This window comes from Hevea brasiliensis, chromosome 12, assembly GCF_030052815.1.
Source record: "Hevea brasiliensis isolate MT/VB/25A 57/8 chromosome 12, ASM3005281v1, whole genome shotgun sequence".
Taxonomy (NCBI): Eukaryota; Viridiplantae; Streptophyta; class Magnoliopsida; order Malpighiales; family Euphorbiaceae; genus Hevea; species Hevea brasiliensis.
In genome coordinates, this window is record NC_079504.1 from 31243439 (window position 1) to 31315527 (window position 72089).

The following is a 72089-nucleotide window of genomic DNA, read 5'->3' on the forward strand; positions in this document are numbered from 1 at the left end:
CCTGTGTGTAAAAGGAAAGGAGAAGAAAATATAACTCCTAAAATTCTCTTCTCTATAAAAAAAAATTAATTAAAAAAACTTTATTTTAAATTTAATTTTGATATTCAAAAATTAATATTTAGTGTAAACAATAATTCAGTGAGTGCAGATGCAATTCATCTGAATAAAATAAGATTTTTGGCTAAGCTCACATAAACTGCGGCTGTTATTCGATTTTGACTAGCCGATGAGCTTGACCCAATGAGTGTTGTTGCTTGGGTTGGATCAGCATGTGTGTCGTTAGGTCATTATCCACCTTCCTTAAATGAACACTATCTCTAAGGTGGAATTGTCGTATCCCGATATATTGTATGATAAATTAGTTATTTTATATAAAATAAATTTGATAATGAATGAATATATAAATATGAATGAATTTTAACAAGTAAATGTATTTGTGTTGAGTGAATTTTCATAATTTTATAATTATTTTATATTTTTTAAATTAATTTTATTTATATATTTATCTAAATATTATTCATTTATTTATATTTCAAGACTATGATATGTTATCGGTGGAGACTACTTTGAGCCCCGCCGGTAGCCATGAGTGCCATACATTGGAATTGTAGAGGGCTTGGAAACCCACCTACAACTTGTTTTCTTAAAAAGATAATAAAGCGTGAAGATCCCAAAATGCTATTCTTAACGGAGATAAAATTGGAACCAACAAAAATGATGAAGGTTCGTGAAAAATTAGATTTCAAGAACAATATTGAAGTTGGTTGTGATAGAGTAGAGGTAGGAAAGGTGGCTTGCGTTTGCTGTGGAAGTTAGAGGTGTAAGTCCAATTGTTGTCTTTTTCTCTCCATCATATTGATGTTATTGTAAACTCATCCTAGCGTTTCATTGGTATATATGGAGGGGCAAAGGAAGCTTTAAAAGTCTAAACTTGGGAGCTCATGATTTGTTAAAAAATCATTGTTCATTGCCTTAGTTATGCGGAGGGGATTTCAATGAAATTTTATTTTTAGATGAGAAGAGTGGAGGAGTGTTGCATGATCAATAGGGGATGGATGATTGTCACAAAGCTTTGGATTTGTATAAGTTTGATGATTTGGGTTTCAAGGATTGAAATATACATGGAGTAATGGTGATGGGGACTGAAAATATTCAAGAGAGAATTAATCGTTTTATTGCTAATGTAGATTGGGTGAGCTTATTTCCAGATTTTGAGGTTGTTCATTTGTTAAGACAAGGTTTGGATCATTGTGTAATTCAAATCAAATGGTACCATAAAAGAAGTGATAATAGGCTAAAGCCTAAGCCATTCTGATTTGGACATATGTGGATTCGGGATGGGTTATGTTATAAGGTCATTAAAGAAGTATGGAAAACTTAGGGTATTGGTTCGAGTGGGTGTGATGTGGAGGGTAGAATTAGAATGTGTAGTATTGCATTGAAGGAATGGGAGAAAGCCTAGTTTTGAAGTGTATCTGGGCAAATGGTTGATTGCAAATAAGGGTTAAAATGGTTACAAGAGGGGTTCGAATCTGTTGAAAAGATAAAGGAGCAGAAGGAAATATATATATATATATATATATATATATAAAAGGGCTAAGGGAATTAATGCGTGGGGAAGAAGAGATGTGGGCACAACGTTCTAGAATTCAGTGATTGAAAAAGGTGACAAAAATACTTAATTCATTATAATTTTCTTATTTCTCCCAATTTAATTTGCTACATCTCTTACTCTATTTTTGGCACAAATTATCGATAGCCCAAATAATCATAACTTTCATAGTTTGGTACTTAAACAACAAATATCTATGGGACGATATTTTTTCTTTACTACTTGAACGACCCGTATACTTGCGGAGTATGCAATCATGTTTTTGGTGCCATTGTCGGGGATTTATTTTGTTTGATATTAGATGATTGATTGTTTGGTTAATTTGGGCATTTTATTTTTTATTTTAATTTCTTTTTTTTATCATTATACTTTGAGATTTTCTTGTTTTGATTTTTTAGGTACATATCTTTTATATGAGAAGAACAAAAAGTGCAGAAATTGATTTAATTTTTGATCCTGAGATTGAAAAGACAGCTAAAGCTTTAAGAGCAGAGTCTAAAAGAAGAAAAGCTGAACTAAGAATTCAAAGACAGCAAGAGCAACAAGTGATAGAAGCTATGGCAAACAACAACAACAGATTAATTAAGGATCATGCTTTTCCTAGTTTTGGAGATTTTAGATCGAGTATTACAAGGCCTAGAATGGAAGCAAACAACTTTGAGTTGAAGCCCTCACTTTGTCAAATGGTTTAACAATCACAGTTTGGGGGAGGTCCTACTGAGAGTCCACATGTGCACCTTGCACATTTTCTTGAGATTAGTGACATGCTGAAGATAAATGGAATGTCAGATGATGCCATTCGATTAAGATTATTTCCTTTTTCTTTGAAGGAGCGTGCTAGGGAGTGGTTGCATTCATTACCTTTGGGTTCAATAACTACTTGGGATGAGTTATCACAAGCTTTCTTGGCTCAATACTTTCCTCCTGGCAAGATTGTCAAATTGAGAAATAAATTAACTTCTTTCAGACCAAGGGATGATGAGAGTCTCTATGAAGCTTGGGAGAGATATAAGGATCTTCAAAGGAGATGTCCACATCATGGAATCCCTAAATGGATGCTAGTTCGACATTTCTACAATGGTGTTTCTCTAGCAATTAGAAGTATAATTAATGCATCTTCAGGAGGTGATCTTATGGAGAAGTCAGAATATGAAGCTTATTTAGCATTGGATAAAATCGCTTACAACAACTATCAATGGAGCTGTGAAAGAAATGAAATGAAGAAGCCACCAGCTATTGTATATGAATTAGATGACATGAGTATGTTCAATGCCAAATTTGATGCTTTGATGAGAAAAATGGATAAGTTAAGCATGAAGGTTGACTCATCAATTGGAGGATCTAGTCATACAGAAGATGTTGGTGTGGGAAATATGCATTGTATCAATGATTTTCCTTCCTAAGGGCAAGAGTTTGGAAATAAGCAAGTTGATTTTGTTGGGAATTACAATCAGAAACTAGTTGGTAATCCTTTTTCTGCTATATATAATCCAGCATGGAGGAACCACCCTAACTTTTCTTGGGGAGGTCGACAAGGGCAGCAACAGAATTATCAATAACCTCCTAATTTCCAGCAGCAGCAGCAGCAGAATTTTCAGCAAAACAGAGTACCACCTGGATTTCCACCACAAAGGAATCAAAATGCACCTATTCCACAACCACTAGTTCAGTCTTCAAACAAAGATTCAATTTTGAGGTCTATGATGGAAAATTTCTTAACTGCTCAATAAAAACAAGGAGAAATGATTCAAAAATTAACTTCAAGGATAGACCAGTTTGCCACTCATAAGAGGATGTTGAAAAACCAAATAGCTCAACAAGCAAGCTCTTCTAGCAAAGCACAAGGGAAACTTCCAAGTCAACCAGAGAATCCTAGAGAACATTGCAAGGCAATGATCCTACGGAGTGGGAAAATTGTGGGAGAAGAAGAGAAATATGAGGTAGAAGAGGAAAAGAAGAAAGAAGATGAAAACAAAAATGAATCTATTCCGAATCATGATGAAGTTAATGAGGAAGCAAACAAAAAAAAAAGGAAATTGAAAAAGAAGAAGAGGAAAAGTATGTGCCTCCACCACCATACAAGCCACCATTGTCATATCCTCAGAGGTTTCAGAAAGCAAAGCTAGATAAGCAGTTTGGGAAATTTTTTGAAGTTTTGAAGAAATTATATATCAACATTCCATTTACAGGTGCAATTTCTCAAATGCCCTCATATGCTAAATTCCTGAAAGAAATTTTGTCAAACAAGAGGAGATTAGTGTTAGTAGTATGCCCTAGAGCATATCATTTAGTATGTATCTTGTACATCTTTTATTAATAAAAAGACATTTTCACTTTTCCGTTTACATAATATATTTATGTGTAATAGAAAAGGTCCATTGATATTTTGTTAGAAATTCTATTCTTAAGTTGTTAAGATTATGAGTGACAGTATTTCTAGCACAAAGTATCATAAATAGGTTCACAATCGAGGATACTTCACAATAAGGACATGACTTATCCAGAAAGATTGTATTCATGTTTGTTCCCAAGTTATTTATATGAGATATAAATAAGATGGAATGGTGAGTCTCATGCCATATAACAAACATGATAGGCACTTATACATGATAAGTAGGTCGAATCAGTGACGTTTATGACAAGCACATGGAGTTTACTCTTGTCAATGCGTTGTCATAAATCATATCAGTGCATATAATCTTTAGACCTGAGATAGCACAGTTATCTTGTATATAGGTGGTTTGAGTTTGATATTGCTTTCATACTTGTACTGTGTATGGGTATATGGGCATGTGTTGGCTCCTACTAGTTATATATGGAGGTAGGTGTTGATCAAGATGGAATCTGTTCCTCTAAGTAAATAGGGATAAAATCTTATGTTCATTTAATTGTTTTTTATGTTTCAAGTTTCTGGCCAGGACAGATAGATTTATTCAGAAAAGATTTTCTGATGAGAAAAATCTTTTAATCAAGAACTAGAATTAAAAGAGAACATAATATTCATAGCAAATAGAGTTTGACATAAACCATGACTCCAGCTTGAGTTGGGATTTTATAACAGAGAGATTCTAGTGCATGGTAACATATGATTATAGGTTCATTTAAGGTAAACCTTATTACTGAATGGGTGGCTATGGCATGCTATGCTAGGTGTTAACCATGGTCTATGAGGTTCATAAAATGGTTTAGAGAAATCATTTATGGTAAGAAAGAGTTCTAATGATATTAAGAGTTGATATCATATCTCATTGCCAATTAGTGATGAGCTTAGTAAGTCACACACATACACAAGTTATCACCTAATTAAATATGATTTAATTAATTAATTAATTAAAGAGTTTAATTGATTAATTAAATATGTTTGGTTTGCAATTAGATTGCAAAGTCCCTAGCATGACTTGAAACCAAATATAGATTATTGGATGTATAATATAAGTTAAATTTATATTTAAAGTGTTTAAATATGAATTTAATTAATGAGAAATTAATTAATAGAGATTAATTAATTAATTTATATTTGATATAAATTGATTAGAAGAAAAGAAATAATTATTTTGGGTTGAGAACTCAAAATTAAGACACAGGGGCATTTTGGTCATTTCACAGGGTGACATGTGGCACCATGAGATGATGACACATGGCACTACACATAAGCTTGCCAAATGTCTTTTAATCATGTAAGATGATTAAAATTAAGATTAAATATAGGTTTGACACTTGGCACAATGTGATTGGTTCAATTAAGCCTAGAACCAATCAGTGGGTGAAATGTGGCAAGGGTTTAATGTGTTATCCTAGCTATATAAGTGTTGTTATAAAAAGAAAATAACACAACCAGTAGCTATTCTCCTTTGTACCGCCACCTTGAAGCTCCCTTTCTCTCTTCATCTTCTTCTCTCATCTATTTCAAGAGATTAGCAAACAATCTCTTGAATTAAAAATAGTAGAAATTATTTCTAGTGTTCTGGTTACATCTTTAATCTCTTAAAAGGCAGAACTTTATTTTCTAATTCATAGAAAAAGCTTTAGAAGCTGTTCAAGGGTTGCCATAGGTGTTCTTGGTGTGGACAAGCTAGAGGGACAACATCTGGTGTCCTGAAGATGCATCTGAAAGGCACAAATACACTGCAGTGCATCAAGAGGTTTGTGTATTTGTTCTTGATTTAATCTAGGGTTCTAAAATTAATCTGATTAATTCTAAAATCTTAAATGGCAAATATAGATCCAAAAAACATATTAAAAGAGTTTTAATATGTTATTTATCATTGAAATCAAATAGATAAAAATAAATCTTGCATGATGCATGTGACTCTAGGTGAAAATTTTTAAATTCAATGGTATAAACTTGTGTTTCTCATGCTTTTGCTCCTTCAATTAGAAGATTATGAAACTGTAGCATTAACAGAGGAGTGTAGTGCTCTCTTACAGAATAAACTTCCACCAAAATTGAAGGATCCAGGAAGTTTCTCTATTCCTTGTCACATTGGGGATATTAGTATTGAAAAGGCATTGTGTGATCTTGGAGCTAGTGTAAGTTTGATGCCACTCTCCATTTGTGAAAAGCTAAAGGTAGGAGATTTGAAGCCCACCACCATTTCTTTGCAACTAGCTGATAGATCCATCAAATATCCAGTGGGAATTTTGAAGAATGTGCCCTTAAAAGTTGGAAAATTTTTCATTCCTTTGGATTTTGTGGTTCTTGAAATGGAAGAGGATATCACATACCTATCATCTTGGGAAGGCCATTTTTAGCCACAGCAGGGGCTATAATTGATGTAAAGAAAGGTAGATTGACATTAAAAGTTGGAGAAGAGGATGTGGAATTTAATTTGAATCAGACTTTGAAGAAACGTCATGGAGTTGATCCTTGTTTAAGGGTGGATGTTATTGATGAGATTCTGGAAGCAGAATTTAAGAAAAGATATCCTGAGGTCCCTTTGGAGAATTGTTTGATACATAGGAGAACAACAAAGGATGAATATCCTGAAGTTGCAGCTTTTGCTCAAACTTTGGAAGCTACTCAAGAAGTTGTAAGAGATCAAGTTTTGCAAGTTGAAGAATTGAAATATGAAGTTGCACACCCATCTTTGCTAGATGAGAAGGACGCGCCACAGGTAGACCTCAAACCACTTCCACCTATATTAAGGTATGCTTTTCTTGGACCTAATTCAACTTATCCTATCATCATTAATGCAAATTTTAGTGATGTACAAGTTGAAAAATTGCTGAGAGAGTTAAGAGCACATAGAAAAGTCATTGGGTACACCATTGATGACATAAAGTGTACAAACCCTACCGTATGCATGCATAGGATTCTTTTAGAGGATAATTTAAAGCTACCATAGAACATCAAAGAAGGTTAAATCCTAATATGAAAGAGGTGGTGAAGAAAGAAGTCTTAAAACTTCTTGAAGCTGGGATCATTTATCCTATTTCTGATAGTAGTTGGGTTAGCCCAGTTCATGTAGTTCCTAAGAAAGGAGCTGTGACCGTTGTGAAAAATGAAAATAATGAGTTAATACCTATTAGAATTGTCACAGGGTGGAGGATGTGTATAGATTACAGGAAATACTACAACCCTAGTTCTGCTAAGGCCTCAGCTATTCAAGACCCTGCTTTGAGATACTTGCAAAGATTCATGTCTTACACTATATTAGGTAGAGGGCACAGTAATGGGGTTATAGGAAAGAATGATTTATTCTTTTTATGGTGCATGAAAGAGAAGAAAAAAATAAATGGTGCTTATTTTCTTTGCTCACATATGGAACATATAGTCTTTAAGCATTCAGCTGGCAGTATAGTTATTGGAGGGATGGTGACTGTAATTGCCAAATCATTTGGTTTTAACCCTAACCAGTATGCTATGGTGTCTATAGTTGGCCAGTCTTTTCTAGATAGAATTATTATGACTCAAATGAAAATTTGTGTAAAGAGGGGTGATGCTTATGTGTTGGTAAATGGGGGACATGAGAGTACAGAGCAGCAGCAATCACAGGGTATAGGACAGCATACTGATGCTGGTCCTTCTAGCTCATATCCATCTAGGTAACAAAAGTAAGAATGCTTGGCTAATCTCTCTAACATTTGATCCATAAAAGGAAGGGGAAAATGGTCTTTTCTTGTAGCATTGTTCAACTTCCTATAGTCTATGCACATTCTCCAGCCTGTAACAGTTCTAGTGGGTATCAATTCATTATTCTCATTTTTAACAACTGTCACCCCACCTTTTTTTAGTACAACATGCACAGAACTAACCCACTCACTGTAAAAAATGGGGTAAATAATTCTAGCAGCTAGTAATTTCAGGATTTCCTTTTTCAGAACATCCTTTATTGTAGGATTCAATCTTCTTTGGTGTTCAATAGAAGGTCTACTATTTGGCTCTAGGAAAATCCTATGCATACAGACTGTTGGACTAATTCCCTTTATATCATCAATTGTATAACCCAAAACTCTCCTATATTCTCTCAAAACTCTCAACAATTTGTTAATCTCAATATCAGTCAAAGATGCATTAATTATAACAGGATATGTTCCATTGGGTCCAAGAAAAGCATACCTGAGATTGGAAGGATGAGGTTTAAGATCTACCTTTGGGGCATCCTCTACCTTTAATGATGGTGGTTTAATCTCCAAAATTTGCACTTCTTCAAGCTGAAAAATTGTGGCTTCAGGATGTGGTGGATAGCTCTCCAAGTATAGTGCAAAAGCAGCTATGTTGTGATTGTCATCATCAATGCTCCCACCATGGACTAAGCAATTTTCAAGAGGGTCTTGTGGATAGCTTTTTCTGAAAAGCTCTTGAACAATCTCATTAATAATGTCTACCCCAAACAAGACTCAACTTCTTCATGTTTCCTTTTCATGGCTGGATTGATGTTGAATATCATTTGATCATCTCTCACTCAAAGTGTCAATTTCTCACCCTTTACATCAATTAATGCACCAGCTGTTGCCAAAAAGGGTCTTCCCAATAAGATAGGAATTTTTGTGTCTTCTTCCATATCTAAAATGACAAAGTCCACCGGAATATAGAATTTTCCAACCTTGATAGGCACATTTTCTAGAATGCCTTCTGGATACTTAATTGAACGGTCAGCCAATGAAATATACATGTTTGTGGGCTTCAACTCTCCCATATTCAACTTCTCATATATTGAAAGTGGCATTAGGCTGGCACTAGCTCCAAGGTCACATAAGGCATTTGCCACACAATTATCACCTATATGATAAGGAATGGAAAACACACCCGGATCTTTGAGTTTGGGAGATAACTTCTTCTGAATTATAGCACTGCATTGCTCTCCTAAGTTGATGGTATCATAATCTTCTAGCCTTTTCTTGTTGGTAAGAATCTCCTTCAAAAACTTGGCATAACTTGGCATTTGGGATAGTGCCTCAGTGAATGGCACATTGATATACAACTTCTTTAGCACTTTAAGGAATTTGCCAAATTGTTTGTCTAGTTTATGCTTGATGAATCTTTGAGGGTAGGGAAGGGTGGGCTTGTAAGGCTCAGGTGGGATGTATGGTTTCTCTCCCTCATCTTGCTCACATTTGCTTTCTTCTTCTTTTTCATTTTTCTTGCTCTCAACAGAATTTTTGTCTTTTTTGCTCTATTTTTCTTCTCTCTTGTTTTCACTCTCTTAACCAACTTTCTTATCACTTCTCAAGGTCACAACCTTACATTGTTCATGAGGATTTTGTGGTTGGCTAGGTAGTTTGCCATAGGATTTACTTCCTAATGAGCTTACTTATTGAGCCAATTGAGTCTTCAACATACGATTGTGGGCTTGTAATTGATCCGTGGTTTGTCTCATGTGTTGCATTTCTTCCTCCAATTTGCTATTCATCTTGCTTTGTTCAGAAAAAAATTTCTCCATCATGCTTTCCAAGGTTGGCTTCGGTTCATGAGGTGGAAGGGATTGTTGTGCTCTTGCTTGATATCCAGGTTGTGGCTGCCTTGTGGGCTGAAATTGAGGCTGAAATTGAGGCCTATTCTGCTGCATGTACTGCTGGTTATGAGCATAATTTGAGCTTTGACTTTGTTGAGCGAAAGTTGCTTGTGGTCTCCATGTTGAGTTGTTCACATTGGAGTAAGAATTTCCCATAGGTTTCTGTTGATAACCTCCTGCATAGGCAGCTTGTTCTTACAAATAATCATCACCATAAGAAAAGTAATCAACTCCATAGCTTTGGGTTCCATCTGTGTAGGCAACTTGTTGCATAGTTGTAGGAGTTGAGGTTGTTGGCTTTGTGCAAAAATCACTAAGAAGCTGAGTCAACTGATCAAATCTTGCATTCATGTAGCTAACTGAGTCAAGTTCATAAATCCTAGCCTTCTTTGGCTTAAGTGCTCTAGGATTTCCCCATAAATGGGTATTATGAGCAATCTTCTTTAATAGATCATAGCATTCTTCACTTGTCATTCTCATGAAATCTCCTCCTGCTTGTGAATCAGTTGTGTTTCTTATGGCTGGAGTAACTCTGGTGTAAAAATTCTGAACAATCATTCATTTGGGTATTTCATGATGAGGACATTACCTTTCAAGCTCCTTAAATCTCATCCAAGATTCATACAAAGTTTCATCATCCCTTGGTTTAAAAGCTACCATCAAATTCCTCAAATGAGTGGTCTTCCTAGGTGGGAAAAACTGAGATAGAAAAGCTTGAGATAGCTGCTCCCAAGTAGCTATAGTAGCTTGTAGAAGTGAGTCATACCACTCTAATGTTGAATCCCGAAGAGAGAATGGAAATAAGGTGAGCCGAATCACTTCATCTGAAACTCCAGGCTGTCTTTATGTGCCACATATCATCAAAAATTTCTTCAAATGAGATTGAGGATTTTCAAGTGGACTACCTCCAAATTGTGAATTCTGAACCATTTGAATAAGACCGGTCTTTAACTCAAATTGATTAGCTCCAATAATAGGTCTGCTATCTCTCACATATGCACATCTAGGAAAAGCATAATCTAACATGGATCTTCTCTGAGGATCATTTTGATTAACAACTTCATTCTGCTTGTTTTGCTCATTTCCTCCATTATTTCCACTAATAGCTCTATTTTGATTCTCCATATTTTCAATTTTCTCCTCTTGCTCAAACCTTTGTTGTTCTTCTTTTTCTTCTTCCTTTCTCCTCTTAGATTCCTTTTTGTTGGCTCGACATAATTTTTCAATTTCAGGGTTGAACAACAATTCAGTATCACTTGTGCTTTTCGATCGTCTCGTAAACAAGAAAAGTACCTGAAAAATACAAGGAACAACAGTGAAAATAAAAGAAAATAAAAATTCTAATAAGCTTAAAACAATTAAAATCCAACTTAAAAACAAATAATTCTCCGGCAACGGCGCTAAAAACTTGGTGTGTTAGCTGTGAAATAACTTCTGCAAGTGCACGGGTCACAATAGTATAATTTTAAAAATAATATCATTCCCACAAGGAATTGTGCTTAAATTGGAAATAAAATGATAAGCTAATTAGAATGATAAAATTTAAAGATATTAAAAAAAAATGAAATTGAAAATTTAAAATTGGTATTTGAGGAATTTAAGCTAAATCAAACAATTAACTAAATTAATTAAACTAAATTACCGAAATTTAAATTGAAATTGCTAATTATGAAATTGGGAGGAATTAAATCTAAATTCAATAAAAATTAAAGTGATTCTAGAGATAGGGTTTTCAATATTGTTTGCATATGGTTTATCCCTAATTTAGCCAAACACATGAGAATTGCAATTTTGAGGGAAATCAATTCTTAGTTCTTTGAAACCTTTTTCAAGCATTTCAAAGTTGGTATTCATCAAATCAAACCCTGTTTCACGGTATTTCAAACCTGACAAAAACCCAATTAAAGCTCTAATTGATTTTTGAAAGTCCCCTTAATCCTCTTCGCTTATCTCTAACACTAAGAAAACTAAGTTTATTGCAAGATTATCTATCCCAAACATTCACCTTTCAGTCCATCTGTCAAGGATTAAAACTTAACTTAATGAGGGCCCATTCATCAAGCAAGGCAACAAGCTCACAAGTAATAAATCAAAATGGAGCAATCTCATTTAAATGACTAAATCAGTTCAAAAACCACAATACAAAGCAATATTTACAAACCCATCTCTAGAATCTCAAAGATCTACTCACAAATCATGGTTTCAAGACAAACCCAAGTATAAAAATGAACAAATAATGAAAATCTAAGCTAAGGAACAGAAAAACCTAGTAAAATGATAAAGAATCTGCTGCTGGAATGTTGCAGAAGGCATCCTCTGCTGCTGCTGCAAAACGATTTCACGAGCTTCTCTTCCTCTCTCTCTCTCTCTTGCAAAATCTCCCTCTTTTTCTCCTTTTTCAAAGAAAGAGAAAAGGAAGTTTTTATATGGTTCAGAGGTTTGGCCTAAAATGGGTAAAAAGGCAGAAGATTCTGGAGAAAGTGATGTATTAAATCAGAGGGACGAAAGTGCCACGTTTGCCATTTTCATTAAAACGACACAAGTTGAATCGGTTATGTCGTACCTTGTGTCGTAGGTTGTGAAACCTTCTGCCTGAGAAAAACTTCATATCTGACAACGACACAACCTGCAACACAACCTGTGACCCAAGTTGTGTCGTAGGTTGTGCAACTTTTGGTTTCTTTAACTCAACTTCAAAATTTTATAATTCAACTCTAATTTCTTCTAAATAGCTACTATGATCAAAATACACCAAAATTCTCAAAATTTAACATACAAAACAAATAAATTCCAAAAATTAAACTAAAAAGTGTAAAAAGGCAAAAATTGACTGAATATATGCTAATATCTATAGTAATAGCTATGAACAAGGGTAAATTATGTGTAAAAATTATACCTAAATGATGATATAAAATGCATGAATCAAAGGGACAGTGAGCATCACATACATCAGTGCTCTTGTAATTGATTATGCTTATCAAAGGCACAGGGGTGTTGGCTCTGGAGATTTTAAATATTTTAATTTAGCAATGTTGGCTAAGCATTGCTGGAGGATTATGGAGAATTCAACTTCATTGCTATCCAAAATATTTAGGTCACGATATCATCCAAGGAGTTCTTTCCTTGAAGCCAAACTAGATTATTAACCTAGTTGTGCTTGGAGGAGTATTTTACAAGCCTGTTGAGTGGTTGAAAAAGTTTCGAGATGTTTGGCGGATGATGGAACACAGATCAAGATTTGGAAATATAATTGGCTTGTTAAATAGAATGGTTTCTGTATTTGGTCTCCTCTGTATTTACTTAGTGAAGATGCTAAAGTCAGTGACCTTATTTTGCATGAAGAGAATCACTGGAATTTGGGGTTTGTCAACCAAATCTTTATGCCTTTTGAGGTTGAGCAAATTCTTGTTATTCCCCTTTGTTGCTCCCTATTAAAACGCAAACTGGGTTAGCATCATAACAGGCCTGGTATCTTCTCTATCCACAGTGCTTATGTGGTGTTGATGCATAAATCTTCTAGCAATGTTTCTTCCTCTTCAGTTTTGATTGGAAGTCTTTTTGGAAAAATTTGTGGCTATTGTCAGTTCCTCCAAAGATGAGGCATTTTATACATTGGGCTTACTCAAATTTATTGCCTGTGCTCTTGGCACCGATCACAAGAGGCATGAATGTTGTAGTTGATAGTATCTTAATAAGGTGGAGTTAATAGAACATGTATTGAGAGATTGTATTATAGCTCAACTTGTGTGGCGTTTCTCCCTACTATGAATTGACTCTGTTTCTAATGATAAGAGTCTTATTGATTGGTTTGCTAAACTGAGGTCTTCTCTTTCCAATGAGTGATTTGAGTTAGGTTTTATGATAGCATGGGCATTATGGCATGCAAGAAATGTACTAATTTTCCAAAAAACAACTCTCTCAGTTCCAGTTATAGTTGATTAGGCTATTTCCTTCTTGAGTGAGCATTAGGGTTTTTATTCTCCTCTAAAGATAACCAAACCAGCTCACGCAAATGTCAGATGGCAACCCACGCCTTAAGGTATTGTTAAAATTTATTCAGATGTTGCATTAGAGTGTGGGCAAAGTGGTTTAGGTATGATTATAAGAGACCATGCAATAAGGGTGCAAATGGGGTTGGGTGTTAGGAAAAGAGACCCAGATATGGATGTATTAGAAGTTGATATTGAAGCAAAAATGTTTGCAATCCAAAGAGCAGTGGAGATGGGTTTTGAGAAAGTGATATTGGAATTTGGTTCAGCTAAAATGGTCAATCTGCATAATGGTAGCACTTTTCCTTTGAATTATGTTGGTACCAGATAGGGAAGGTAAGTTAGTTGTCCATTCTCTTGCTAAAGCCTCATTTAAATGTTGTGGAGAGTAACTTGTTTGGATAGAAGAGGTCCCTTCTCATGTCATGAACCTTGTTCTTAGTGATCATTCGCTTCACGAGAGCCACACAGCACATTCCCAACACCACCATTTCGCAGTCCCCCCAATTGGGCAATAATATTCTAAAAAAAAAATTTCTAAAAATTAATCTTCAAACCAACGACTAGAAAATAATGTAATGAATATTAATTATGATTTATGAACCTTTTTTCGTTGTTTTTTTTAATTATTTAAAATTAATAAAATATATGATTTATCAACAAAAGAATTTATGAACCTTCCTTGCTAATGTATATTGATTATTGTTTTATAAAGGTGTAATTTAAAATTTTTTACTTATAATAATTATATGAATATTTAAGTTTTGACCTGCCTCTATGTTTAATTCTATGTTTGCTCTTGCCAGAAACTAGTTGTGTATAATGAACACAATGAATTTGAGCTGTTAATTCCACTAGAGGAATGAATCGCACTACTAGGCTTCAATAAAAGAAAATTAATATTTACAAAACAACTCATTGAACTGGGCACCTAAAAAAAAAAAAAACAACAACACAAATCGCTCCATATAAATGGGAGACAAACCAAATCCCCAACTTTGAGGAACAAAAGCAAGAAACCTAAGAACAAAACACAAGAAAGTAAAGAGAAATAAAGAAAATAAGAACAGAAACAAATTTTGGAAATTATTTTTAAAAATACACAAAAAAAAAGAAAAAGCAAAGAAAAATAAAAAAAAATAAAAAAGGAGAAAAAACAAATTTGAAAGGAAAAAGAAAGGGAAGGGGTGGTGTTAGCCAAAAATGGCCAGCAGTACCCCAATAGCAAATCCAAGAAAAAGTTAGCTAATTGTTAGATATTATATTTAATTAGTCTATATTTAATTAATTTTTGATGACCTATTAAATGAATCATTAATCCACTAGTTAAACTAGTGACTCATCAATCTCATTCCTCAATGATTAAATGTTTGGATTGGATTTAATAAAAATGCATTAAAAAATTGGGATGATGTAACGCCCTCACCATAGGTAGTCCGTATATTTTACTGTTCCGATGACTAATGTCTGCTTGATACCAAAATGTCTGGAACTACACCTAAACTATAGTAAGGAGGCATAATTGAAGAAATAAATGTAAAAAAAATATAGGAAAAAAATTTAGAGAATTTATTAATTGGTATAAAATAATAAAAATAACCCGATATGCACTATGGAGGGCATTTTGGTCATTTCACCCTCAGATGTGAATTTTGACCTACATGTCAAATTAAAATTTGAGAGAATTAAAATAAATTAAAATTATAAATTTATTAGTGGGAAATGAGAAAAGAAGAGAAAGAAGAAGAAAAGAAGAAAAGAAAAGAAAGGAAAATAAAAAGACTTATGGCATTAAAAAAAAATTAAAGTACAATAATTATAGAATATATATAAGACACAAGAGACAAAAATTCACCAACCACAAGTCTTCTTCATCTTCCTCTTCTCTCTCTTTGAGCCGGCACCATGGAAGCTCTCTCGCCCTCCATTTTCTTCTTTCTCAAAGCTTGATTTCCCAAGCTTTCTCCCCATAAAACCTTAACCTCTTTTCACAAAAAAATACTCCCCACACCCTAAGGAAGCTATAGATACCAAAAAGAAGCAAGAAAATTGAAGCTTAGCAAGACACCTAAAAAGGTTAGTGCTTTAAACTTTTAATCTCCTCCTTAAGCATGAATATCATGCTAAATTAAGTGAAAATTTGCATGAAATTGAAAAGAAAATTTGAAAGAAAGAACTCTTGATTTTTGGCAGCCATGGAACTTGAAGTTTGTTACTTTTAAGTAATGAAAAAAAATGGTTCCATGAGAATGTGTGATGAGTTGAAATGTTGGGAGTTGATTGTGTAGGGTTTGTGTAAATTTGAAACTTTGGAAACTAGAGTTTGTGTAGATGATTGAGAACCTTGTGTAAAAGTATGAATTTGACCTAATTGAGTTGAGATTGATGCTTATAGAAGTGCTATATATGCTTATTTGGAGTTTGGAAGAAGGAGGAGATTGAAATTGGGAGTGTGAATTTTCTGCAGTTTGTGTTGTTGTTGAATCCAGTAGCTTTTTATTGCTATATCTCCCTTTGGGTTACCCCAATTGGTATGAGGCCAATTGGAGGTATTTTGGGACATCCAAACCTTTATTTTTCAAGAAGAAATCCTACCCAAATGCTATCAAAATCATGACCAATTCTCTGACCAAACTCGGATAACCAAACACTGAAACCCAAAAAATGACCAAATGAACAGTACGTGTTTATTTGGTTATAACTCTCTCTATACTGGTCCAAATGACCTAAAATTTACATCAATGAAAAGCTTAGACATAGGGCTACACTTTTCATGAAGACCACTTGACCCAGTTTTTCCTTTAACCAAGTCAAATTGTTAGCACAATTTGGGTCACTAAAACTGCCAACCCAGAAATTGTCCAAAATACTGTTCCTGTGGTATACTTGACCAGTTTTGGCAAAAATGCCATAACTTGGTCTCTAAAGTTGCAAATTGAGTGAAACGAGTGCCAAAAGTTTTATAAGATATAGCTCAACAATTTTTATGCTTTGACTAAGCCCCAAAAACCATTGCATCCTAGGAAAAATATTAGCCAAAGTTAGGAATTGAAATCTGGAAATGTTAAATTGAACCCAGAATGCCATTTGATACCTGTGTGTTCATTTGGCCATAACTCCCACTAGGAAATTCCATTTGAGATGTGCCAATATGATATGGAAACATGATACTTAGGGCTAAAACATTGAGTTAGACACCTTTGCCAAATTCTAAGTGTAAAGACCCTAAAAAGAGGGTCAAACATACTGCCCTGAGGTTTGACTATTGCCTTTATAGGATTAAGAGTCCAGGTCAATACATTGACCATAACTCACTATACCAAGCTTGAAAAATTATGAAATTGTACTTGGGAGTCCCTAAGACATAGAGGAGCATATCTTGTGAAGGAACCTAAGTCTAAAAATGAACATAAAATGATCAAATGACTGGTCAAAGTTTATTGACCAGGAATTGTCAATTCTGGACAGCTTAGAGGCAAATGGACCAGTTATGGTATTTTGACCATAACTTGAGTTCTATAACCCAAATTGAGTGATTCAGAAACTAATATTTAAGTTTAAACATAGAGGAGCAATTGTTATGAAGGAAGTGTGATCAAATAGACATTCTAACCTAGTCAAATTCCTAGATAAAGATAACACATCAAAATGAACCTAAAGAAAGGTTCATGGGAAAAATGCTATACATGGTAATTAAAATGCTCATAAGTCTAATTAAATATTAAAAATGATATAAATATGTAAATTGGGACTAATGTCCTATTAATATGAAATTAATGGTACCAATGAACAGTACCAGAAAATAGTAATAGTGAATAGTACTAAAATAATTAAAATCATGATTAATTGCCCATAGTATACCTAGACTTATCTATTTAGTTTGGATAAATTGGTATACTAATTAGAGACTACAGATAGCAGTACTGCCTATCAAAAAAATCATGAACTGACAATATATGTCTGGTATGATTGTTCTACAGGCTATATGCCTACTTATTGGCCATTGTGCCTATTTTATTTCTGGCTTTACAAGCCTGACAGCGGGTCTCGTGTCGATACCGGCCTCGTGCTGATGACGTATACTGGATAGACATATGGTCATCTAACCAGTATACTTCCGTACATCCAGCTTTTATAATTTGTTATAGGTTTCTTGGGCATTGATAATGATTAATTAATATTGAATATACAATAAGTAAACAGAAAAGATCTCAATAATTTTAATTGTTTTCAAATTGTAATAAAAAATATAAAAGACTCAGAAATTACGAATTGCAATTATTATTTCAATTGTTAAATTATTGTTATTATAAATTATGCACCACTAAGCGTTATGCTTAGCGCGTTGGTTTTCCATCGCGTATAGGTATTGGAGATCAGTCCCAGCAGCCACAAAGAAGAAGACTAGTAGTGCATCGACAGAGCTCGACCGGATCGCCCGTCGAGTCACCTCCAAATGTTTTCTGCAGTAAGTGGTCAATCTAGGTCGAACCCTAGAGACTGAATTATTAAATTTCATGCGCTTGTGTAATGGAAAAAGAAACAAAGGTTGGGGGGAGGGGGGGTAATTCGCAATCCAAAGAAGAATTCAAAAATAAAAAATTAAGATCTAAAATTAAATAAGAAATTCTTAAATTAAACAAATTTCAGTCCAAGATAATTCGCATTCCAATGCATTGATTTGATCATAGACAAAAGAAATACAGTTATCTCTTATTGAATACTTAACGTAGATTTACCAAACAGCGAGGTAAAATCTCTAACTTCCCTATACTCATCAATTCGAGCCCAGCACCCTTGTTGACTCTAATTATTAACTGAATTAGTATTAAGCAATTCTCATCAAATTAATAACTGCTTTAAAAATAGAAAGTAGTTAAGTTGAACAATAATTTATGAAGCATAAATCATTTAATTCATTCTATTGTTTCCTTAAGTTATTATCGAACACTGGGATCATAATCAATAAAACCTAATTGCTACTCATTTTCAATCTTACACAACAATTATGGATTATGAAGATGAACTAGCACTTGACCACATCAAACAATTAACTAATAGGCCTTTTTAGCAAATCATTCAATAGATCAAAGATAATGAAATCAGAAAACAATAGATATTCAAAAAGACATAAATTAAATTAAAAACCTGGTCTCACAAATCAAGCAAAAGAACTTGAATCCCTTGAACTGAATTAAAAATTTAGCCACTCATGTTCATGGCTTACAGAAAAATTAAAGAAAAAAATTGAAGAAATCTAGAATGTGAATAGAGAATGAAAGTCTAATTCTCTCTTTTCGAGAGGCTGCTCAATGGTCCCTTGTGTCGGCTGCTGCCTCTTCTATTTATAATAAATGGTCTAGGGTTAGGTTTTTAGAGTCTCTATCAAAAACTGCAACTGGAGCAAAATCAGAAAACTGATTATCGACGGATACACGGCCCGTGTATCACTACATGGCCTAGGGCCGTGTAACTTACTGGAGCTGAATGGGTATGTCTTGCATTGGCACAGAAGGTTACATGGGTCTCCAGGATTTACACGGGTCAAGTTACACGGCCCATGTACTTTGTTTCTTCCTCGGTTATCTGGATTTCTTCTGGCAGAATGCTACACAGGTCTGTGGTTGTGCTTACACAACCCGTGTACTTTGTATCAACAACGCTTCTCAATCCTTCAACCTTTCCAAGTTTCCTTTCACACTTCTATGTTCTGGGACTTCATGAAAATCCTGAAAAATATAGCAAGAGTCAAATTAATGCAAAAGCTGAAAATTTTTCCATTTAACACAATTATTTCAATAACTCTCTAAATATATGCCTAATAGATAATTATACTTTAATCAACTGAATTAGGCATAAAGATACCCTAGAAACATTAAATGTGATGGAAGTAAAATTAATAAATTATGCACTTATCAAATTTTCCTTCATTTATGATTCCATGCTTCATCCTCATGATTGTTTAGCTTCCGAGAATTTTCTTGCTTGGTTTCTTCTTGAAGTCTTGCTGGAGGATTGCTGGAATTTATTCAATTTAAGATTTTATTCTCTATAGAAAGTTACTACCACGGCATCTGCTGTGAGGAAACCCATCACAGATCGAGGAAGAAGTACTACCTAAACAGGAAACAGAGGCCTTAAAACAAAGATCAAGGAAGAAGTAATACCTAAAGGAACCAAGGCAAAAGTCTTTATCACTTGTTGTCGTCGTCGTCTCTCTGCATCTACGATTCAACTGAGATGATGGAGTCTTTTGATGGACTCTCTCTATTTGGTTCTCACTATTACCTTATCAAAACAGAAATTTTTGTCATGGTTTCCATCGTTTCATTGTAAGTCAAAACTTTTATTCTATGCTTAGAAAGGTAATTTGATTTTTCTAAACAACTCATGCATGTGATGATAAAAAAATCATAAAGAAAATAAAATTAGTTTGTTATGTAATTTTCCTTTGATCTAAAGCTCAACCATTGGGTAAATCTAAGGCTAAAACATTTACGTTAACAATAACTCACTAGGTAGACGCAGCTTCGAGTCCCCTCCACCAGTTTGCATACTCAAAGAAATAGAACGTGGAATTCCAAATGAACTTTTGCATACCAAACATGCTGTGTGAATTGGTCATAAATTTTTTGTGAAACTCATTCACTTACACGAAACAAGTTCATTGTATCAATATTGTAACATTCGTTGATGATGATTCCTTTTTTTCTTCACCAGGAAAAGAGGGAGCCTTTATTGATTTCTATTCTGAAGTGATTTTGCTACGAACACCATTGTAACTGTTCATTATGGCAACTTCTTCCACTGCACATAAATGGAAGTATGATGTCTTTCTCAGCTTCAGAGGAGAGGACATCCTTGAAAATTTTACTAGCCATCTATATGAAGCTTTATGTGGTAAAAAAATCAAAACCTTCATAGACAATAACCTTGAAAGAGGGGAAGAAATAACACCGGCACTTTTGAGAACAACTGAAGAATCAATGATTTCTATAATCATTTTCTGAAAAAACTATGCATCTTCTCCATGGTGTATGGATGAAATGGTGAAAATACTTGAATGCAAGGAAACTTATGGATAGATTGTTTTACCAATTTTCTACCATGTAGATCCATCCAATGTAGAAGAACAAAGTAAAATTCTTTGCAATTGATAATTAATTACAATAGCAGATAATATATTATTTATACTCATTTAGTAAAATTTAGAATTAGAACTAACAATTGATTGCAGAACTTAAACATGGAAATTTTTAATTAAATTGTCTCTTTTTTTTTTTTTTTTTTATTTGGATCGTTTTGTTATAAAAATGCACGGCTTGAAGGAAAATGTTGGTTTAAAATACTCTTTTGTTTTTATTCATCATTAGGTCTGATGCTAAACTTGAGAAAGAAATTGTGGAACATATTTTGAAGAAATTGAATCATGCAAGAGATTATAGATTTACTACAGAATGGATCATCAAAAGTTCGAATTGTGGGAATTTAGGAATGGGTGGCATAGGTAAAAAACTATTGCTGGAGCTATTTTTTTTACACTCATATTACCACTCCCAACATAGGATCCATTTCCATTAAGGATAGGCTCCAGCAAAAAGTTTTGAATGATGTAGATCAATTAGAATTCGTAATTGGAAGATGCAATTTTGGTTTGACATCTAGAGACACGCATGTTCTTATGAAAGGAGTTGATGAAGTATATAAAGTTGAGGGAATGATGATGATGCTCAGCATTTGTTCAGTTTGAATGCTTTTAAGGAGAAGTATCCAAGGAAAGATAGAATGGAGCTATAAAGTGCACTGGATAAACTTGGAAAAATTCCTCAGCCTAGAATTTTTCATGTGTTGAGAATAAGTTTTGAAGTGCTAGATGATGAAGAGAAAAGTATATTTCTTGATATTGCAAGAGAATACTAGATGGTTGTGGTGTCTCAGCAGGAATTGGAATTACTGTTCTTGTTGATAAATGCCTTGTCACTGTCCTACATAACAAGTTGAAAATGCATGACTTGTTGCAACAAATGGCTCATGAAATTGTTCACCAAGAATCTAAGATTGTGGAGATCTTGTGATGTCTGTCAAGTGTTAACCAAAAATCTGGTGAGAGCCATATGCATTCTATATGTTTTTATACTTACATGTGTTTCTATTTATGTGTTTATCTTATTTATACTTATCTGTGATCTTCAGGGAACTGAAAGGGTTGAAGGGATATGGTTAGACACATCTCAAATAGGAGAAGTGGACTTGATTTCAACAGCCTTTTGAGGATGTATAACCTTAGATTGCTCAAAATCTACAATTTTACAATTAGAAATTCTGAGCTCTTTGCCATCCAATTTCCAGGCAGAGAACCTTGTTGAACTTAACCTGGCTTACAGCAATGTTAGACAGTTATGGACAGGAGTACAGGTATGCTGCATTATTTTCTTGATTCCCTTTCTTCCGTCATTTCCTTTTGAAAATTCATTTTAGTTTGGGCATGTGCCTATTGTTGTATCCTATTATATTGTTTTTGCTGAATCTTGCGAGTTTGAAAGAGATTAACCTTAGCAATTCTGAGCACTTATCTACAGTGCCTGACCTCTCTCTGGCTAAGATTCTCGAGAGAGTGAATTTTGAATACTGTACTAACTTGGTAGAAGTTCCCTCATCTATTCAGTCTTTAGAGAAGCTCGGTGATTTGAATATGAGATACTGCACAAGCCTTGAGACCTTTCCTAGTGTTATTAATCTGAGATCGCTTAAGACTCTTAACTTTTCTGACTGTTCAAATCTTATGAAGTGTCCAGAGACTGCAAAGAACATAGTGTATTTAAACTTAAAAGGGACTGCAATAGAAGAACTTCCCAAATCAACTGGGCATCTCAGTGATCTCATAACATTGGATTTGAAGGATTGCAAAAGAATCAGCAATCTTCTAGAAAGCATTTGTTTATTGAAATCCCTTGTGACTATTAATCTCTCTGGCTGCCCTGATATCACCAGGATTCCAAATATTTCAGGGAAAGTGAGATTCTTGTACTTGAGTGAAACTGCAATAGAAGAAATTCCCTCTTCAATTGGTAGTCTCTCTAGACTCTCTTGTTTGGATCTTACAAACTGCAAAAGGCTCAAGAATCTTCCTTGTGATGTTTCTAGGTTGGCATCTTTTGAAAAGCTTATTCTTTCTGGCTGCACAAGAATCACTAGGTTTCCAGAGGTTTCGAGTAACATAAAGAAGTTGCTTTTAGATGGGACAAAGATCGAAGAAATTCCCTCATCAATAGAGTATTGCCTTGAACTTGAGGAACTAGGCCTGCAAAACTGCACAATATTTCATATTCTTCCGAGTAGTTTTGTAAGTTGAAATATTTGCCAAGGCTTAATCTCTCAGGCTGCTCCAGATTTGAGAGTTTCCAGATATTTCGTGTGACAGGGATTCATTGAGATTTCTTCACTTAGATGGAACAGCGATAATAAAGGTGCCCTCACCAATGAAAAATTTGAGTGGTCTTTCTATCTTGCAACTGAGAAACTGCAAAAAACTTAAATTGAGTGGTGTCTCTATCTGGGAAAAACTTGGTGTCTCTACTTGGGAAAGACTTTTTCCATTGTCAATGGCCATCGCAGAATTCCAGTGGAGAGATCTGAGGTTCTTGCGTAAGCTATATCTAAATGATTGCAGCATATTGAATGTGCCTAATGCTATTGGCTTCTTATTCTCACTAGAAGCATTAGATCTAAGTGGAAACTTATTTTCAGAGATACCTCAAAACATCTTCAGCTCGAAAAGCTGGAGTACCTCGGCTTAAGAGATTGCCTGCAGCTAAGATTAATACCTGCACTTCCACCCCGGCTGACAAAATTAGATGCAGAAAATTGCATTTCTCTGCGTTCTGTAACTAGTAAATCAACAGGAGTGGAAGGAAACATTTTTGAATTCCTTTTCACTAATTGTTACCAGTTGAATAATTTGGCAAAGAAGCGTATCATGGCATATGCACTAACAAAAATTCATTGTTATTCCAAAAGGCTGTGCAATCAGGTCTATTTCTGTCTCCCTCATCCATTTTTTCTTTTTCTTTACTGATCGTATTCCTTGTTAATTAGAAGTCATGGTGCAGATACCTTCTGTGGAGGCAAGGGAATCTTGTTTATGCTTCTCTGGATCTGAAATTTCAAAGTGGTTTAGCCATCAAAATATAGGATTTTCCACAACAATCCAGCTGCCTTCACATTGGGCTAATAGCGAGTTCCTGGGTTTCATTCTCTGTTCTGTTATAGCATTCAACAAACTCCATATAGACGACTCTGGTTTCCAAGTGAAATGTAGATACCATTTCAAAAATGAATCTGGAGACAGCAATGATCTATATTGTTATTTCAGCTGTTGGTATGGTTCAAGAAATTTGAGGAAGCATCATATGTTCAGTGGGTATGATCGGTGTTTGGATGTTAAAAGGTGATGGGTTTGGTAAATACAATTAAGGTTTTAATTGAATTCTACCTTGAAGATATGAATGGACTTCCTTTTCTCTGCTCTGATGTTTGGAATTGTTGGGTCTGTCTGCTATATGCTCAAGAAGAAAGCTTCTGTAGAAGTCTAGCCATAACAGTCACCTTTCTAAGGGCCTGTTTTGGTCTAACTATTGAATATAGCTGATAACTGTTAGCTGTAGTTATTACTGTTAGTTGATAGCCGGTAGCTGATGATAGCTCATTTATGTTAAGTGTTTGGTAAAATTATATTTAGGTTTTACTATTGATATGTAAAATAACTAATAAGGGTATATATTATATAATTTATTTTATTATTGAAATAAATATAAAATTATAAATTTATTATATTATATTATATTATTTATTTTATTATTAAAGTAAATATATAATTATTAAATTAATATATTATATCATTTATTATATTATTAAAATGAATATAAAATTATTAATCTATTATATTATATCATTTATTTATTATTGAAATAAGAAAATAATTAAATTCTTAAAAAAATAATTAATAACTTTAAAAATATAGATAAAATAATAAAGTAATTATTATTGATGATAAAGAAAAAATTTATACTTAATTTTAAGTTTTTTGATATAAATAAATATTTTATATTATTAATAAAAAGTATTTTAACAAAGTTGAAATGCGTTAATTAAAATATTAAAATTATAAATGAAAAATATAAAAAATATTAATAATATTAATTTTTAAGTTAAATAAAAGAGGATAATATAGTCAAAATAAAAAATAAAATCAAATCAGCTATCAGCTGATGAGAAACAACTCTAAAAATAGAGCTGATACAAACTGCAGCTGATGGGTAGCATATCAGCTACCCATCTATCAGATTTATTTTTTTAAACTTATTAAAAACTCTAATTCACCTGTTTAAGTGTCTATCAAAACTATACCTAACAGATGAACTAAATATCTTCTCGTTTTCAGCCGCGGCCATCACCCTAGTTAGTAATCATGTCTTGGATTATATCTGTCTCTAATTTATTTTTTCTTTTGGTTTTAGAGGGCCGTCCAGTCGAACATGTTTTTTTATTATTATTTTTATCCCTTTTATGCATCATTAAATTAATAATAATTATATATATATATATTAATAAGTTTTTTAAAATTTAAAAAGTGAAAAATTATTATTATTATTATTATTATTATTATTATAACGTTATTCAACAAGTATTTACCAGATAATTATCCTGTGGGGCTAGAATCGTGACGTGGATCTAGAACCGACAAACTGGTCCTTATCTCTTGAAAATCTAAATTTGTTCTAATTTCTATGGCCCGCCGGCAGATTGCTTTTGAAAACTAGCGGGCAGCTACAAGTAAAGGATGAACATGGCACAATCAAAGTGATGGTGGCGGTAGCAAATTAATAATTATTTTTTATAGGCATCTTTTATAATAATTTTATCTATCATAAATTTATGACTTATTTTATGATATTTTTGTAATATGATTTTTTAATATGGGTTAATTATGAAAAACTTATTAATTTATCTAAATTCTCACATAAAAAATAAATATAATATTTTTAACAACATGAAAAATATTAATTATAAGTAACACTAAATAACATATAATAACTTAACAAAATAAAATAAATTAGTTCAAGCAAAAATAAAACACATATGAAAAACATTATTCAAACCTAATTAATTAATTAAATACTATGGATGTGAAGAGAGGGAACGTGGTCAATTTATTTTGAAACAAACTTTGATAATGGGGCACTAAAACTTTTTCCATTCCCACTATTCTCTCACTTCCCCTTACTCACACGAGTTTCCTAATTTGAATAAAAAAAATTAAGTTTAATTCGTCTTTTTCCTTTGCTTTTAATAATAACAATAATAATAAATATGAATCCCAATGATTGATCAACTATCAATTTCTCTTTCTGAAAAATTCAGAATTAAATGTTTAATGACTAAGTTTTCTCATGGAAAAGTATTAAATATGACATTTACAAGCGATGGTTAAAAGTCCTCTACGCGTTTCCAAGCCGTGGAAACTTTGCTTGTTTTTTACTCACAGCTCAGAAAATTCCTCATTAGAAATTGTTATATTCCCACAATCAATAGGCAAAACCTGTGACCTTCCCATGCATTTTCATGAATTTGACTGCAACCCCTTAAGTGCCTATATATATACGAATCGATAACCAAGGGGGCATATGCTTCTGAGGCAAATTTATAAGAGAAACAAAAGAGTGTAAGGAGATCACAACTTTAACATTTAGCGATGGGTTGGTTTGGCAAGCGAAGATCTGAAAAGAAACAAAACACTTATCAAACACCTGCCGGAGCAGCAAATCCTACCCATAAAACTTATGGTAGCGAAGATAAAAAAGGCATTGGCAGCAAAGGTAACCACGGCATTGCAGCAGTTATAGCATCTGCAGCCGCTGCCAGTGCTGCTGCTTCTAGCAGTGCTAGCGCTTGCAGCGGAGGTGCCTGCCACGGAGGATGTTGTTGAGTGATGTCATGCAACAATTCAATTTCTTCGTTATATATATATATATATATATATGTATGTTAATTCCATTTCAGCTCTTTGAGAGATTGAGGATACCATATGTCATCTGTTTACTCGAATTTCAGAAAATAAGTGATTAAAAATAAAGAGGATTGTTTGTAAGAAATATTTAATGTTGTATGTTCTATTTTTATGAGATTTGCTGAGTTTCAGATTGATGAATGATTGACCTCTTCAATCTCATTAAAGTATCTAATTATAACGAATTTTTGCAATTACAAATTTAAAAATTAAGATATTTTTCCTTTACTCGTAAATAATAATAATAATAATTTGTACTTTTAGTCTTAAAGATAATCATTAGTTCTAATTGCTTGGTATTAAAGATTAGGGAAAATTACAAAAAAAAAAAAAACCTTGTATTTTTACTCATTTTTATTTCAGAATTTGTGATTCATTTTGTGACAAAATGATATCTTGAGATTCGCACCGTGAGTAAAAGATGACTTTTTGTATTCTCTCCGTTAAGAGATATTGACGTGGAATAGAAAGGTGCTGACGTATAGCAGAAATATGCTAACGTGTTTGTTCGGAAGTTCACCACATAGCTCCTCAGGTCCGTTGTTCCATTATATTTATCTAGCATAGGCAATTTGAATTTTGGTAGAAATTATTCAGCCAAGATTGACCCCAAAAAAGGAGACTCATCTCCCAACCCAAAGTTTTTCTCCTCCATCTATTTCTGATATCTTTATACTGCTTTTACCAATCCCCAATTCACCTTTGGTCCTAGTGATTCATCATATTATTCTTCTTGTTTGCTCACCGTGATCTGCTTGTTTTTTCTTCCTAAATTGTTTGTCCACTGAGTGATCTTCTGTTTGGTATCTTTAGTTCTAGCTGGATCTACCCCCATGGAAGGTGTTCTTATGACTTTTCCTGCTTTTGGGATAGGTGTCCCTAATGGAGCACTGGTCCCCGAGATCAGTTCTTTGAGGAAAGCGATTTGAATCTCCATCTTCTGGATGTGTTGGTACATATGCTTTGGTGTCGTGCCTTGAAACAGGTTTTGCTGATCTAGGATGATAGTGTTATGTGGTGAAATCGGGGCACCAGATGGAATCGTGGGTGTAGTCAGATTTTGAGTCATTATTGTCACAGGTGGGTCTCTTCCTAATGTGGGAGCGATGGAGATGATGCTTTTGCTAGGAGTCCTTAAATCTGTAGCCATTAAGATGACAAAAACCACAAACAATGAAAAATAATTAGGAGTAATCAAAATGCACTAGTGGCATAGAAAACGTTAAAAGGAAGAGAAATGATTTCAGATGTAGGTTCTCAGTTAGTGATCTGAGTTTCCCATAGACAGCGCTACTGTTGCCACCGTGAGTTCCTGAATACTAGTCTTAATGCCACATAGACCTGCAATAAAAAAGAAAAAAGTGAGATGGGTGGTCTTCTATCAAGCCACTTCGACGCTCAAGTCAGAGAACTGGATGTAAAATGTGAACAAGAATTGTAATGAGATTTTGAAAATGAGAATATGCGTACCTTCTTTCTCGTTAATTAGTTGGTATTTATAAGCTTATTAGGAAAATAATTGTTGCTTCGTTCATGGATATTATCTTGAATGATATGTCGAGATTGTCTCCGTAAAATCCGTTCTTGCTTCATTACTAGCGTGATTATTGCTCGGTGTATCTTCCACTCGCCTTGTAGGGTGAGCAAAAGTACTTCTGTTTGATCTTGTTTCAGTTCGATTGTGCTTTATTCCACTCGCTTGGTCTTTTGACTAGCATTTGATCTTTTCTAGCTGCCACGTTAGATATTTGTATAGAATTTTGACTATTTGACTCGAATTTTTTGGCGCGTCGTATCATTTAGTAAAACATAAAACAGAATAAAACTTTAAAATTGAAATTAAAATATTAAAAACTACAAAATAAATATTAATGAAAATATAAAAAAAATAGAGAGATATACAATGAATATAATTAATATAGTTATATTTTTGGTGTCATAATTAATAATTATATAAAATTATTAATTTTTAAATTTAAAAAATACATTAATTGTCCAATCAATATATATGACAATAGAGAAAAAAACTCAAAATTTTCTAAAAAAATTAATAATAATAATAATAATAATAATAATAATAATAATAATAATAATAAATTTTAAATGAAAATTAAAATATGAAACAACATAAAATAAAATATTTATAAAATGTAGAAAAATGGAGAGATATACGATGAATATAATTAATATAGTTATATTTTCAATGTCATAATTAATAATTATATAAAATATTAATTTTTATATTTAAAAATATATTTATTAATTCAATCAAAATATATAAAATAAAGAAAAATTCAAAATTTTCTAAGAAAAAATAAATAGAAATACTAAACAAATAAAGAATCACTTTCTCTTTACTTTATTTTAATATGTAGATATAAAAAGATATAGATATAGATAAATTACAATATTTTTAATTTAAATATAATATATAATCGAATTTATTATAATAATGATACTAGTATAAAATATATTTATTAGTAAAAATTACTTAATAAATAAAAAATAAATTTTACCATAAAAATTTTTAAATAAAATCAAGTATTATAAATTATTACAATCAATTGTATCTTTTGTGTTATATGGAACAAAATCAAATTAAGATTTATTATAATTAAAGAAAAAAGTAATGTTTATATGTATTTTTTAATTTACTATGTTAATGAAAAGGTAACTTTATAATAAATATTTTCCTTAAAGTGTGATAAGTGCATAAATTATTAATTTTACTCTCATCACATTTAGTGTTTTTAGTGTGTTTTTATTATTAATTCAGTTGGTTAAAATATATTTATCATTTAGGCATATTTTTAGATAGTTGTGGAATAATTATGTTAAATGGAGAAATTTTCAGCATTTGACCTTTGCTGTATGTTTCAGGTGTTTCGAAAGCTGTGGGTCTCCAAATTGATTGCTATTTAAACCATTGAAAAGCTAAGATAGAGCACTTCAAATGATAAAGAGTGACCAAAGCCCAAATCAGTCTCCAAGATTGACAAAATGAGTTATGGATCTATTGCAAAAGCCCAAACTCGATGGGTCACGACCAGTTTCAGTATTTATTTTGTATCTGGAGTTTCAGACGTCCAAATGAAGCAAGGCCAAGACCAATTGAACCTTGAGAGCCATCTCTACAACTTCTATGAAGGGCTGGACAAGAGATGAGGCCATTTTAGTTGTCAAAAATGGCAATGAAGTTGTCACAATGGGCTGGACCATCTGACTGAATCAGTCCCAATTTTTGGGCTATAACTTGGGCTGTAGACGTCGGATTTGGTCTATGAGTACCCGTTGGAAAGCTAAGAAATAGGGCTACAACTTTCCTGAAGAGGGCAGAGGCAGATTCGGAAAGAAAGTTGCTATAAATTTGCCTTGATTCCAGAAACATGAATGCAGGCTGAAAATCTGCATCTTGAATTTCAAAACCTTTCCTAGTTTGGTTTGGCTCCAATCTTTAGGGTTAGGTTTTTTTACTATAAATACGTCTTTAGGCAGTAGCTAAAGGTATCCCAATTCAGACGTATCCAACACCTTCATTCTCCATTCTTATCCATAGTTTTAAATTTATGTTTTTCCTTTATTTTTCTGTAAGCCATGAACATGAGTGGCTAAGTTTTTAATTCAGTTCAAGGGATTCAAGTTCTTTTGCTTGATTTGTGAGACTAGGTTCTTAATTTAATTTATGTCTTTTTGAATATCTATTGTTTTCTGATTTAATTGTTTTTAATCTGTTGAATGATTTTCTAAAAAGGCCTATTAGTTAATTATTTGATTTGATCAATTGCTAGTTCATCTTCATAATCCGTAATTGTTGTGTAAGATTGAACATGAGTAGCAATTAGGTTTTATTGATTATGATCCAAGTTTTCGATAATAACCTAAGGAAACAATAAGGTGGATTAAATGATTTATGCTTCATAAATTGTTGTTCAGCTTAACTACTTCCCTTTCTTAAAGCAGTTATTAATTTGAGGAGGATTGCTTAATACCAACTCTGTTAATGATTAGAGTCAATAAGAGTGCTGGGCTCGAATTGATGAGTATAGGGAAGTCAGGGGTTTACCTCGCTGTTTGGTAAATTTACGTTAAGTATTCAATAAGATATAATTATATTTCTTTTGTCAATGATCAAATCAATGCATTGGAATGCGAATTACCTTGGACTGAAGTTTATTTAAATTGAGATTTTCATATTTAGTTCTTAAATTTCTGATTTCTTCTGATTTTGTGTTACAAACCCCCCCCCCCAATCTTTGTTTCTTTCGTTTTCCATTACACACAAGTGCACGAAATTTAATAATTCAGTCTCTAGGGTTCGACCTGGATTTACCACTTATTGCAGAAAATATTTCACAACTGGTGATTTCAGTTAATTAAATTTCTGGTGGATTCGACAACCACCAAGAATTTTGGCGCCGTTGCCGGGGACTGAAATTTATTGGAATTCTTGTTTTTGGTGTTAGGATATTTTGTTATTAACTCTTTTTGTGAAGTGTTGCTATTTTCAGGTTTTCGAAAAAGAAAGAAAAAAAAAATTTATGGCGTTATTGTTCATTAAGAATTTTGGTTGAATTTGGAGGGCGGCCCATACCTATTTTGAAGGAAACGACGCTCTGATCAAGACCAATCAATCCATAGGATTCCTTGGCCCCATCCTCTTGAGGCCAAATTCGATTGTTTTCTAGGGTTTTGAGGCATTTTTGTGTTTTTAACTTGATTTCTTTTTGTTTATGACAAGAATTTCTCAATCTGGTGAGTTGATCTTTGATCCAGAAGTAGAAAAAACAGCTAAACAGTTGAGAAAATTGGCTAAGCAAGCCAGGTAGATTCCGAGTACATCTAAAGGAGTTCAATCTCCAAAGGAGTTAAGTTCAAATTCGGTGTCAGAGTCAAATTCCGAAAATGAAACCATGGCTGCTAGAACCTTGAAAGAGTTGGCTGCTCCTGATCTAAACCAACAGCCTTCGTGTATCCAATACCCTGCTTTAAATGTTGCTTTTGAGTTAAAATCTGGACTAATCCATTTGTTGCCTAAATTTCATGGTCTTGCAGGTGAGGATCCACATAAGCATCTAAAGGAATTTCATGTTGTGTGTTCCAGCATGAAACCTCAAGGAGTTTCAGAGGATCAAATCAAGCTTCAAGCTTTTCCTTTCTCACTGGAAGGCACAGCTAAGGATTGGTTGTATTACCTTCCTTTTGGATCTGTCAACTCATGGAATAGGATGAACCAGTTATTTATGGAGAAGTATTTTCCTGCTTCTCGTGCTGCCAACATAAGAAAAGAAATTTGTAGCATTCGGCAGTACAATAGAGAGAGCTTGTATGAGTACTGGGAGTGATTTAAGAAGCTGTGTTCAAGCTGTCCCCATAATCAAATAAGTGAGCAGCTGTTGATTTAGTATTTCTATGAGGGACTTTTACCAATGGACTACAATATGATAGATACTGCTAGTAGAGGAGCTTTGGTTGACAAAACACCAGATGAAGCAAGGAGGCTGATTGCTAACATGGCAGCAAACTCTCAGCAGTTTGGAATGCGAATGGATCACACACCCATAAAGGTTAATGAGGTAAGTACATCTAACCTTGAGAAACAAATTTCTGATTTAACTTCTTTGATGAGGCAGTTGGCTGTAGGGAAAATGCAAACTATTAAGATATGTGGGATTTGTTCGGGTTCGGTCATGCTACTAACATGTGTCCTGCATTATAAGAGGATAAATCAATGCAACATGTTAATGCAGTAGGAAATTATGGACAGCCACAACACAGGTATGATCCCTTTTCTAATACTTATAATCCAGGATGGCGAGATCATCCCAATCTGAGTTATGGGAATCAACCGGTGCAAAACTGATACCAGCAGCAAAGACCACAAGTGAATCAACCACCTCCACCTCCGCCTCCCTCAAATCAAGGTATGTCGCTTGATGAAATTGTTAAGGCTTTGGCTAACAATACCCAACAGTTTCAACAGGAGATCAGAAATAGCATTCAAAACATAGAGAGGTAAATTGGTCAGTTAGCCTCATCTGTGAGTAAGATGGAAGCTCAAGGTTCTAGAAAGCTTCCATCACAAATAGTCATGAACCCTAGAGAAAATGCGAGTGCTATGCTGTTGCGGAGTGGGAAAGAAGTTGATAACCAAACTCCACATAAGTCAACAAAAATGAAGAAGCAAGGAGAAAAAGAGTCTGAAGTTCCTGAAGTTGAGGTAAATACTGAACCTAAACTGAATAAGGTTAATAATTCTGTTCTTCCTCCATTCCCATGCAGGTTGGCTAAAAATAAGAAAGAAGAATAAGAGAAAGATATTTTGGAGACTTTCAGGAAGGTAGAGGTGAATATACCTTTACTTGATGCGATCAAACAAATTCCCAGGTATGCTAAATTCCTTAAGGAGTTATGCACTACAAAGCGCAAGTTAAGGAATAATGAGAAGATCAGTGTGGGGGAAAATGTGTCAGCATTAATTCAGTGAAAATTACTCCCTAAGTGTAAGGATCCAGGTTCGTTTTCTATTCCCTGCAAAATAGGTGATTCTAGATTTGAAAGTGCAATGGCAGATTTAGGAACATCTATTGATGTTATGTCAAATTCAGTTTTTCAAACTTTAAATTTGGGTCCTTTGAAAGAAACCAGTGTCATTATTCAATTAGCTGATCGTTCTAATGCTTACCCATTGGGAGTAGTTAAGGATGTGTTGGTGCAGGTTAGAGGATTAATTTTTCCTGTAGATTTTTACATTCTGGATATGGAGGATCATAGTGCTCTCTCATCAAATTCAGCTTTGATTTTGTTTGGAAGACCTTTCTTAAAAACTGCCAAGACAAAAATTGATGTGGATGAGGGTATCTTAACCATGGAGTTTGATGAAGAGACTGTCAAATTTAATATCTTTGATGCCATGAAGTATCCTGCTGATAATCATTCTGTCTTTTCTATTGATGTTGTTGATACATTTGTGCAGGATAATTTTGAGTTAAGCATGGAGGATGAGTTAGAATGAAAATCACAATTGTATGAATTAGAGGAAATTCGCCTTAAGGCTTATGAAAATTCTAGGATCTATAAAGAAAAGACGAAGGCATTCCATGACAAACTAAGGAAGCAGTTTGTGATTGGGCAAAAAGTTTTATTGTATAATTCCGGATTGAAGCTGATGCCTGGTAAGTGGCGTTCTTGTTGGATTGGACCCTTTGTTGTTACTAATGTGTTTCCTTATGGTGCAGTTGAAATTCAAAGTTTAGGAACTAACAAAGTGTTCAAGGTCAACAGTCATGAACTCAAGCCATTTTATGAGGGGTTTGAGGAGCATTCAGTGGATTAAGGAGCTTTGCCATGTCGAGCTAACGACGATAAACAAAAGCGCTTCTTGGGAGGCAACCCATGGGTGGCTTGTTAGCCACAATCAGATTTGTTTTCTTTCCCTTATTTTATTTTATTTTCTAGCATTTTTTCTTTTCTTTTGCATTTGGGCTTTACATTGGGGACAATGTAAGTTTTAAGTGTGGGGGAGGAGAAATTTGTTGCTGTAATTAAAAAAAAAAATCATTCTCATAAGCTTGATTCATGATTCTTTATTAACTCTTGGAGAAAAGTACTTTGTCCTTGAAATGACTTTTCTATTTTAGATTGAATTTTTGAGATTTTAAGCAAGGTAATAGTAACTTTAATGATGGATTTTCCCTCTTCTCCATACCATAGAGTAATTTTTTCCTGCATAAATCATTTAGGCGTGATTTAATGGTAAAATGATTAGTTATGTGTGCTTTAAACTAGTGTCATGCATATTTCAGAACTTTGTTTAATCTATCAGGGCACTTTATAATATGTAGATGCATAAATTGGGGGAAATAAAAGGTTGAACTTGAAAATTGCTCCACTATTTTAGTTAAGCAAACTAACCAGGGGTCTTCATGAACCCCATGTCGATTCTCAGGCAGCTAGGATATGAGCAAGGTAATTTCTGAAGGTGACGGTTGAAAAAAAAAAAAAGTGATAACTATGACAAGAGAGAAGTACCAATTTCAAATAAAAAAAAAGGGCATTTCTATCTCCCCTAAGATTTGCAATGAGCTATAATTGTTGTGCTTTGATAAATTACTTTGTGTTTTGGTGTGTATTGACTTAAAATTTTATCGAACTTTAATTGTGTGAGCTTAATTGATTTCAAGCCTTTTGTGTTGTGTTGAAAAATTATTGATATATTGGTATGGTGTTAATGGAATTTTTTGTAATGGTTATTACCTTACTTGCTTTTTCTTTCAGACTTTTAACCTTTTGTTAGAAAAAGTTGTGATAGGGTGAAGTTAAGGAACTTCTAAGTGGAGTTGATTAAGAGTTTAAGTCATGCATGAGGACAAGCATGGAATAAGTGTGGGAGAATTTGATAAGTGCATAAGTTATTAATTTTACTCCCATCACATTTAGTGTTTTTAGTGTGTTTTTATATTTAATTCAGTTGGTTAAAATATATTTATCATTTAGGCATATTTTTAGATAGTTGTGGAATAATTGTGTTAAATAGAGAAATTTTCAGCATTTGACCTTTGCTGTATGTTTCAGGTGTTTCGAAAGTTGTGGGTCTCCAAATTGATTGATGTTTAAACCATTGAAAAGCTAAGATAGAGCACTTCAAATGATAAAGAGGGACCAAAGCCCAAATCAGTCTCCAAGGTTGACAAAATGAGCTATGGATCTATTGCAAAAGCCCAGACTCGATAGGTCACGACCAGTTTTAGTATTTATTTTGTATCTAGAGTTTTAGACGTCCAAATGAAGCAAGGGCAAGCCTACTTGAACCATAAGAGCCATCTCTACAACTTCTATGAAGGGCTGGACGAGAGATGAGGCCATTTTAATTGTCAAAAATGGCAATGAAGTCGTCATAATGGGCTGGACCATCTGACTAAACCAGTCCCGATTTTTGAGCTATAACTTGGGCTGTAGACCTCAGATTTGGGTCCATGAGTACCCGTTGGAAAGCTAAGAAATAGGGCTACAACTTTCCTGAAGAGGGCAGAGGCAGATTCAGAAAGAAAGTTGCTGAAAATCTGCCTTGATTCCAGAAATGTGAATGCAGGCTGAAAATCTACATCTTGAATTTCAAAACCTTTCCTAGTTTGGTTTGGTTCCTATCTTTGGGGTTAGGTTTTTTACTATAAATACATCTTTGGGCAGCAGCTAAGGGCATCCCAATTCAGACGTCTCCAACACCTTCATTCTCCATTCTCATCCATAGTTTTAGATTTCTGTTTTTCCTTTATTTTTCTGTAAGCCATGAACATGAGTGGCTAAGTTTTTAATTCAGTTCAAGAGATTCAAGTTCTTTTGCTTGATTTGTGAGACTAGGTTCTTAATTTAATTTATGTCTTTTTGAATATCTATTGTTTTCTGATTTAATTGTTTTTAATCTGTTGAATGATTTTCTAAAAAGGCCTATTAGTTAATTGTTTGATTTGATCAATTGCTAGTTCATCTTCATAATCCGTAATTATTGTGTAAGATTGAACATGAGTAGCAATTAGGTTTTATTGATTATGATCCAAGTTTTCGATAATAACCTAAGGAAACAATAGGGTGGATTAAATGATTTATGCTTCATAAATTGTTGTTCAGCTTAACTACTTCCTTTTCTTCAAGTAGTTATTAATTTAAGGAGGATTGCTTAATACCAACTCTGTTAATAATTAGAGTCAATAAGAGTGCTGGGCTCGAATTGATGAGTATAGGGAAGTCAGGGGTTTACCTCGCTGTTTGGTAAATTTATGTTAAGTATTCAATAAGATATAATTGTATTTCTTTTATCTATGATCAAATCGATGCATTGGAATGCGATATATCTTGGACTGAAGTTTGTTTAAATTGAGATTTTCATATTTAGTTCTTAAATTTCTGATTTCTTCTGATTTTGTGTTACAAACACCCCCCCCCCCAAAAAAAAAACTTTGTTTCTTTCGTTTTCCATTACACACAAGTGCACGAAATTTAATAATTCAGTCTCTAGGGTTCGACCTGGATTTACCACTTATTGCAGAAAATATTTCACAACTGGTGATTTCAGTTAATTAAATTTCTGGTGGATTCGACAACCACCAAAGTGATATTTATAATAAGGTGGAATTGTCGTATCCCGATATATTATATGATAAATTAGTTATTTTATATAAAATAAATTTGATAATGAATGAATATGTAAATATGAATGAATTTTAACAAGTAAATGTATATGTATTGAGTGAATTTTCATAATTTTATAATTATTTTATATTTTTTAAATTAATTTTATTTATATATTTATTTAAATATTATTCATTTATTTATATTTCAAGACTATGATATGTTATCAGCAGAGACTACTTTGAGTCCTGCCGGTCGCCATGAGTGCCATACATTGGAATTGTAGAGGGCTTGGAAACCCACCTACAACTTGTTTTCTTAAAAAGATAATAAAGCGTGAAGATCCCTAAATGCTATTCTTAATGGAGATAAAATTGGAACCAACAAAAATGATGAAGGTTCGTGAAAAATTAGATTTCAAGAACAATATTGAAGTTGGTTGTGATAGAATAGAGGTAGGAAAGGTGGCTTGTGTTTACTATGGAAGTTAGAGGTGTAAGTCCAATTATTGTCTTTTTCTCTCCATCATATTGATGTTATGGTAAACTCATCCTAGTGTTTCATTGGTATATATGAAGGGGCAAAGGAAGCTTTAAAAGTCTAAACTTGGGAGCTAATGATTTGTTAAAAAATCATTGTTCATTGCCTTAGTTATGCGGAGGGGATTTCAATGAAATTTTATTTTTAGATGAGAAGAGTGGAGGAGTGTTGCATGATCAACAGAGGATGGATGATTGTCACAAAGCTTTGGATTTATGTAAGTTTGATGATTTAGGTTTCAAGGATTGAAATATACATGGAGTAATGGCGACGGGGAATGAAAATATTCAAGAGAGAATTAACCGTTTTGTTGCTAATGTAGATTGGTTGAGCTTATTTCCAGATTTTGAGGTTATTCATTTGTTAAGACAAGGTTTGGATCATTGTGTAATTCAAATCAAATGGTACTGTAAAAGAAGTGATAATAGGCTAAAGCCTTAGCCATTCTGATTTGGACATATGTGGATTCGGGATGGGTAATGTTATAAGGACATTAAAGAATTCTTGAAAACTTAGGGTATTAGTTTGAGTGGGTGTGATGTGGAAGGTAGAATTAGAATGTGTAGTATTGCATTGAAGGAATGGGAGAAAGCCTAGTGTTGAAGTGTATCTAGGCAAATGGTTGATTGCAAATAAGGGTTAAAATGGTTACAAGAGGGGTTCGAATCTGTTTAAAAGATAAAGGAGCAGAAGGAAATATATATATAAAAAAAAAGGGCTAAGGAAATTAATGTGTAGGGAAGAAGAGATGTGGGCACAACGTTCTAGAATTCAGTGATTGAAAAAAGGTGACAAAAATACTTTTTTTTTTGCCTTTTTTACTCTAAAGCCGACCAGAGAAGAAGGAGAAATAAAATTGAATTAATTAAAGATGATTTGGGTTGGCTGTAGAGAAAGAAAAGGATATTGAGTATGTTCTGACTCAATACTTTAGACAACCTTTTCTTAACCAGTTTCCCATCAGACTATTTAGATGTCTTGGACTCAATAGAGAATAAAGTATCTGTGGAGATGAACACTGAACTCACTAGACCCTTCACCAGAAAAGAAATCCATTGTGCAATTAAACAAATTCATCCTTCCAAGGCTCTAGGGCCTGATGGCATGGCTCCCGTTTTCTTTCTTTCCTTTTGGTATATTATACGTACCGATGAGGAAAATAAAGTTCTGTCTATTTTGAATAGTAAAGCATCTCCTCAATCATTAAATCATACTTCCATTACCTTAATTCCGAACCTCGAAAATTGATAAACCCATTTTATATTGATATTTTAGAATAGTTTTGCATCCATTTTGCCTTTTTAGTTTAGTAATTTTATTCTTTTAATGCTTATTTTAGTCAATTTGTTAATTTTAGTTTCATTATATTTGATTTTTGGAATTTTAATGTTTTTGATAGGTTTTAATAAGGTTTAAAGGCAAAAAAGTGTCACACCCTACCCCTCTGTAAGGCATAATATGATCCCGTAGTATACCTAATGAATTACCAACTCCGTCTACTGATAACCCATTAAATACACTACAAGGGATTTTAAAAACTTTTCTTACTTCTTTTACAGTTGTGAGCACTATTTACAGTTGTTAAAAACCTTTTTGAACTGAAGTGATAGAACTAACACATTTGAATTATTTGGAATTTCTGTAAAAATTTTGGCAGAGTGCCATCTGTATTTTGGATAAAACAGTTCTTCAGAAAAACCTGTAAAAAGCACTTCAATATATACTTCCAAATCTCAACTCCAACATGTTTCTCAACACAACATATTTCTCAACTCAAATCCATAGTAATTTTTCAAAGACTGAGATACAAGAAATATAATACAATTTTTACAAGTCAAAATAACTCATAATTTATTTTACAACTTTAGTGTACAATTTTATTTGACAACTGCTCAAAACCAAGAACAATATATACATACAGTGAACATACATTACAGTACAAAATGCAAAATGTGGTATACTCAATATACCCGATGATCTCTCAATGTAGTACTAGCAGCCTAGTCTGCCGCCTGTCATCTGTCTACTGCGGCAAAGAATGAAAAGCTATCGCTGAGTAAAATTTACTCAGTGGTGCACAATAACAATTTGAAATGCGATATATAAATCTTTTATTGGCAGTTCACAAATCAAATGATTCACAATTCCATTTCACAATTTACAAAATTCATCTAACACAAATTTGATCAAATAACTGAGTAACACAGTTTTACCAATCAATAACACAATTTGATCAAATAACTGAATAATATAATGTTGCCAATCGATAACATAATTTAGGCCATGACACAATTTTTCCACACATGCCGTGTTGTACACCACGACAAGACACACTCACCCCAATAATCGAAATCAATGAGGGAGGAAGCTAGCTATATAATGAGTACTCATCCACACTCACCTCAGACTGGAAAGTCAAAGAGGGAGGAACATAATCACACTCACCCCAGACTGATAAGTCAAAGAGGGAGGAATATATCACACTCACCCCATAAATGGAGGAGGAACATAGTAACAGTGTCATGCCAAGTGTGAATCAAAACAATTTCAAATCACAATATTTCATACAAACCATAAATCACATTTTATCTCAAAATTTCCATTTGCAAAGTTGGCAACATAATAATTTCCAAATAATATTCCCAAAACCAAAGCAATAAAAAATTATTCATAATTTATTTCTCCAAATAAATTTGCTAGTAAAAGCAGTGAATATAAAAGTATTGTGCACGGACACAATTTAAAACAATAACATACAAATAATTATAGTTTACTTCAATTGAAAAATTCAGAAGAAATAGCTATTGTGCACAAACACAATTTAAAACAATACAAATAATCATAATTTATTCCAATTGAAAAATTCAAAAGAATTAATTATTGTGCACAAACCTCTGATATATGCCTCTTGGCTCTGACTCAGTGTTTCCTTCCCTTTCCCTGAGTCGTTGCTAACTGAGAAACACAATTTGAAGTGTTTCAGTACTCATTTAAATTGTCTCTAACGATAATGCTTGATAAGTACTTCACTGAATTCTATTATTTACTTAGTCAACTTAATATGTCGACCCTCAGTGCATTCTAGGTAATTTAGGTTTTAATGTTACTAATATGTCACATTCGATAGTCTTTTAAGGTTGGTATATGTTACCAAACTCATTTCCATGTATATTGCGTTTTCTTGCAATTTGCTAGATTCCGGGATACTAGTTTGACCTAGCCGGACGACCTAGTTCCCTCAGTTTTCGGGTTTCGGTCAAAACTACAAACTTGTAGATCTATGTCTTATTGCACGCGGGGCAAAATTTCAGGTCATTCTGAGTTATGTAGACCAAGTTATGGTCATTTTACTATTGCTGGTCAAATGGCATCAAATTTGGTCATTTTAGGTCAATTTTGGTCAACTTTGGTTCGGCCAGTTTTTGGACCCGAACTTGTGCAAGCTGTTTGACTTGCTTATGGTCATTTCTAGGCTTTGGTGTCTTCATAAGACTTGTAGATATGGGTCTTAACTATACATGGTTAAAATTTCAGGTCAATTGGACCTGTTTTGAGTGAGTTATGGCTTAAACACTAACTGCTGCCCAAATGGTCAATTTTCAGGCCTTATTGCACTTAATCCGGATTTGGTCATTTTTCAAGCTACCTTGCAAGCAGAATTTTGGCAAGCTTTCTTCATGAAAGTTGGCACATTTTGTGCCTAGTTTCACCTCCAATTGGTCTCACACCAATTGGAGTCACACACTTAAAGTTATAGGCCTAAAACTCAAACTGCCTTATTGAAATTCTTGCATACACATCAAGCCTCACTTTTAACACTCACCAAACTTAACCTTCAAACCAATTCTGGTTGTACCACAACCTAAACATAATTTACAACATATTATAGGTCATTTTGGCAGCTTACAATTACATTCATTGTGCACCAACAAGTGCAGAATTTGCCCAACTCAATTTACAACAATTTAACTCCATAACCAAGCTCATTCACATGTCCAACATTCACACCACTATACATACATTCAAACTGCCATAACAACCAACACATTTTAACATCATTATTCCATAAACCAAGCATGAATTCCAGCATTCTTCAAGGGTTAGCAAACTGCCACAATGGTACATTTATATTCCATTACTTTCCAAGCTTTAAATTTCATTTTACATTTACATATACTAAGTATATATCACCCAAACAATTTCCTGCACAATATACATTTAATCAATCAATTAATTCACCATTTAAAAGCACAATTAAACTGCCTTCAAGGTGCTTCCATGGCTGCCAAAAGTGCACATTCCCATTCAACATCAAAACTCAAAAATTTCTCCATAAATCAAACACCCATAATATCCTTACAAACTTTAACAAAGCAATAATCAAAAACTCAAACTTACCTATTGTTGGGACTTGCTAAATCTTCACTAAAACTTCTTAATATTGGTATCTACTTCTTCCTTGTGAAGTGGAGATCAAGATTAATGAAGGAACTTTGATGGTTGGAGGTGAGAATGGAGGAGATTAGGAGCTTTCTCAAGTTTTGGCTATGGAGGCTTTAATGGAGTTCACTTCGGCATGGGAGAAGAAATGAAGATGATGAAGTATTTAGTGGGTTTACATCTGCCCACTTAGTGAATATTATAATCCCTTAGTGGTCCACTCACATAAGAAATTGATTTAGTATTATTTAAGTGCTAATTACCCAAATTTCACTCCACTTTTGGCTATTTACATTAGGTACCCCTAATTTGATTTTTCATTATATTGTCCAAGTGTAATATTATTTATTTTTAATGGAAATTTAGGTCAAAAGACAATTCGGGATGTAAAATGACTACAATGCCCCTGTTCGGGTTGCATTCCCGATTTTTCGGTAACACCGAGTTTTGTCTATTTTTCGATTTCTCACTTTTCTTTGTACTAATTATTTAATTTTTCTTTGATATTTCTAATGATATTTATACTTTAATAAATATTTATTGGAGTCCTAAAAATATTTTCCAGGGTTCCCCGCGGTCCAGGGCTAGTCAACGGTCCACGCCGTGACTTCCCGGTGCGGTCACCCATCGCTAGGGTTCTCTGCTCGCTTAACTTGGTTACATTTCTTTGCTATTATTTTTCCTTTGTTTTTCTTGTATTTTCTTCTATTGTATTTCATTATTTTATGTCTTCTCACTCATAACGAAGTGTAGTTCTAGGCATCCTAGCTGTTCGGACAACACTGGTCACTGGAACAGTAGAACGCACTACCGAACTTAGGAGTGTTACAAAAAGTCGATATAGAAGAAATTCAAAGTGATTTGGAAGCCTAACGTGGTGTGAAAAATGAAGAAAATTTGCTTAAAGAAGAATACCAGCCGAGACTTTCAAGGGCCTCAACATGCCGCGTGTTGAGGGCCGTGTGAAGATAAGAGTTAGCCAGCAGGAATCCACATAAGGCATGTAAATTCACACTGGGTCGTGTAAACAGAGATTTTGGAACAAAACACGCCGAAAGTTTCATGGGCTTTAACATGCCCCGTGTGGCGGGTCATGTAAACAGAGATTTTGAAACAAAATACGCCGAAAGTTTCAAGGAATCCCACATGCCCCGTGTAGCTTGTCATGCAAAATCGAAAGGCTCCTCCTCTGAATCAACATGAGACATGTTGAAAATAACTTGAATCAACATGAGGCGTGTGGGATGGCGCTGGCAGATTTGCTGACATGGAAAAATTTTCTCCTTTCACACTTTTTACACCTTTTTGTCTTTATCCCTTTAGATACTATTTTTAGGGCAAACCTAGAGGGGATATATAAGCATCATATTCTTATTTTTACCAAAAAAGGAAAAAGAAGAAATAGAGTGAAAAATCAAAAGAGAAAGGAAAGAGGGAATTACGCCATTTCTAAGAGAAAGAACACCTACAGAGTGACGTTTTCCAGCTTCCATTTTTAGAGATTTGGATCTTCTTCTTCTGGGTTCTCTTATTTTTAGTTTTATTTTCATGTTTTCTTGCTCTATTTCATATTTTCTACTTCTAAATACAAGCATGAGTGAGTAGATACTTAAGATTTCAGAGTTGGGTGTAATGATTTAAGTTTTATTTGTGGATTTGGACTGGTTTTAACTAGATTTTAGTGTATATAAGCTTTGATTCTTATCTTGTGTGCTTATTTACATACCCATTGTTGGTACCCTTTGGGTTTGATTCTTAATCTTAGATTGAAGGACCGAGAGGTGAAAATCTATGATAGATAATCAAGATAATGAACTTAATCACCTAGTGTTAGAAATAAACTAGTGGGTTAAAAGGAATTTCAAGTTGATTAAAATGCTTTAAGGGTTTTGGGTAATTAAACATCGCATGAGAATGGGGTTTAGTTTCCTTTAAAACACTATTTAGTTTGTTTGAAAGAGAAATTAAAGGAAATCAGAATCAACTTTCTTCAAACTTATATTTCCCTTAATCTTGGCTTTGCCTATCCAAATCCTAATGAAATTTACTTCATGAACCTCAACTCTGGAATCAATTTTTACCATTAATTAATTAAATCTTTTGTTACTTGCTGAAATTTTAGTAAATTAGTATAGTGCTTAGAATTTTAATTGCTTAATTCATTATAATTTCCTTATTTTTCTCAATTTAATTTGCTGCTTCTCTTACTCTATTTTTGACACAAATTATCGATAGCCCAAATAATTATAACTTTTATAGTTTGGTACTAAAACAACAAATCTCTGTGTTATGATATCTTTTCTTTACTACTTGAATGACCCGTATACTTGCGGAGTACGCAATCAAGTTTTTAGCGCCATTGCTGAGGATTTGTTTTTGTTTGATATTAGACTATTGATTGTTTGGTTAATTTGGGCATTTTATTTTTTATTTTAATTTCTTTTCTTTATCATTATACTTTGAGATTTTCCTTTTTTTATTTTTCAGGTACATATCTTTTATATGAGAAGAATCAAAAGTGCAGAAATTGATTTAATTTTTGATCCTGAGATTGAAAAGACAGCTAAAGCTTTAAGAGCAGAGTCTAAAAGAAGAAAAGCTAAACTCAGAATTCAAAATAGCAAGAGCAACAAGTGATAGAAGCTATGGCAAACAACAACAACAGATCAATTAAGGATCATGCTTTTCCTAGTTTTGGAGATTTTAGACCGAGTATTACAAGGCCTAGAGTGGAAGCAAATAACTTTGAGTTGAAGCCCTCACTTTGTCAAATGGTTCAACAATCACAGTTTGGGGAAATCTTACTGAGAGTCCACATGTGCACCTTGCACATTTTCTTGAGATTAGTGACATCCTGAAGATAAATGGAGTGTCAGATGATCCCATTCGATTGAGATTGTTTCCTTTTTCTTTGAAGGATCGTGCTAGGGAGTGGTTGCATTCATTACCTCTGGGTTCAATAACTACTTGGGATGAGTTGTCATAATGTAACACCCTAGGCAAATCCCACATCGGCAAAACACGGGAGAGATGCTGGGTTTATAAGTTGGTGGTTTGTAACTCTAAGTGACGCGTTTTAAAACCGTGAGGGCTTCGGCCTAGAGTGGATAATATCACTAGTGGGTCAAGCCATTACATTTGTGGTATCAGAGCTGCTCCGCGTGCAACCTTGAACGATGGTGGGGCAAACCTCAGCGAGGACGCTAAGTCCCATAAGGGGGGTGGATTGTAACACCCTAGGCAAATCCCACATCGGCAAAACACGGGAGAGATGCTGGGTTTATAAGTTGGTGGTTTGTAACTCCTAGTGACGCGTTTTAAAACCGTGAGGGCTATGACCCAAAGCGGACAATATCACTAGTGGGCCGGGCCATTACACATAAGCTTTCTTGGCTCAATACTTTCCTCCTAGCAAGACTGCAAAATTGAGAAATGAATTAACTTCTTTCAGACCAAGGGATGATGAGAGTCTCTATGAAGCTTGGGAGAGATATAAGGATCTTCAAAGGAGATGTCCACATCATAGAATCCCTAAATGGATGCTAGTTCAACATTTCTACAATGGTGTTTCTCCAACAATTAAAAGTATAATTGATGCATCTTCAGGATGTGATCTTATAGAGATGTCAGTAGATGAAGCTTATTCAACATTGGATAAAATTGCTTACAACAATTATCATTGGAGCTGTGAAAGAAATGAAATGAAGAAGCCACCAGTAAGTGTATATGAATTAGATGCCATGAGTATGTTCAATGCCAAATTTGATGCTTTGACGAGAAAAATGGATAAGTTAAGCATGAAGGTTGACTCATCAATTGGAGGATATAGTCATACAGAACATGTTGGTGTGGAAAATATTCATTGTATCAATGATTTTCCTTCCCATGGGCAAGAGTTTGTAAATGAGCAAGTTGATTTTGTTGGGAATTACAATAAAAAACCAGTTGGTAATCCTTTTTCTGCTACATATAATCCAGCATGGAGGAACCACCCTAACTTTTCTTGGGGAGGTCAACAAGGGTAGCAACAGAATTATCAACAACCTCCTAATTTCCAGCAACAGAAATAGAGTTTTCAGCAAAATAGAGTATCACCTGGATTTCCACCACAAAGGAATCAAAATGCACCTATTCCACAACCACCAGTTCAGTCTTTAAACCAAGATTCAATTTTGAAGTCTACAATGGAGAATTTCTTAACTGCTCAACAAAAACAAGGAGAAATGATTCAACAATTAAATTCAAGGATAGACCAACTTGCCACTCATAACAGGATGTTGGAAAACCAAATAGCTCAATAAGCAAGCTCTTTTAGCAAAGCACAAGGGAAACTTCCAAGTCAACCAGAGAATCCTAGAGAACATTGCAAGGCAGTGATCCTAAGGAGTGGGAAAATTGTGGGAGAAGAAGAGAAAGATGAGGTAGAAGAGGAAAAGAAGAAAGAAGATGAAGATAAAAATGAATCTATTCTGAATCATGATGAAGTTAATGAGGAAGCAAACAAGAAGAAGGAAATTGAAAAAGAAGAAGAGGAAAGCTATGTGCCTCCACCACCATACAAGCCACCATTGCTATATCCTCAGAGGTTTCAGAAAAGCAAAGCTAGATAAGCCGTTTGGGAAATTTTTGGAAGTTTTGAAGAAATTATACATCAACATTCCATTTACAGATGTAATATCTCAAATGCCCTCATATGCTAAATTCCTGAAAGATATTTTGTCAAACAAGAGGAGATTAGAAGATTATGAAACTGTGGCATTAACAGAGGAGTGTAGTGCTCTCTTACAGAATAAACTTCCATCAAAATTGAAGGATCCAGGAAGTTTCTTTATTCCTTGTCACATTAGGGATACTAGTATTGGAAAGGCATTGTGTGATCTTGGAGCTAGTGTAAGTTTGATGCCACTCTCCATTTGTGAAAAGCTGAATGCAGGAGATTTGAAGCCTACCACCATTTCTTTTCAACTAGCTAATAGATCCATCAAGTATCCAGTGGAAATTTTAGAGAATGTGCCCTTAAAAGTTAGAAAATTTTTCATTCCTGTGGATTTTGTGGTTCTTGAAATGGAAGAGGATATTCACATACCTATCATCTTGGGAAGGCCATTTTTAGCCACAGCAGGGGCTATAATTGATGTAAAGAATGGTATATTGACATTAAAAGTTAGAGAAGAGGAGGTGGAATTTAATTTGAATCAGACTTTGAAGAAACATCATAGAGTTGATCCTTGTTTAAGGGTGGATGTTATTGATGAGATTGTGGAAGCAGAATTTAAGAAAAGATATCGTGAGGAGCCTTTGGTGAATTATTTGGTACATAGTAGAACAACAAAGGATGAAAATCCTGAAGTTGCAGCTTTTGCTCAAATTTTGGAAGCTACTCAAGAAGTTATAATAGATTAAGTTTTGCAAGTTGAAGAATTGAAATATGAAGTTGCACACCTATCTTTGCTAGATAAGAAGGACGCACCACAGCCTCAAACCACTTCCATCTACATTAAGGTATGCTTTTCTTGGACCTAATTCAACTTATTCTACCATTATTAATGCAAATTTGAGTGATACACAAGTTGAAAAATTGCTGAGAGAGTTAAGAACACATAAAAAAGTCATTGGGTACACCATTGATGACATAAAGGGTATAAACCCTACCTTGTGCATGCATAGGATTCTTTTAGAGGATAATTTTAAAGCTACCATATAACATCAAAGAAGGTTAAATCCTAATATGAAAGAGGTGGTGAAGAAAGAAATCTTGAAACTACTTGAAGTTGGGATTATTTATCCTATTTTTGATAGTAGTTGGGTTAGCCCAGTTTATGCAGTTCCTAAGAAAGGAGGTGTGACCATTGTGAAAAATGAAAATAATGAGTTGATACCTATTAGAATTGTCACAGGGTGGAGGATGTGTATAGATTACAGGAAGCTTAATAGTGCCACTAGGAAAGACCATTTTCCCTTGCCTTTTATTGATCAAATGTTAGAGGGGTTAGCAAAACATTCATATTTTTATTATTTGGATGGGTATTCTGGTTTTTTCCAAATCCCAATACATCTTAGTGATCAAGAGAAAACCACATTCACATGTCCACATGGCACATTTGCATATAGAAGGATGCCTTTTGGCTTATGTAATGCATCAGCTACTTTTCAGCGGTATATGATGGTCATTTTCTCTGATTTTATTGAGGAAATTGTGGAAGTTTTCATGGATGATTTTTCTGTATATGGTTTTTCTTTTGATAATTGTCTATCTAACCTCTCTAAAGTGCTTAAAAGATGTGAAGAAACAGATTTGGTGCTAAATTGGGAGAAATGTCATTTTATGGTGCAAGAAGGCATTATTCTTGGACATTTGGTATCACATAGAGGAATTGAAGTGGACAAGGCCAATGTAGAAGTGATTGAGAAGATGCCTCCACCAACTTCAGTAAAAGGTATTAGAAGTTTTCTTGGGCATGCTGGGTTTTACTGGCGATTTATAAAGGATTTTTCAAAAATCGCTAAACCTCTTAGAAATTTGTTAAATCATGATATTCCTTTTAATTTTGACCAAGCTTGTTTTGATTCTTTTAATAGGTTGAAGGAAGCTCTAACAATAGCCCTTATTATGCAACCTCTGGATTGGTCATTGCCATTTGAGATTATGTGTGATGCTAGTGACTTTGTTGTGGGAGCTGTACTTGGTAAAAAAAAAAGAGAAGAGGTCTTATGCAATCTATGATGCTAGCAAAACTCTAGATGATGCTCAAGTAAATTATGCCACCACTGAGAAAGAATTTTTAGCTGTGGTATTTGCTGTGGAAAAGTTCAGATCATACCTGGTTGGATCGAAAGTGATTGTCTATACAGACCTTGCCGCCATAAGATATTTGATGAATAAAAAAAAAAAAGCAAAGCCAAGACTGATAAGATGGATTCTATTGCTACAGCAGTTTGACTTACAAATTAAAGATAAAAAGGGAGCTAAAAATTGTTGTGGCAGACTATCTATCAAGGATTAAATATGAGAGTAAGGATGGAAATGAAGAGGAATTGCCAATTATTGAGTTTTTCTCGAATGAGCAATTGCTAGTTGTTGTTGCTGCATTGCCATGGTTTGCAGATTTTGTCAATTACCTGTCATGTGGAGTTCTCCCACCAGATTTGAGCTATCAACAGAAAAAGAAATTTTTGCATGATGTGAAATTTTATACATGGGAGGATCCATTGTTATTCAAGAGATGTAATGATGGCCTAGTTAGAAGATGCGTGCCTAAAGAGGAAATAGGAAACATTTTAGAGCACTGTCATTCTTCTGAATATGTAGGTCATTTTAGTGTGGATAAAACAGTGGGTAAAATACTTCAACCTGGATTCTATTGGCCAAACATGTTTAAAATTGTGAGAGAATTTATTTTGAGATGTGATAGATGTCAAAGAGTGGGGAATATTTCAAGGAAAAATGAAATGCCACAACAAGGAATTTTAGAGATTGAGTTATTTGATGTTTGGGGCATAGATTTCATGGGACCATTCCCATTATCTTTTAGGAATAAGTACATTTTGGTAGGTGTGGATTATGTGTCTAAATGGGTTGAGGCCATTGCTTCCCCTACAAATGATGCAAGAATAGTAGTGAAATTTTTGAAAAAGTTTATTTTCACTAGATTTGGAGCTCCAATAGCTGTAATCAGTGATGGTGGATCTCATTTCTGCAATAAACAGTTTGAAAATCTTTTGAAGAAATATGGGATTACTCATAAAGTAGCTACACCTTATCATTCTCAGACTAGTGGGCAAGTTGAAGTATCTAATAGGGAATTGAAGAGAATTCTAGGAAAAATTGTTAATCACTCAAGGAAGGATTGGTCATTAAGGCTAGATGATGCATTATGGGCATATAGGACAGCTTACAAGACACCCATTAGAACTGCACCTTTTAAGCTAGTCTATGGGAAATCATGTCATTTGTTAGTTGAGTTGGAGCACAAAGCATATTGAGCAATCCAAACTTTGAATTTTGACTTAAACAATGCTAGAGAGAAAAGGTTACTTCAATTTAATGAACTTGAAGAGATAAGGTTGGATGCATATGAGAATGCTAGGATTTTTAAGGAAAGGACTAGATTTTGGCATGATAAGTATATTAAAAGAAAGGAGTTTAAAGAGGCTGATCTGGTTTTATTGTATAATTCTAGACTTAGACTCTTTCCTGGAAAGTTGAAATCAAGATGGTCTGATCCTTTCAAGATCGTCAAAGTTTATCCACATGGAGCTGTGGATATTTGGAGTGAAAATTCTAGTCTTTTTAAAGTTAATGGTTAAAGGCTCAAGATTTATATCACAGGCCAGCCCATTGAGAAGGGAACAAGTTGTTTCCTTGATGATCCACCAATTCACTGAATTAAAGAGGGTCAAGCTAATGACCAAAAATTAACGCTCTTTAGGAGGCACCTCAAAATTTTTCGCTATACTTAATTTTTCTTTTATTTTGTTTCATCTTATATCCCATTGAACTCAAATTTGACATTAAAATTTCTTTCTGCAGGTTGGTGGAGATTTTCAAGCAAATGTGTATGCTGAATTGAAAGAATTAATGCCTGGGAAGTTGTTGAACCTTATATTTGTCTTCCATGATGCATATTGTTTTTAACAAAGTCAAATCTGAACTAATTTAAGCTTTATGTCTGATTGCAGCAACATCGTGGAGTGAAAGGCCATTTTAGTTGCAGCATTTTGAGGAAATTAGTGAGAAATATAGGAACTTTCATGGTAATCAATAGCAACATGCTTTTAATTTTACTTTTTGAGTAATTAATTTTGATATAGTGCACTAAGATCGACATATTTGCCATGGTATATTTTGTGAAATTTCATAATACAATTATGCAGAAATTTAATCATGTGAACAGTGTATGCAGCATAATTTTATTCCTTGTTCATGAATTTTTAATGATGAGTTTAGGGTTAAATTTGGGTGTTATTTCTTGTGGTGTGATTGTTAATATGAATATTACTTGAATAATGTTTTAGTTTGTATTTGGTGGATTGGTAGATTTTAATTGTTCTTGGCGATTAATTGGGTTTCAATTGAATTTTGAGTGAAATTTCTGTGCAAATTGTGTTTTGGGTTTGGTTTTAGTGTGTTTAGGATCACATTTCTGGGTTTTTTATCAAGTCATTTAACACTAGGTTCAACATGATGTATGCTGGGGGCAGTGTCACCACCAAAACCTGTTCTTGACACTTTAAATTGCTAAAAATGTAAACCCTGCCGAGAGTTTCAAGGGGTCTCACATGCCTCATGTAGCACTTCATGTACAATAACATGGTGCATGTCATTTTTCCCTTTCATTCCAACATGCCTCATGTTATTCATCTTACACCAAATCACACAAGGCATGTCACCCCTCACTATTCTTAACATGCCTCATGTTAGACACTAGGTATATCACCACTTAAACCTTTACCCTAGCCATTTTATCTTATTTTATCTCATCGGCTGCACGACCTAAGCTTTCACTGTTCCTTCCATGGTGCGCACCAAATAGTTTTCAACCCACATACCCAAGCTGAAAGCCATAAAAATGGCTGCTAATAGTAATTCTTCAACCCCAACACTAAACCCTACACCACCCAATGCTCAACCTGAAACACCCATTTCGTCCCCAAATCCCCAAATTCTCGATCCAAACCTTAGTTCTCCACCTCGCCATTCCTCTCATTCCACCCCTAATCCCAATAATGCTACCCAAGACACCACACTTACATCATTCACCAACAGTGTCTCAAACTGCTTCGATTATCCCTCAATCTGGAAATCAGGTAAACTCATCTTACCCATGGACTTTTAGGGAATTTGAAATGGTGAAAAAGTATGAGGCCCTTGCTAAAAAGAAAATTTTAGCTATCAAGTACATTGATGAACACAATCTTAGAGAGATAGGGCTTTATGAATCTGTTAGTGAATATTTGAAAAATATAGGTTGGAGTGATTTTGCTAGGATTCAAGAACCTGCTTCTAAGGAATTGATAATTGAGTTTTTAAGCTCATTGCAATTGGACTTCCAACCTATGAAAAGCAACCATAGGGACACCATTTCCGTTAGGTGATTGGGTTAGGACAGAGAATTTGACACTGTTCAAGTGAATGCCTTATTTAGTTTTTGTAATGATGGAGCAAAAGTGATAGAGTGGCAAAGGACTATTTATGACCCCCCTACATTTTAGAAGTCCATTACACTATATGGGAAATACTACAACCCTAGTTCTGCTAAGGCCTTAGCTATTCAAGACCCTGCTCTGAGATACTTGTAAAGATTCATGTCTTACACTATACTAGGTAGCGGGCACAGTGATGGGGTTGTAGGAAAGAATGATTTATTCTTTTTATGGTGCATGAAAGAGAAGAAAAAAATAAATGGTGCTTATTTTCTTTGCTCACATATGGAACGTATAGTCTCTAAGCATTTAGCTGGTAGTATAGTTATTGGAGGGAAGGTGACTATAATTGCCAAATCATTTGGTTTTAACCCTGACTAGTATGTTATGGTGTCTATGGTTGGCCAGTCTTTTCTAGATAGAATTATTATGACTCAAATGAAAATTTGTGTAAAGAGGGGAGATGTTTACGTGTTGGTAAATTGGGGACATGAGAGTACGGAGCAGCAGCAATCACAGGATATAGGACAGCATACTGATACTGGTCCTTCTAGCTCACACCCACCTACTACTAGACAATCGGACTTACTTGTTTTTCTTAAAGATTTGGAAGCAAAAATTGACAGAATGAGTGCAGCACAGTAACCTATTTCTAATGCTAATTCTGATATTGTGGTTACTTTAAAAGCTTTAGAAGCTAAGGTTGATACTCTTAGTCAGAATCAAGCCAAGCTTGAGAAAAAGATTAAAAAAAAGTTTTCTTCATTCAGGAAAAAACAGAAAATTCATGACAAAGAAATGATTGACATTTACAACAAGCTGACAGCCTCTTTTAACCAGCTGTACAAAAGGGGCCAAGACATTTTTAAAGAGATGAAGGCTATGGTAGAAAACCTGGATACTGCTTCTGAGAAATCCAATGAGCAAGCACCTGCAGCATCAAATGAGCTAGTGCCATCCACCAATGATTCCAACCAGTTGTTTAGTTTTAGAATTTTGTTTTTGTTAATTTCAGTTAGTTTCTGAAACTTTAGCTTTTAATTGTGCACATTAGTCAATTTGCTTTGTTTTTCAACTGTTAATTTCCTAGTTATTGGAACTTTCATATGTTTTATCTATTTGTAAATGATTTAATTTTTGTTTCTTTTAATTTTGTTTGTTTCATGAATCTTACGTTGGCTTGTTCATTGTTGCTAGCTGCCTTAGTTTCTTTTGCTGTGATACTTGCACTATCTTTGTTATCCAGATTTCTATTGAATTGATCATTTTCTTTAATTTCAGTTTCTATAGGCTATTGTAATAGCATTACTGATGTTGCTTTTTAATAGTCATATAACTGAATTATTGACAATACAGCAACTGCTCTTCTCTTAGCCTTGACAATTTAGCCTCTATGGTAACTTCTCGACATTCATCTGCCACATGTTGAAACTGCTTCCTTTTACCATGCCTCATGTTAAGGGTTATGCTCTCCTATGAGCTATTTGCATTCCCTAAAATTTTCAAAAGTTTTAAAACCCACCGAAATTTTCATGGAGCATGACATGCCCCATGTTGATACCCCATATCAGTTCCTTAGTAGTTGGCACAAGGCATGCTAATTTACCTTTACTTCAACACGCCTCATGCTTTTTTATTAACATGCCTCATGCTCCCAATACTTATAATTCACATGCCTCATGTACATATTCTGATCGTTCACCACTAGGCATGTACGTTCTACATGGTAACTCTGCTCCACTCTTTCTTAGTTTTTATCTCTCTAAGTTATCATTTATTGATTTCATTGATATTTCTACCACGTCGATTAAGCCAATGAGGACATTGCCTCATTTGAGTTTGGGGGAGGGAAAAATCTTTGCAAAATTTTTTAATCCTTTTTATTTACATTACTTAAATTGCATTTCATTTATACTTAGTTACTTAGTTCACATACACCATACACCTACACCATGTAAATATATAAACTTGCATATATATATCATATAGATTATGTATAGTTTTTATTTCATATAGATATCATATAGATTATGTATAGTTTTTATTTCATTTTTTTATTTTTATTTAATTTTTGCATTCATTTTAGGAATCATGCATACATAAAAAAATATAAATAAATAAATTTTTACCTAATTCTTAGAAGATTGAGAATCATTTTGAAAAGTAATTGAGCTTGCCTCTAGATGGGTTTGATGGATAGAAAGTTCCGAATTGGTATAAGGATATGAGATTCTTATCTAGGTTTATATCTTCTTAGCCAAGGGCCACCCAATTAATTACATTGAGTTTTGAGTGCTTAAAGAAAACTCTAGAGTAAGAAATAACTAATTGTGTCTCACCAATCCTAGAACAAGCCTTCTAGACCTTTCGAGGCGAAATTTTAGCATTCACTTGAAAAGAGAAATTATTAAGGCATTCTTCGAATTTTAAACCCACATTTTTTGCCTTAACCAACCTCATTTTAAATTTTACCTTTGAAACCAATTTGAGCCTTCATTTATACCCCTTATTTCCTTGGCACCCATAATTTACCTAGCCATAAACCTAAACACTTACCTACCCTTCATGAGAATAATTTGTTTATGTGATAGATATGCAAACAAAAAAAAAAAAAAAAAGAAAAGGTATATAACAATCAAGTGGGAGAAGTACTAACGTAAAATTGGCTAGCAATCATATCATGTTGAGTAAAAAAAAATTTTTTAATTATTTACCACCCAAGTATACAAAGAAATGAGTTTGGGGGTGTATTAAAAAGGGACAATTGCAATGCAAAATTCGATGTTATTTATGTAATCCCTAAAAGAGTCGCAAAAAAAAAAAAAAATTTGTATGCTAGCATTGGTGATTTATTGTAAAGTTCTTCCTCCCATTTGATTCTTAAAATAAAAAATAATAATAATAATAATAAAAGAAAAGTGTATCTTGATCTTTTTAACAATTTAATTATTTTCATGTTTTGCTTCCCTTTTACCTTTTCTTGTTAGCCACATTATTACCCCTTAGCCCATTACATCCATGAAAAGTCCTTTTGATCTCTTGATTGTGTTTTGCTACATTAGTGGAGATTGGATTATTTGGTTTGCCTATGGAATTGGCACATTATTCATCCATTTAAACTATTTCCATCATCATTTGAGACGCTTTAGTTTATAGATTGTTTTAGAGCCTATTTTAGCATGATTTCTCTATGTAATTGATTGGTTTGGGTTTGATGGAATGAATAATTGACCCAAGGCTAAGCGGTGATAACTTTGGTGAAAATTGAATTTCTTATATCTTGAGGGTGGGTATATGGTTTGTTGGTGGCTAGAGGTAAGTTTGAAAGCTTGAATGAGTGATTCTCATGAATTTAAAAAAAGGTACCCTAATTGCATATAATTATTTTTAATTTGCTTGAGGAAAAGCAAAGATTTGAGTTTGGGGGAATTTGATAAACCCATTTTATATAGATATTTTAGGGTAGTTTTGCATCCATTTTGCCTTTTTAGTTTAGTAATTTTATGCTTTTAATGCTTATTTTAGTTAATTTGTTAATTTTAGTTTCATTATATTTGATTTTCGGAATTTTAATGTTTTTGATAGGTTTTAATAAGGTTTAAAGGCAAAAAGGTCCATATAGAAGAAATTCAAAGTGATTTGGAAGCCTAAAGTGGTGTGAAAAATGAAGAAAATTCGCTTAAAGAAGAAGACCAGCTGAGACTTTCAAGGGTCTAACATGCCCCATGTTGAGAGTCGTGTGAAGATAAGAGTTAGCCAGTAGAAATCCACATGAGGCATGTAAATTCACACTGAGTCGTGTAAACTGAGATTTTGGAACAAAACACTCCGAAAGTGTCATGGGCTTTAACATGCCCCGTGTGGTGAGTGGTGTAAACAGAGATTTTGGAATAAAACACGCTGAAAGTTTCAGGGACTCCCACATGCCCTGTGTAGCTGGTCATGCAGAATCTAAAGGCTCCTCCTCTGAATCAACATGAGGCATGTTGAAAATAACTTGAGGCATGTGGGATGGCGCTGGCAAATTTGCTGACATGGAAAATTTTTCTCTTTTCACACCTTTTATCTTTATCCTTTTAGAGACTATTTTTAGGGCAAACCTTGAAGGGATATATAAGCATCATATTCTCATTTTTACCAAAAAAAGGAAAAAGGAGAAAGAGAGAGAAAAATCAAAAGAGAAAGGAAAGAGGGAATCACGCCATTTCTAGGAGGAAGAACACCTGCAGAGTGACATTTTCCAGCTTCCATTTTCAGAGATTTGGATCTTCTTCTTCTGGGTTCTTTTATTTTTAGTTTTATTTTCATGTTTTCTTGCTCTATTTCATATTTTCTACTTGTAAATACAAGCATGAGTGAGTAGATACTTAAGATTTCAGAGTTGGGTGTAATGATTTAAGTTTTATTGTGGATTTGGACTTGTTTTAACCAGATTTTAGTGTATATAAGCTTTGATTCTTATCTTGTATGCTTATTTACATACCCATTATTGGTACCCTTTGGGTTTGATTCTTAATCTTAGATTGAAGGACCGAGAGGTGAAAATCTATGATAGATAATCAAGATAATGAACTTAATCATCTAGTGTTAGAAATAAACTAGTGAGTTAAGAGGAATTTCAAGTTGATTAAAATGCTTAAAGGGTTTTGAGTAATTAAACATCGCATGAGAATGGGGTTTAGTTTCCTTTAAAACACTTTTCAGTTTGCTTGAAAGAGAAATTAAAGGAAATCAGAATCAACTTCCTTCAAACTTGTATTTCCCTTAATTTTGGCTTTGCCTATCCAAATCCCAATGAAATTTACTTCATGAACCTCAACTCTGGAATCAAAATTTACTATTAATTAATTAAATCTTTTGTTACTTGCTGAAATTTTAGTAAATTAGTATAGTGCTTAGAATTTTAATTACTTAATTCATTATAATTTCCTTATTTTTTCCAATTTAATTTGCTGCATCTCTTACTCTATTTTTGGCACAAATTATCGATAGCCCAAATAATAATAACTTTTATAGTTTGGTACTCAAACAACAAATTTCTGTAGGACGATATCTTTTCTTTACTACTTGAACGACCCGTATACTTACGGAGTATGCAATCAAAAATTCATAAACTCCAAAAGATTTTAGGCTTATTAGTTTTTGTAATGTGATTTTTAAAATTGTAATAAAAGATACTGCTAATAGGTTTAAAACTATCCTTCCCCATATTACTTTTCATACTCAATTTGCATCCATCCATGGTCGCCTAATCATGGATAATGCTTTGGTTGCTTTTGAAATATTTCATCATATGAAGAACAAAGTGGGAGGAAAATAGTCACTTTTCTTTGAAATTAGATATGAGTGAAGCATGTTAGGGGGTTGAATGACACTTTTTTTAGAAAAAAGTTATGTTAAAAATGGGTTTTGATAAAGATTGGATGGAATCAGTTATGAAGTGTGTGACTATCGTGTCTTATTCTTTGCTAATTAATGGTGATCCTAAATGGGTCTTCTTTCCCTAGAGAGGACTTAGCCATGGTGACCCATTATCTCCATATCTTTTTCTTTCGCGTGTTGAGATGTTTTCAGGTTTTATCAGAGGCGTAGAATGTAATAATATTCTCCATGGAGTTCTGATTTGTAGGCAAGCCCCTTGTGTCTCCCATTTTTTCTTTACTAGTGATAGCATTGTATTTGGACAAGCTACTATGGTTAAAGCCAATGCTATAATCAACATTCTTCAGGAAAATGTAAGAGCTTCTAGGAAAAAAAAATGAATTTAGAGAAATTTGAGATCCCTTTCAGCCAAAATGTTAGGGATGAGGATGGTACTACTATCCGAGATAATTTTGGTATAAGAGGTATCGACCAACATAAGAAATATCTAGCTTACCTGCATGTATAGGGAGAAAAAAGAAGGAGTTGTTTATCAACTTACACGATTGGGTTGCCTAAAAACTCCAAAGCTGGAAGGATAAAACTCTCTTAAAAGCAGTCAAAGAGGTTATTTTGAAGGTAGTTGTTCAATCCATCCTAATTTACATGATGACTTGCTTTTTATTGCGTAATGATACCATTCATAAAATTGAATCTCTAATGTCCAACTTCTGGTGGGGCCAAAGGGACAGTGAGCATCACATACATCGGTGCTCTTGTCATTGATTATGCTTATCAAAGGCACGGGAGTGTTGGCTCTGGAGATTTTAAATATTTTAATTTAGCAATGTTGGCTAAGCATTGCTGGAGGCTTATGGAGAATTCAACTTCATTGCTATCCAAAATATTTAGGTCAAGATATCATCCAAGGAGTTCTTTCCTTGAAGCCAAACTTGGTTATCAACCTACTTGTGCATGGAGGAGTATTTTACAAGCCTGTTGAGTGGTTGAAAAAGTTTCGAGATGTTTGGCGGATGGTCGAACACAGATCAAGATTTGGAAATATAATTGGCTTGTTAAATAGAATGGTTTCTGTATTTGGTCTCCTCTGTATTTACTTAATGAAGATGCTAAAGTCAGTGACCTTATTTTGCATGAAGAGAATCACTGGAATTTGGGGTTTGTCAACCAAATCTTTATGCCTTTTGAGGTTGAGCAAAATCTTGTTATTCCCTTTTGTTGCTCCCTATTAAAATGCAAACTGGTTTAGCATCATAACAAGCATGGTATCTTCTCTATCCGCAGTGCTTATGTAGCGTTGATGCATAAATCTTCTAGCATTTTTTCTTCCTCTTTAGTTTTTGATTGGAAGTCTTTTTGGAAAACTTTGTAGCTATTGTCAGTTCCTCCAAATATGAGGCATTTTATACATTGGGCTTACTCAAATTTATTGCCTGTGCTCTTGGCGCTGATCACAAGAGGCATGAATATTGTAGTTGATAGTGTCTCAATAAGGTGGAGTTAATAGAGCATGTATTGAGAGATTGTAGTGTAGCTCAACTTGTGTGGCATTTCTCCCTACTATGAATTGACTCTGTTTCTAATGATAAGAGTCTTATCAATTAGTTTGCTGAACTGAGGTCTTCTCTTTCCAACAAGCGATTTGAGTTAGGTTGTATAATAGCATGGGCATTATGGCATGCAAGAAATGTACTAGTTTTCCAAAAAATAACTTTCCCAGTTCCAATCATAGTTGATTAGGCTATTTCCTTCTTAAGTGAGTATTAGGGTTTTTATTCTTATCCAAAGATAACCAAACCAGCTCACACAAATGTCATATGGCAACCCATGCCTTAAGGTATTGTTAAAATTTATTCAGATGTTGCATCAGAGTGTGGGCAAAGTGGTTTAGGTATGATTATAAGAGACCATGCAAGAAGGGTGCAAATGGGGTTGGGTGTTAGGAAAAGAGACCCAGCTATGGATGTATTATAAGTTGATATTGAAGCAGCAATGCTTGCGATCCAAAGAGCGGTGGAGATGGGTTTTGATAAAGTGATATTGGAATTTGGTTCAGCTAAAATGGTCAATCTACATAATGGTGGCACTTTTCCTTTGAATTATGTTGGTACCAGATAGGGAAGGTAAGTTAGTTGTCCATTTTCTTGCTAAAGCCTCTCTTAAATGTTGTGGAGAGGAACTTGTTTGGATAGAAGAGGCCCCTTCTCATGTCATGAACCTTGTTCTTAGTGATCATTCACTTCACGGGAGCCACACAATACATTCCCAACACCACCGTTTCGCAGTCCCCCTAATTGGGCAATAACATTCTAAAAAAAAAAATCTCTAAAAATTAATCTTCTAACCAATGGCTAGAAAATAATGTAATGAATATTAATTATGATTTATGAACCTTTTTTTGTTGTTTTTTTATTATTTAAAATTAAGAAAATATATGATTTATCTACAAAAGAATTTATGAACCTTCCTTGCTAAAGAATATTGATTATTGTTTTATAAAGGTGTAATTTAAAATTTTTTACTTATAATAATTATATGAATATTTAAGTTTTGACCGGCCTCTATGTTTAATTCTATGTTTGCCCTTGCCAGAAACTAGTTGTGCATAATGAGCACAATGAATTTGAGCTGCTACTTCCACTAGAGGAATGAACCGCACTACTAGGCTTCAATAAAAGAAAATTAACATTTACAAAACAACTCCATGAACTGGGCACCTAAAAAAAAAAAAACAACACAAAACTCAATAAAAGAAAATTAACATTTACAAAACAACTCCATGAACTGGGCACCTAAAAAAAAAAAAAAAAACAACACAAACCGCTCCATATAAATGGGAGACAAACCAAATCCCCAACTTTGAGGAACAAAAGCAAGAAACCTAAGAACAAAACACAAGAAAGTAAAGAGAAATAAAGAAAATAAGAATAGAAACAAATTTTGGAAATTATTTTTAAAAATACAAAAAAAAAAGAAAAAGCAAAGAAAAATAAAAAAATAAAAAAGGAGAAAAACACAAATTTGAAAGGAAAAAGAAAGGGAAGGGCTGGTGTTAGCCAAAAATGGCCAGCAGTACCCTAATAGCAAATCCAAGAAAAAGTTAGCTAATTGTTAGATATTATATTTAATTAGTCTATATTTAATTAATTTTTGATGATCTATTAAATGAATCATTAATCCACTAGTTAAACTAGTAACTCATCAATCTCATTCCTCAATTATTGAATGTTTGGATTGGATTTAATACAAATGCATTAAAAAATTGGGATGACAACAAATCATATATTTTTTAGCACATGATCTGACCAAACCCTATCGAGATGGATTCTGATAATATATAATTGAGGTTTGGAACACTACAAAAAAAATAATCGGATTAGAAACTGATCAAATCGGTTGCTAATTTATTAAAATCGAATGCTAGTCTATTACATAATTGATTCAGTCGGTTGTAATGAAACCGATTACTAAATTAATTAAATTTAAAAAAAAAATAAACTTTTGATGAAAAACTATCAGTTGCTACTAGCAACCGAAACATAATCAGATGCAAAAAAATTTGGTATCTTTAATTTTGTAAATTTGTAACTATTTTGTAAATCGATTGATATCTACAACTAATTTACTAACAGAAAAATTAGTTGCTAATTAAAAAAATTATAAAAAAAAATTCAAATAACAAATAAGAAATTTAAATAAATAAAATTTTCAAAACATTGCTACAATAACAAATTATTAATGAAAAATTAATACTAAAAAATAATACAAAATATTTTAAAAAAATTACTACCTATTACTATTAACAAAAATACCAGCAAAAAATTAAATATAAAAAGATATTTATAAGATAAATTGCTAAAAAAATTATCATTTTTGTAACAATTGTACTAAAAAAATTATAATAAAACAATTACTAAAAATTAATACTACAAATAATTTGTTACCAAAAAATATATTTTTACCAAAAATTTTAATTTACGTCAAAGAAAAATAAATTAAACAAAAAAGATGAAAAAAAAGACGATGAAGAAGAAAACATATGAGAAAAAAAAATTAATAAGAAAATATATGAGAAAGAAAAAGGTAATGAAAAAAGATAGATGAATTCAAGAAAGTAGATGAGAGAGAAAAAGATGAAGAAAATATATTAGAAAGGAAAAATAATAAATAAAATTGATGAGAATAGAAAAGATAACGAAGAAAATGAGAAAAAAGAGAAGAAAAATAGAAAAAAAATATGAAAAAGGAAAATAAATAGTAATTTATATAAGCAAATTAGTAACTAATCATCGATTGTTAATTTTCTTTAAAAAATTAAGGTGACTTCTTTAAAGAGTTATTAGCCTTGATTTAAAAATTTTATTATTTTTAATTCTTATTTTACTTTTCTCGGATACATTAAAATTAAATAATTTTTATTTTATTATTTTGATTTAGTTCATAATTTGTGTCAATTTAATTCTTTTTTTTAAATAATTTATAATTTTATATTGTAATCAATTAATATAAAGTTACTCTATATTCTCTATATAAAGTTATCTATGTGCACAATTTATACTTTTTTGCATAATTGATACAATTTTTTCTTAAAATGTTGAAAGTTACTTCTCAAGTCTTCACTGTAAAGTAGGGGCTAGCAACCATTTTTCCTCATTTTCTTTTTATTTATTTATTTTTTACATTAGAATATTTTCCTATTTTAGCTAAATAACTATATTTTTATGCATAAAAATAGAATTATATTAAAAATTAATTATAGGCAAGAATAATTAAAAATATTACGTAAAGCCAAATAAAAAATAAAATATATATAATAATTTGATCAATGAATCAAATATTTAAATAGTCTTAGATTTATAATCTTATCAAATTAAGTAGTAAATTAGTGTCATTCAATTTATTTGACCAATAATATTAATAAATTTTAAATTATTTTTTAAATAAAATAATATCACTGTATTTTAAATAAAATAATCATACAAACTATCAATAATTTATGTATAAAATAATTCAAAATTATATTTATTTATATAATTTTGCCATAAATTAATTTAACTAGCGCAGGCGGTGAATTTTTATACGAGATAAATATTATGAATTTGTGATTTATTTGCAAAGGTGACTTCTAATTGTGCTTCTTTTATGATTCCATGCTTCATCCTCATGATTCCTGTTTAGCTTCCAGGAATTTTCAATGAATTTTTTAAAATTCTACCCACGGTTTGCCTTTAGATTTAATGATTCTTCCTTCTTGCAATGAATTTTCTTTCTCGCTTGGTTCCTTCTTGAAGTCTTGCTGGAGGAATGTTGGATTTATTCAATTTAAGGTTTTATTCTCTGCAAAAGTTACTGTCACTGCATCTGCTGTGAGCAAACTCATCACAGATCAAGGAAGAAGAAGTAATGGAACCAAGGCAAAAGTCTTAATCACTTGTCGTCGTCGTCTCTCTGCATCTACGATTCAAATGAGATGATGGAGTCTTTTGATGGATCTCTCTTTGTTTCGCACTATTAGCTTATCAAAACAGAAATTTTAGTTATGGTTTCCATCGTTTCATTGTTAGTCAAAACTTTTATTCTATGCTCAGAAAGGTTATTTGATTTTTCTAAACAACTCATGCACGTGATAATACAAAAATCATAAAGAAAATAAAATTAGTTTGGTATGTAATTTTCCATTGATCTAAAGCTAAACCGTTAGCTAAATCTAAGGCTAAAACATATACGTTAACAATAACTTAACTGGTAGACTTCGAGTCCACTCCCCCAATTTGTCTACTCAAAGAAACAGAACGTGGAATTCCAAATGAACTTTTGCATACCAAACATGTTGCGTGAATTTGTCATAAATTTTTTTGAAATTCATTCATTTATACTAGACAAGTTCATAGTTTCAATCTTGTAACATTCGTCAATGATGATTCCTTTTTTCCTTCACCAGGAAAAGAGGGAGCCTTTATTGATTTCTACTCTGAAGTGATTTTGCTATGAACATCACTGTAACTGTTCATTATGGCAACTGCTTCCACTGCACATAAATGGAAGTATGATGTCTTTCTTAGCTTCAGAGGACAGGACACCCGTGATAATTTTACTCGCCATCTACATGAAGCTTTATGTCGTAAAAAAATCAAAACCTTCATAGACAATAACCTTGAAAGAGGGGAAGAAATAACACCAGCACTTTTGAGAACAATTGAAGAATCAATGATTTCTATAATCATTTTCTCAAAAAACTATGCATCTTCTCCATGGTGTTTGGATGAAATGGTGAAAATACTTGAATGCAAGGAAAATTTTGGATAGATTGTTTTACCAATTTTCTACCATGTAGATCCATCCAATGCAGAAGAACAAAGTGGATGTTTACTGGATGCATTTCTTGAGCTTGAGAAGAACTTTAAGGAGAAAATAGAAAAGGTGCCAGGTGGAGGGCTAACTTGGTGAAAGCAGCTGGTATATCTGGATGGGATTCCCAAGTGATCAGGTATGTATGTATTACTCTTGCTTTTTGTTTAAGGTTTCATAAGGGAACATTGAGAAAAGGTGAAAAAAAAAACTCTCTTTTTGTGCAGATGTAAATGCAATTGACAATTGATTACAGTAGCAAATAATATATTATTTATATAAGCATTTAAAAATGTTTTTGCTAGCAAAATTTAGAATTAGAACTAATAATTGATCAGAACGTTGTTTCCTTCAAAATAGGTATGGGCCGCCCTCCAAATTCAACTAAACTTTTTGATGAATAGCAATACCATCAATTTTTTTTTTCAAAAACCTAAAAATAGCAACAACTCACAAACAAAATTAATAACAGAATATCCTAACACCAAAAACATGAATTCCAATAAATTTCAGTCCCCGACAACGGCGCCAAAATTCTTGGTGGCTATCGAATACACCATAAATTAAATTAACTGAAATTACCAATTATGAAATGTTTTCGGTAGTAACTGGTGAATTCAGGTCAAACCCTCGATGCTGAATTATTAAATTTCATAGGCTTGTGTAATGGAAAAAGAAACAAAGGTTTTGGGGGTAAGTCGCAATCCAAAGAAGAATTAGAAAATAAAAAATTAAGATCTAAAATTAAATAAGAAATTCTCAAATTAAACAAACTTCAGTCCAAGGTAATTCGCATTTCAATGCATTGATTCGATCATAGACAAAAGAAATACAATTATCTCTTATTGAATACTTAACGTAGATTTACCAAACAGCGAAGTAAAATCCCTAACTTCTCTATACTCATCAATTCGAGCCCAGCACCCTTGTGGACTCTAATTATTAACTGAATTGGTATTAAGCAATCCTCATCAAATTAAAAACCGCTTTAAGAATAGGAAGTAGTTAAGCTGAGCAATAATTTATGAAGCATAAATAATTTAATTTACTCTATTATTTCCTTAGGTTATTATCGAAAACTGGGATCATAATCAATAAAACCTAATTGCTACTCATGTTTAATCTTACACAACAATTACGGATTATGAAGATGAACTAGCACTTGACCACATCAAACAATTAACTAATAGGCCTTTTTAGCAAATCATTCAATAGATCAAAGACAATGAAATCAGAAAATAATAGATATTCAAAAAGACATAAATTAAATTAAGAACCTGGTCTCACAAATCAAGCAAAGGAACTTGAATCCCTTGAACTGAATTAAAAACTTAGCCACTCATGTTCATGGCTTACAGAAAAATTAAAGAAGAAAATTGAAGAAATCTAAAATGTGAATAGAGAACGAAAGTCTAATTCTCTCTTTTCGAGAGGCTGCTCAATGATCCCTTGTGTCGGCTGCTGCCTCTTCTATTTATAATAAATGGTCTGGGGTTAGGTTTTTAGAGTCTCTGTCAAAAACTGCAACTGGAGCAAAATCACGAAACTGATGTCAACGGATACACGGCCCGTGTATCACTACATGGCCCAAGACAGTGTAACTTACTGGAGCTAAATAGGTATGTCTTGCATTGGCACAGAAGGTTACACGGGTCTCCAGGATTTACACGGGTCAAGTTACACGGCCCGTGTACTTTGTTTCTTCCTCGGTTCTCTGGATTTCTTACAGCGAGAATGTTACACAGTGCATCGTTGTGCTTACACGACCCGTGTACTTTGTATCAACAACGCTTCTCAATCCTTCGATCTTTTCAAGTTTCCTTCTACACTTCTATGTTCTGGGACTTCACGAAAACCCTGAAAAATATAGCAAGAGTCAAATTAATGCAAATGCTGAAAATTTCTCCATTTAACATAATTATTTCAACAACTGTCTAAACATATGCCTAATAGATAATTTTACTTTAATCAACTGAATTAGGCATAAAGATACTCTAGAAACATTAAATGTGATGGAAGTAAAATTAATAAATTATGCACTTATCAAATTTTCCTTCATTTATGATTCCATGCTTCATCCTCATGATTGTTTAGCATCCAGGAATTTTCTTGCTTGGTTCCTTCTTGAAGTCTTGCTGGAGGATTGCTGGAATTTATTCAATTTAAGATTTTATTCTCTATAGAAAGTTACTACCACGGCATCTGCTGTGAGGAAACCCATCACAGATCGAGGAAGAAGTACTACCTAAATAGGAAACAAAGGCCCTAAAACAAAGATCAAGGAAGAAGTAAAACCTAAAGGAACCAAGGCAAAAGTCTTTATCACTTGTTGTCGTCGTCGTCTCTCTGCATCTACGATTCAACTGAGATTATGGAGTCTTTTGATGGACTCTCTCTATTTGGTTCTCACTATTAGCTGATCGAAACAGAAATTTTTGTCATGGTTTCCATCGTTTCATTGTAAGTCAAAACTTTTATTCTATGCTTAGAAAGGTAATTTGATTTTTCTAAACAACTCATGCATGTGATGATAAAAAAATCATAAAGAAAATAAAATTAGTTTGGTATGTAATTTTCCTTTGATCTAAAGCTCAACCATTGGGTAAATCTAAGGCTAAAACATTTACGTTAACAATAACTCACCTGTAGACTTAGCTTGAGTCCCTCCCCGGTTGCATACTCAAAGAAATAGAATGTGGAATTCCAAATGAACTTTTGCATACCAAACATACTGTGTGAATTGGTCATAATTTTTTTTTGAAATTCATTCACTTACACTAAACAAGTTCATTGTTTCAATCTTGTAACATTCATTGATGACTGTTCATTATGGCGAAAGAGGGAGCCTTTATTGATTTCTATTCTGAAGTGATTTTGCCATGAACACCACTGTAACTGTTCATTATGGCGAAAGAGGGAGCTTTTATTGATTTCTATTCTGAAAGTGATTTTGCAACTTCTTCCACTGCACATAAATGAAGCTTTACGCGGTAAAAAAATCAAAACCTTCATAGACAATAACCTTGAAAGAAGGGAAGAAATAACACCGGCACTTTTGAGAACAATTGAAGAATCAATGATTTCTATAATCATTTTCTCAAAAAACTATGCATCTTCTCCATGGTGTTTGGATGAAATGGTGAAAATACTTGAATGCAAGGAAACTTATGGACAGATTGTTTTACCAATTTTCTAGCATGTAAATCCATCCAATGTAGAAGAACAAAGTGGGTGTTTTGCAGATGCACTTACTGAGCTTGAGAAGAACTTTAAGGAGAAAGTAGAAAAGGTGCCCAGGTGGAAGGCTAACTTGTTGAAAGCAGCTGGTATATCTGGATGGGATTCCCGAGTGATCAGGTATGTATATATTACTTTTATTTTTTGTTTAAGGTCTCATAAGGGAACATTGAGAACAGGTGAAAAAAAAATAATTTTTGCAATTGATAATTAATTACAATAGCAGATAATATATTATTTATACTCATTTAAAAAAAGCTTTTGCTAGTAAAATTTAGAATTAGAACTAACAATCGATTGTAGAACTTAAACATGGAAATGGAAAGCTAGGGTTTGAACAAACAAAATTTCATTGCATATTAAGTTAAGCCATAGCACTAATTTTATGTTGCTCAGATATTTATGGGTCCGTAGTTGGCTCTCTTGCCTAAATGTTTAAGCTGGAAACCCTTTTTTTTTTTAATTAAATTGTCTCTTTTTTATTTTTATTTTTTGGGCCTGCCTATTGACATAATTAGCTATGCAGTAACCTAAACAATAACAAAGGGTTAGCAATCTTTTGTCTATAGAAAATTGAAAACGAACATAAATTGTTTTGCAAGATGTTGCAAGTATTAGGATTTTTTTTATTTATTTGGATCGTTTTGTTATAAAAATGCACGGCTTGAAGGAAAATGTTGGTGTAACATAACTCTTTGGTTGTCTCAATACTTTTTATTCATCCTTAGGTCTGATGCTAAACTTGTGAAAGAAATTGTGGAACATATTTTGAAGAAATTGAATCATGCACCCTCAAGAGACTTAAAGGGCCTGATTGGAATTGACTCACGCATTACAGAGATTATAGATTTACTACAGAATGGATCATCAAAAGTTCGAATTGTGGGAATTTAGGGAATGGGTGGCATAGGTAAAACGACTATTGCTGGAGCTATTTTCAATACATTCTCAAGTCAATTTGAAGCTTGCTGCTTTCTTGAAAATGTTAAGGAAGAATCAAAGCAATTTGGTGGGCTTGTTTGTTTAAAGGAAAAGCTCCTTTCTGAAATACTGGATGAAGAACATCTACATATTACCACTCCCAACATAGGATCCATTTCCATTAAGGATAGGCTCCAGCGCAAAAAGGTTTTGCTTGTTCTTGATGATGTGAATGATGTAGATCAATTAGAATTCGTAATTGGAAGATGCAATTTTGGTTTGGGAAGTAGAGTTATTGTGACATCTAGAGACAGGCATGTTCTTATGAAAGGAATTGATGAAGTATATAAAGTTGAGGGATTGAATGATGATGATGCTCTGCATTTGTTCAGTTTGAATGCTTTGAAGGAGAAGTATCCAAGGAAAGATATAATGGAGCTATCAAATAAAGCTGTTAAATACGCTCATGGCAAACCCTTGGCAATTAAAGTTATTGGTTCTTTTCTATTTGGCAGAACAGAACAATATTGGGAAAGTGCACTGGATAAACTTGGAAAAATTCCTCAGCCTAGAATTTTTCATGTGTTGAGAATAAGTTTTGAAGTGCTAGATGATGAAGAGAAAAGTATATTTCTTGATATTGCATGTTTTTTTAGGGGGCAGCAAATTGACTTTGTAGAGAGAATACTAGATGGTTGTGGTTTCTTAGCAGGAATTGGAATTACTGTTGTTGATAAATGCCTTGTCACTGTCCTACATAACAAGTTGAAAATGCATGACTTGTTGCAGCAAATGGCTCATGAAATTGTTCGCCAAGAATCTATTAATGGGCTGGGAAAACGCAGTAGATTGTGGAGATCTTGTGATGTCTGTCAAGCGTTAACAAAAAATCTCTTGAGAGCCATATGCATTCTATATGTTTTTATACTTACATGTGTTTCTATTTATGTGTTTATCAAAGTAAGCCTAATATGTTGGGGTAACCTGTGCTTTATTTATACTTATCTGTGATCTTTAGGGAACTGAAAGGGTTGAAGGGATATGGTTAGACATCTCAAATAGGAGAAGTGGACTTGATTTCAACAGCCTTTTTGAGGATGTATAACCTTAGATTGCTCAAAATCTACAATTTTACAATTATAAACTCTGAGCTCTTTGCCATCCAATTTCAGTGAGAGAACCTTGTTGAACTTAACACAGTTTACTGAGAATGCGGATAGTTATGGACAGGAGTACAGGTATGCTGCATTATTTTCTTGATTCCCTTTCTTCCGTCATTGCCTTTTGAAAATGCATTTTAGTTTGGGCATGTGCCTATTGTTGTATCCTATTATATTGTTTTTGCTGAATCTTGCGAGTTTGAAAGAGATTAACCTTAGAAATTCTGAGCACTTATCTACAGTGCCTGACCTCTCTCTGGCTAAGATTCTCGAGAGTGAATTTTGAATACTGTACTAACTTGGTAGAAGTTCCCTCATCTATTCAGTCTTTAGAGAAGCTCGGTGATTTGAATATGAGATACTACACAAGCCTTGAGACCTTTCCTAGTGTTATTAATCTGAGATCGCTTAAGACTCTTAACTTTTCTGACTGTTCAAATCTTATGAAGTGTCCAGAGATTTGATTTCAGAATTTGTGTTTTTACTCATTTTTATTTCAGAATTTGTGATTCATTTTGTAACAAAATGATACCCTGAGATTCACACCGCTAGTAAAAGATAACTTTCTATATTCTCTCCATTAAGAGATATTGACATGGAATACAAAGGTGCTGACGTATAGCAAAAATATGCTAACGTGTTTGTTCTGAAGTTCGCCACATAGCTCCTCAGGTCCGTTGTTCCATTATATTTATCTAGCATAGGCAATTTGAATTTTGGTGGAAATTATTCAGCAAAGATTGACCTGAAAAATGGAGACTCATCTCCCAACCCAAAGTTTTTCTCCTCCATCTATTTCTGATACTTTTATACTGCTTTTACCAATCCCCAATTCACCTTTGGTCCTAGTGATTCATCATATTGTTCTTTTTGTTTGCTCGCTCACCGTGATCTGCTTGTTTTTTCTTCCTAAATTGTTTGTCCACTGAGTGATCTTCTATTTGGTTTCTTTAGTTCTAGCTGTATCTACCCCCATGGAAGGTGTTCTTATGACTTTTCCTGCTTTTGGGATAGGTGTCCCTAATGGAGCACTGGTCCCCCAGATCAATTCTTTGAGGAAAGCGATTTGAATCTCCATCTTTCTGGATGCGTTGGTACATATGCTTTGGTGTCGTGCTTTGAAACAGGTTTTGCTGATCTAGGATGAAAGTGTTATGTGGTGAAATCGGGGCACCAGATGGAATCATGTGTAACACCCCTATGTTCAGTAGTGCGTTCTACTGTTCCAGTGACCAGTGTTGTCCGGACAGCTAGAATGCCTAGAACTACACTTCGATATGAGTGAGGAGACATAAAATAATGAAATACAAGAAAAGAAAATACAAGAAAAACAAAGGAAAAATAATAGCAAAGAAATGTAACCAAGTAAAGCGAGCCGAGAACCCTAGCAATGGGTGACCGCACCGGGAAGTCACGGCGTGGACCGTTGACTAGCCCTGGACCACGGGGAACCCTGGAAAATATTTTTAGGACTTAAATAGACACCTATTGAAGTATAAATACCATTAGAAATATCAAAGAAAAATTAATTAATTAGTACAAAGAAAAGTGAGAAATCGAGAAAACGACAAAATTCGGTATTACCGAAAAATCTGGAATGCAACCCGAACAGGGGCATTGTGGTCATTTGAAACCCCGAGTTGTCTTTCGACCTAAATGTCCCTTAAAAATAAATGATATTAAATCTTGAAAATGCCATGAAAAATGAAATTTTATGTGTTGTATAAATAAGAAAAATTATGGGGTATAATGTTGAATAATTAAAAGTTTAACATTAACTTAATGTTTTAATTGTGTTAGTGGACCACTAAGCATTATATTAAGTATTAAAAACCAGATTCCTTCCACTAACTCTTTGCATTCATCTTCTTCTTCAATTAAACTTCATTTGGCCGAATCAAAATCTCTCCCAAAGTTCATCCATGGCCGCCCCATTTGCATGCTCCATGCTCCCATGATCAAGCAACAATTTCTTGCAAGAGTCTTCATCAAAGTTGGTCTATATAACTTGGGCAGCATTTGAGAGCAAAAAGGGAGAGATTTGAAGAAGATTTAATAAGCTTCAAAGATAGGTAAGTGTTCAAATTGCTTTCTTTCTTAAGTAAAGTTTATGGGAAGCTTGAGATAAATAAATTGATGAAGAAATTTTGAGGTTTTGGTGAGTTATTATTATGTACTAGTTTAGGCAGCCATGGTGATTAAAGAGCTTGAATTTTTTTCACATGAAATTGATGGGTATTGATGTTGATTAAAATAAATAAAAGTTCTAGTAGGTTAATTGTTAGTGTATGTTAAAGTTGAGCACTTGAGTTGGAAATTTATGTTGAGTTTGAAATTTTATGCGTAATTGCCTAAATGGATAGCCATGGAATTGTATACTAAATGAACTATTCTTACATGTATTGTGGAGAATTAATGTTGACTAATGTGATTTAAGATTTTAGTAAGTTAACTTCATGTATATGTGATGGTGGACCAAGAGAAAATTTGAGCTTAAAAGTAATTATGGGAGGCTTTACAATTCGGCAGCTTATTAACTTCTTGAAGAATGCTGGAATTCATGAAGTGGTTTAATGAATTGTGGTCCTAAAGTTTGCCAAATGTGTATGTAAGTTAGTGGTGAAGTTATATGTTATGATAGTGGAGAAGTTATATGTTATGGTTAGGTGATTGAATTGTTGTAAATTGAGCTTGAAAAATTCTGTACTATATGGTCAATATTGAGTGTGATTATAAGCTGCCAAAATGACCAACAATATGTTGTGAAATGTGTTTAGGTTATGGTACAAACCAGAATTGGCATGAATGTGTAGTTTGGTAAGTGTTAAATGTGTCCTTTGATGAGTAATGAACAAAATGCAATAGGGCAGTTTATGTTTTGGGCCTAGAGCCTTAAGTGTGTGGCTCCAATTGGTATGAGACCAATTGGAGGTGAAACTAGGCACAAAATGTGCCAACTTTCATGAAGGAAGCTTACCAAAATTCTGCTTGTAAGGTAACTTGAAAAATGACCAAATTCAGATTAGTGCATTTAAGGCCTGAAAATTTACCATTTGGGCAGCAGTTAGTGTTTAGGCCATAACTCACTCAAAACAGGTCCAATTGACCTGAAAATTTGACCATGAATAGTTAATACCTATATCTACAAGTCTTATGAAGACACCAAAGCCC

At 33.5% G+C, this 72089-nt stretch overlaps 2 protein-coding genes, 4 non-coding genes and 1 pseudogene across 6 annotated transcripts; 4 read left to right on the top strand and 3 right to left on the bottom strand.

Moving 5' to 3' along the window:
* Nucleotides 1-2550: 2550 nt before the first annotated feature.
* LOC131171698 (small nucleolar RNA R71) lies at nucleotides 2551-2657 on the bottom strand. Its single transcript, XR_009142356.1, has one exon. It is a non-coding gene; the product is annotated as a small nucleolar RNA R71 (small nucleolar RNA).
* A 7478-nt stretch (nucleotides 2658-10135) lies between these two features.
* Nucleotides 10136-10242, top strand: LOC131171603 (small nucleolar RNA R71). Its single transcript, XR_009142263.1, has one exon. It is a non-coding gene; the product is annotated as a small nucleolar RNA R71 (small nucleolar RNA).
* A 13013-nt stretch (nucleotides 10243-23255) lies between these two features.
* LOC131171400 (disease resistance-like protein DSC1) lies at nucleotides 23256-24322 on the top strand. The gene is made up of 2 exons (XM_058131456.1): nucleotides 23256-23586; nucleotides 23666-24322. Exons 1-2 carry the CDS (start codon nucleotides 23533-23535, stop codon nucleotides 24005-24007), a joined length of 396 nt encoding a protein of 131 aa, XP_057987439.1. The 5' UTR covers nucleotides 23256-23532; the 3' UTR covers nucleotides 24008-24322.
* A 7573-nt stretch (nucleotides 24323-31895) lies between these two features.
* LOC131171639 (small nucleolar RNA R71) lies at nucleotides 31896-32002 on the bottom strand. Its single transcript, XR_009142297.1, has one exon. It is a non-coding gene; the product is annotated as a small nucleolar RNA R71 (small nucleolar RNA).
* Nucleotides 32003-32941: 939 nt separating this feature from the next.
* Nucleotides 32942-51822, top strand: LOC131171188 (uncharacterized; annotated as a pseudogene).
* Nucleotides 45150-45256, bottom strand: LOC131171697 (small nucleolar RNA R71). Its single transcript, XR_009142355.1, has one exon. It is a non-coding gene; the product is annotated as a small nucleolar RNA R71 (small nucleolar RNA).
* Nucleotides 51823-68082: 16260 nt separating the features above from the next.
* Nucleotides 68083-69988, top strand: LOC131171189 (disease resistance protein RUN1-like). The gene is made up of 5 exons (XM_058130656.1): nucleotides 68083-68676; nucleotides 68777-68857; nucleotides 68959-68996; nucleotides 69117-69193; nucleotides 69873-69988. Exons 1-5 carry the CDS (start codon nucleotides 68083-68085, stop codon nucleotides 69986-69988), a joined length of 906 nt encoding a protein of 301 aa, XP_057986639.1.
* Nucleotides 69989-72089: the final 2101 nt, after the last annotated feature.

What these genes read in the sequence shown, in the direction of transcription:
- LOC131171400 (XM_058131456.1), top strand. Translation starts at nt 23,533, where the DNA reads ATGGCATATGCACTAACAAAAATTCATTGTTATTCCAAAAGGCTGTGC. An exon ending in CCAAAAGGCTGTGCAATCAG is followed by an intron (nt 23,587 to 23,665) that starts GTCTATTTCTGT and finishes GTCATGGTGCAG; the next exon opens with ATACCTTCTGTGGAGGCAAG.
- LOC131171189 (XM_058130656.1), top strand. Translation starts at nt 68,083, where the DNA reads ATGAAAGGAATTGATGAAGTATATAAAGTTGAGGGATTGAATGATGAT. An exon ending in GAGCCATATGCATTCTATAT is followed by an intron (nt 68,677 to 68,776) that starts GTTTTTATACTT and finishes TGTGATCTTTAG; the next exon opens with GGAACTGAAAGGGTTGAAGG. An exon ending in AGTTATGGACAGGAGTACAG is followed by an intron (nt 68,997 to 69,116) that starts GTATGCTGCATT and finishes GAATCTTGCGAG; the next exon opens with TTTGAAAGAGATTAACCTTA.